This window comes from Ischnura elegans, chromosome 6, assembly GCF_921293095.1.
Source record: "Ischnura elegans chromosome 6, ioIscEleg1.1, whole genome shotgun sequence".
NCBI classification, from domain to species: Eukaryota; Metazoa; Arthropoda; class Insecta; order Odonata; family Coenagrionidae; genus Ischnura; species Ischnura elegans.
Window position 1 is genome coordinate 33,922,514 of NC_060251.1, and position 72,089 is coordinate 33,994,602.

The 72,089-nt window shown below is 36.4% G+C and overlaps 4 protein-coding genes across 4 annotated transcripts; all 4 read left to right on the forward strand.

The window, feature by feature from the left end:
- Window positions 1–9,352: 9,352 nt before the first annotated feature.
- On the forward strand, window positions 9,353–11,873 carry LOC124160323 (cuticle protein 19-like). The gene is made up of 3 exons (XM_046536153.1): window positions 9,353–9,417; window positions 10,139–10,210; window positions 11,480–11,873. Exons 1-3 carry the CDS (start codon window positions 9,403–9,405, stop codon window positions 11,804–11,806), a joined length of 414 nt encoding a protein of 137 aa, XP_046392109.1. The 5' UTR covers window positions 9,353–9,402; the 3' UTR covers window positions 11,807–11,873.
- An 8,630-nt stretch (window positions 11,874–20,503) lies between these two features.
- LOC124161346 (cuticle protein 7-like) lies at window positions 20,504–25,180 on the forward strand. Its single transcript, XM_046537661.1, has 3 exons — window positions 20,504–20,521; window positions 22,763–22,873; window positions 24,794–25,180. The coding sequence occupies exons 1-3, from the start codon at window positions 20,504–20,506 to the stop codon at window positions 25,178–25,180; spliced, it is 516 nt and encodes a 171-aa protein (XP_046393617.1).
- Window positions 25,181–44,677: 19,497 nt separating this feature from the next.
- On the forward strand, window positions 44,678–45,070 carry LOC124161347 (cuticle protein 19-like). Its single transcript, XM_046537662.1, has one exon. It carries the CDS (start codon window positions 44,678–44,680, stop codon window positions 45,068–45,070), a length of 393 nt encoding a protein of 130 aa, XP_046393618.1.
- A 12,445-nt stretch (window positions 45,071–57,515) lies between these two features.
- Window positions 57,516–69,619, forward strand: LOC124161348 (histidine-rich protein PFHRP-II-like). Its single transcript, XM_046537663.1, has 3 exons — window positions 57,516–57,587; window positions 66,435–66,683; window positions 69,362–69,619. The coding sequence occupies exons 1-3, from the start codon at window positions 57,516–57,518 to the stop codon at window positions 69,617–69,619; spliced, it is 579 nt and encodes a 192-aa protein (XP_046393619.1).
- The last annotated feature ends 2,470 nt before the right edge of the window (window positions 69,620–72,089 follow it).

Here is a 72,089-nt window from a genome sequence, read left to right on the forward strand (position 1 = left end):
GACGGTACCGTCCGCACCGTCGAATACACAGCCGACGGACACAACGGATTCAACGCCGTGGTCAAGAAAGACGGGAAGGCGGCACATCCACCTGCCGCGCCGGTAAGCCACGGACCTTACGGCCCGGGACACCACGCCGGGGGTCCCGGCGTCTTCGGTACGGGACATCATGCTGGCGGCCCCGGAGTCTTCGGTGCGGGACATCACGCCGGCGGTCCCGGAGTCTTCGGTGCAGTACACCACGGTGGTCTCGGAGCCCTAGGCGCTGGTCACCCGGGCGGTGCCGTGTCCCACGCCACGGTCAACCTAGGTAGCGGAGGTCACCATGGAGGACCTCACCACGCCGGTGCCGGACCGTACGGAGGTGCCGGTTTGGGCTTCGGTAATTTCGGCGCCGGGCACCACGGTGGTGCTACCTCTTACGCGAACGGAAATGTCCACTCATACCCTCAATACGCGGGGCGCGGTGGTTATGGAGGCTACGGCGGTGCCTACGGATCATACTACGGCGGACCTTTCGGCGGACACCACGGAGGATATGGCGCGAGCTCCCACGCTAACAGCAACAACCTAGCCTTCGGTCAGCAACCGTACGGAGGCTGGTCACATGGGGGTCACGGAGGTCACGGTGGAAATTGGTGATCTCCTCCATAGAAGAACGCCGACTTCACTTGATCAGACCACCGAGCAGTACCTCATTTTGAGTAATGAGATTCCTGCTTTAATCCATTCCATGTCTTTCCATTTCAACGTTCCTCATTTCTTTCATACCACTATCGTTTCATTGTATTGAATTAAAAAATAAAAATATTTGAGCATAGTTTTTCAAAATGTTTTTTATTTAGGTTTAAAAAAACCTTGATTCGATGGACGATGATTTAATTCATATTAAATCTAAGCTTTAAATAATGTCCAAGTATTGAATGAAAGACAGTATCTAATTATAATTATTTCCCGAAAAATAAGGAGGATTTATCGTTATAAACGAAAGACCTAGCTAACCTAAGACTAACCTCGTAAAAATTTTTTTAGTGATTAGCACGAGAATTGCTGCCTTAGTGGGCGGCGACATAATTGGTAGTGATACAATGAAGTTTAGGATAGGGAGGAAAATAGAAACGGTTTATTAAATAGAACGTTTTTTTTAACCATATAAATATTAATTATTATAATTTTATATTTTAATATTTATGTGGTATTAATGAAGTCGGGGACTGTATATAACTCTATTCAAAATTCAAACAGACCACGGCATAATATAGGAGTACAAGTACAGATCATGAAATGTACTTACGGAATATTCACTTTTCCATATTTTATCTGGCTACAAAATTTCGACGCACCAACATTTTTTTAACTCAGTTGAACTTATGTAAATATGGCATCTATCAGAAATACCTAATTATTTTATTATGTTGACGTTAAATGAGAAATAACAACAAAGAAAGCAAATTCGCCACAAATTTGGATATTTAACATACCTACACTTCTCATGGAAAACTTCATATACTACTTACCTTGTTTTCAAAATGGTTCATTGATATAAAATTTATACATTATGAGCCGGTAAAAGTCAACCATGATCATAATAAAGCACAATGTTGACTCTGAAGAGAAACCATTTAAGAATAACTACATTTTAGCTATTTTCACCAGAGGTGAAAAGACCTTAATATACTGATTTCCAGCTATAAACCGGAAATATCACCTCTACTCATGATATTTCATGCCACATAAGGACAGAAATAGGGCTTTATTTGCTACGCAGAAATTTTATGAAGTAACAGTTAAGAAGCTTTGGAGTAACTTGAAGGACTGAGAATACCTTAATTAAGTTTTATAAAACATTCAGTATGCATGTAGCCTTAATATTTCAATTAATGTTTCATAGAAAGGGGAGCAAATTTGAGGATCAGTTTATTATGAAACTTTCGTGGAGGGTCACGATACGTCAACTCGGCAACTCATGGTACGGATAATTCTTTTAGGGCGCACTTATAAAAAATTCTTACCGTGCGCACCAACTTTCGAAAATGATAGCTATTTAAGATTCAAGAAAAAAAGAAAGAGAAGACGTGACAGTGGAAAGAATCAAATAAGAATTGAAAGAAAGTTTACGATAGAGGTAAATTGAAATAAATAATAGTTGTATTTGCTTATATAAATCAACTGTAACGATTACCTACTCCAAATCAGAATGATTGCGTCACTAAAACTTTCTACATGATTATGTTTCTATACATAGTCACCTTTACTCACACAGCAGAAATAAATATTGATAACTAGTGGCATGAGATTACAATCTAATAATTTTAAATGCAAGCAGAAACAAATATTAATGTCGTACTCCAATAGTTTCACCGATGAATTATATCAAGCTAGTCAACAAAAATGAGGCTAAAAACGAGAAAAGATTTGACTAAAATCCACATGCATTCTCTCAGGGAATAATAGCCTATGTAACTATCAGATCAACGAATAATGCAATAGTAATGTCAATTAAGCAATGGATGATTTCACATGCCAATGATCCTTGATTACCTACACTGTAAGTTTTTATTTCTCCATGAGAGAATACCGTAAGTTTTCAAGGGAAATTTTTAGTTAAATACTAATAATTCGTTTCATAATATTCAACCTTTATAACTATTACAATCGATAAGAGACGATTATTTCAATTGATTTTGTAAAAACTCACCTCGCATTATGAGAACTTGCGGGGCCAGTTTTCTGTCATGCCCATTTGTCCTTTGGTCGTCGCTTATATAAAACGTGGCTAAATAACGATCTTCAGTCACTCAAATGTAATTTAATCCATGATCTTGGCTACTGTAACGGCTGCAATCAACAAAATATGATTGATTAATTCCCATAGATCAATAAAAAAGATTTATTCGTAATCAACCTATAAGCTATAGTTTTTGCAGTTTTCAAATGTGGTAGTAAGGTCTAAAACTATGAGAAAATTGTAAATGACGCAAATCGAGTAAAAACTCAAAAAAATGAGTATCATTTTACTCGCGGAAATCATGGAGCCCAGAGATGGGTTATGTTATGAACGACCTAAAAGTCACGAGGGAAGAAAAAATCAAGTCTTTCGCGTTGGGTGATGTGCTTTCCGAATTAAAACACGTAAAGTGTTTCATATCCACTAACTCGATGGACGAGACAATGTCTTGAAAAGCTTGCCCGTGGCAGAGCAACTTGAGATCAAAGTCTCCAATGAGGTATACGTCAACATGAAGCCTTTAGCATCGATAAGGCAAGACAAGGCAGGAGGTTTCAGCTCATGGACTATTTGTGGACACACACCTCCAAAACGAGCATGGAAACTTTGCATTTTGGGGAAAAAAGGGTTCCGAAAAACCTTATGCCGTGACCATCGGTCAGCGAGAAATTCGGTTTTTATTTCTGATGGTAGATTATTCTGAATCCAAATTTTGACGAGGACAATTTAAGCATGCCGCGCCATATAACTATTGAATTACTAGTATTTCACCCTGAAAGTCAGGAACGGAACACATGCGGACACCCGAATAACCTTGAGTCACGAATATTACAAAAGAGGATCCTCAAGTCGGCCTCTAAATGTTTTGCCACCGACCGCGCATTTAAATCGGATTACATAAGTCGCCACTCGCGTCGCAGCAGGACAAATTGATCCAAGTTTCACGGGGAAATAAGGTATAATTTTAATGAGTATAATTACCCAAAATTTATATGCATGATGAATGTGATCGATCAAATTCATAAATCTTCAGTGCTATTCCTCGCAATTAAAAACATTATATTTGAGAAATGTTGGCAAAAATTCGATCGCATTGCACTCATCACCGCGCCGCGGACATTTTTGAAGACCAATTAAAATGCGACCGAAGAGGCAACAGAAGTCAGCCTTCTATGGAATGGAATTGGGCAGTCCTGTTTCCCAGAGCGTAACTGGCGCATGGCGCCTGGATGTTGGCTTATAAGGCAATCTTTAATCCTCCTAATCCCTTAGAAATTTTCTATTTATATAAAAAAAAAATACCCCCATTTTTATCTTCTTCCATTTTTATTTTCCGTACCCCGTAAAGGCACCACTATTCACTCGCATTAAACCATACAAGAGCCTGCGCGAACAGTACTCGGGGTAGGAAAGCTGTGTATACTGACGTCTCCGGCTCCTATGATTAAGTAGACGAGGACAACGCGTCGTATTTCAATTACCCTCGTCTGAATTTGGCATCAGAGTAGCATAGAAGATATATGTATAAACAGAAGGGAGACTAGTTTTCTAGTAGGCCGAAAGTAGAGGCAAAAACTTTGGCCAGATATGTTTTTACTAGTATTACGAAACAATGTTTTTAAAAGGAGCCCTGGGAATTTGAGTTTTAAAGCCCTAAGTAAAAGCATGATCAATATGCAGGAGTTTCCAGATCATAAATTAATATTTTTGAGGAAATTCTTTACATTATTAAAATGCACACTGCAACATTGTTAGATCATATATTTTCTCATAAATAACTCGTATAAAAACATTCTCATATTCCCTTTTCGACTTTATTATATTTGATTGGACTACTACATAAAGTGTACCAGAGAAAAGTATATGAACTAACTACACTTTGCCGCTTTCTCAATAGGATATTATCGGTAAAGTATAAAAATTATATAATTCCCGCTGTTTTGGCGTCAGATGTTTTGCACGTTCAACATGATTCCTTCAAACATTCTGCAGCAATGAAATTCAAAGTTCAGGCCACCAATACGAGAAGGAAAGACCTCATTATGATGAAGTAAAAAGAAATTTGTCACAGTTAAGCAAAACCCACTGTTATTATTGAGGGCATAATATCATAATCAAGCTATTCAATCATTTATTAATATAATATAATTAAATTCCCCTTGACGTCTATTGAATTCATAACTTAGTTTGAAGCTAAAAAAATACGTTACAATATATGGCCTGTGCAACTCATTTATTTCGATAAAAGTTTAATTTGCTAATTTACGCTCAACTTATTAGAGATGGACGTAAAAATATGATTCCGACTAAGCATTTAAAACAAGAATTTCCACAGACATGTAAAAAGCGAAGCTTAAGATAACATTTTTAAAAAGTGTCCTTGGTATTAAGTATTCTTAGCTTATTTATGAATTCCTAACAACAGCGCTATGATAAATTATGTCATAAAATGGAAATAAAGGCTCCCTAGAAGACAGCGTTGAAGGTCTTGACCAGGGTACCGTTCACAAAGACAATTTTGTAACACTTTTTTTGGACGCTGAGACATTTTTTCATCGATTTCTCACGATTGTGATTGATCGATGAATGTTTTCATTCTGCCGCTCCATTTTTCACACCAACCCTTGGTTCATCTTTACTCAATTTCGCGAAAAGTAGGACCCATTAACATAAAGAACTCCAGTATTAGCATATCACCTCATCGCCATTACTAAATACGCGCTCTTAATTTTTTTCCCATTCGCCTCTCGATCGCTATGCCCTCAAATATTTCCAACCTTTAAATACCGAGTCTTTGAATCGAAGACGCCAGTGTCTCTTTGCCTCCTCTGCTGATAACAGCTACTCATTTCAAGCAAACACAATGGCGGCTACAGCAATACTGGTAACGTATGCCATATTTTTGGAAACTTATAATAAGAATTTCATTTGATCTTTCGGTTACAGCCCATCTTAATTCCCAAGTAAAACACAGATATATCCGGGATTTGTGATTTGTATTTAGGTGATCAACTACCCCTTTCATTGCTATAAAAATAAACTGTACATGTAAAAACGCTTAACTTCACATGACGCAGATTTCAGATATCATCTACTCCTCTCACGAATTTTCAAACACTCGGCTTTGAAAGAGAAAAACGCTATCTTTAAGCCCCAAAGAGAATCAGTACTTGATTGTGAACGCTAACTGAAAAAAAATCTCATAGCCCTCAATATATTGCTCCAGTACTTCATTAAGTAAACGTACAATTTTTAAAATAAGAAAATATCTCGCTTGAGAACTCAAATTGAAAAAAATTGGTCTCATAATTTTTCATTGATTAGTATGTTATTTCACTTTGCATAGGTGCAGAAAGTATATATTACACGTGATAAAATATAATTATGCAAAATCAAATAAGTCAAGAATTTTATTTATAATAGCAATTTTAACTGCTCTTCCAGGAGTGGAAAACAGTTCATGATCAGCATTGGAACTCAAATAATAATTTTTGCATTTTTTGCTGATTTACTGGGTCATATTAGGTGCGGGTATGTGTTTACAGCGTTTTTGTCACAATAAATACATTGAATTCCTGGTAATAAAATTGACAGCCTAATTTGCCATGGTCCGAAGTTCATTCCGTCTCAAAATAAGTAAAATAACTTAAATGGATCATGACGGTGGATTAATTTCGGGCTTGGAGAAAACAAGCATTGTTCGCTCACAATTAATTATGTAGTTAAAAATAATCTGCTAATATTTCAGGGAATTTTCCTCATTGCTACGGCAACAACATCCGCTCACAGGCAGGTAGACGACCAAAATCAAGACAGCTACAAGGACGACCGAGCTTTAAATGCGGTAAGAACGAATTTATTATTTTCAATCACTCATAATACCTATGGCTGCATCCCTTAAAATTCCTCACGTCCCAATATCATAATATTTCAATCAAATAATGAGTTAATGAAAAAACTAAATATGCGAGTTTCACATAAGTATATGGTACTAGCGGCCTGTACGCTAGTATCATATACTTTCATACGCTATGCCGAATCAACTTTCGTATTCATTATTTTTTCCCATTGCTTCCAAGAGTATTATAACTATATTTGCTATATTATAATTGTATTATAATTATTAAGTTAAATATTCCGTTACTTATCTCCGTTTTACAGCTAAAATAATATTAATTCAGAAAATTAAATATGCTAAACTAATATGTGGATAAATAATTCATTAAACGACAAATGGGTAAAATATGAACTCACCCAATATTATAATGGAAGTCTTAAACATTGAGATATAGCCATTGGAACTGACGAATAATTAATTTATACCTCTATTTATTTCTCCAGGCACCAGATAATGTCCCAAACACGTCTCAGTATTACGGGAACGAAAACGTCTTATCGAGACCTGCGTATGCTCCGAGGCATGAGCGCCCAGTACCTACATCGTATGCATCAGTAGACCGAGATTTTGGTTACCAAAGAAACTCTTATGGAGTCAACATAAACCATCAGACTGGATCACCTATACACGGATGCCGCATACCGAATGGGTTTCTACCCTATCCCAGCGATACATACGGTTACGCACCATTAAATAGCCGGCTTGGATATACACCCAGCAACAATGGATACGGATATGTGATAAACCATGGAGACTACTATCTAAAACAAGCTCAGTATCCCAACAGGTATCCGGTTTTTGTGGATAGAGTTGGAGGAGACATCGGTGCAATCAGGCATCCCTACAACCCTTACTACGGCTATCCTGAAAACTATCAACCGCCACCCCATGCTTTTCTCCAACCAAACTATCCAGGATTCATTCCTAATCCCAGTAGAATGTTCAGACATCATCCATTCCGTATGTTTGGCTGGGCATGAAGATGAACCTGATCTGTTTTTATGCATCTTTTGTTCCAAATTAGGTTATAAGTAAAATTTTCGATTTAAATATTTAAATAACCAATGGCTGGCTACGAATTCAGAGTAAATGTAAATTCAATACTATTTCATTAGTAACATAAGTTAAACAATCAGTTATCTACGCATATATTGTATAAAAATCGATGAATAATCCTCAAACGATGACTTTCTGAGTCAGAAAACTTGAATGATGATTTATACTTAAAAGTGCTGATGCAAATGGCATAAACGTTTCAGCATTCCACATTTAATCTGTTTAAATTGAAATATTTGTATCAACAATCTGTTATCTATAAAATTAGTTTAGGTATAATAAATTTAATACCCACAATGAATTACTATTTATTTGGCATGTCACCAATTCAAATCGTGTTTCTTTAGAACTCCTGAAATGGTATTAGCCTCCGGTTCTATTTGACTTCCCCTATGCATACTGCAGGCGTTAGCCACAGCAAAAACTAGGCATACATCTTTGCATGACAGAATAAGTAGAAAAATCTAAATCTAATAATGCTATAGATACGGCATTATTTTAAAGAAGCAGATACCGTCATTATTTGATCAAAACATTGTCTCTTGCTTCAAATGCAGCTTTGCGAGTAGAATTCAGCAAGTTATTTCCGGAAATGGTATGCTACAAAACACTAACCTCCTTTTATATAATCTTTATAAATAAGACAGACAGGCTTTTTTACGCATAAATATTCCCTGCTACCTAGTACTTTACATATTTTTCTGGAGATATTCTCAGTAAAAGTTCCCATAATTATTTATAATCACAGTAAATATTTGCAATAAGTACTGCGTAAAATTTTAAATGTATTAACTAAGAATAAATCCATGAGTCGTGCAAGGAAGAGCACTGGACAAATTCTGCATGAAATGCTCAAGCAAGATTTCCAAAGATAAACACGGCAGCGTTCGCCTTCAGATGGCAATGAAATCCTGATTCTACATTTTTACATCATTAATTACACGTGAAATTGAATAAAAGTATCTATTGATCACAGATAACTTAGTTATCCCCATAAAGTAACTCCACTCCACTGGTAATTACATGCAAGAACTGGAAGAACAGAATACAATTTCTCCGAATGTTCGACGATATAAAAATAAATTGCTAAATTATGAGAGGGAATGTGCCCCTTTGACACCCATTGTAAATACGATCAGTCAGCATTTACCTAGCAGGCATAATTACCCATAAAATTTAAAATCCCATCGTTTAATTTAATAGTTACGGTGCACATAAAATAGATGCGCAGTTTTCGGCGTAAATACTCATATTAGAAGCAAAAGTGATAATCACTAGTTATTTTCGTGAGAATTTTACACCAAGTGTACTGTAACTGCGTACAGCAATGGACATGTCATGAAACGCCTACCATATTAAAAACCCTACCCATAGTTACATAAATTGGAGGAAAACCAGATCAATGCATCCAACATGAAGGTGTTTCCGTCCGTTTTTGGACATATTATGTGGCATCATTTCAAAAAGGTGACACAATACATAAGATGGAAAGGAAAATGACTAGTGACACACTATTGGTAGCGGAAAAACGTTTCTAATTAGAGAATTTTCTCACTCTTCCTTTCCCGCGTAGACTATTACACGCACCGAAGAACATTGCTTCACCATAATCATTGAAGATGGAACCGATAGCATATATAAAGCAGTCGACTCTATACAGGTCTAACACAGTCTTGTCTCAGAACAGATAGCAGCATTTTACCAGACAGCAGCTACAGAAATGCAGACTATTTCGGTAAGTTTTTTTTTCAAAACTACATTTGAAATTCAACACGATTGGTGCATTTTTCATTGCACTATGCGGCAAACTGATATATCCATCATATATTTTTTTAATTTATTCCAATCACTAAATCTATTCACTATCTTAATATCATGACTAAATCTGATTAAATTGAAACAAAATAATCTCATTGGAATTCAAATCCATTGGTATGAATGTTAAAGACATTTCTCTTAAAATCGAATGAAGGTGTTCCGAAAAACAATAAAAATATGTCTAACGCCGCCATAAAGAAATTTGTATTTCGAAAAAAAACATGATTCTAAATAATTTAACCTGCGACTGTTCTAATGTATATATCGTTATTTATCTAGCTTTAGGTCTGCAGATTTCTAGACTAAATTCCTCTTTTCGACCGTTGCATTATAATATGATTTAACTCTTTCTGCTTAAGATCCAGTTTGCCAGGAAAAAGAACGCATTTATTTGGATATTGAAAATGACCCATTTATTTCATAATTTTTTAATATATTTCTAGCGATTTCTCAGAAATACTTAGTAAATAAGGTGTGACAAAAATACAGCTGCGTCATTTATTAACATGAAGTTCAACCTCTGTCCCTTACCTTATCACTCATATTTATAATTTTTAACCGATTTTTAATGATGCATTTACTTTTTGATACTACGTTTATTGCCGCAACTTTATTTACTTTTTCACTCTTATTTTCAGATAATCGCTATTCTTTCCTGCGTATCATGTGTAGCCATAGCTTATCCCGGTGGACACTACGCTGACCATTACGTAAGTATAAGTGTGAAGTTTCTCATTGTATTTCACGTTATTTACCGTACCAAACAATGTAATTCAATTGGAATAACTCATTTTATCTGAAGTTTTTTATACCGTCACTTGTATACGTATTTATGCCAAATGACCTACATAATGGTGAGCGTCACAAAAATAATAATAGTCATATTGGGATTAATTTAAGAAAGCGTATTCATGTGCTAATTTATCATTCTTTACCATCTTTTTGTCCATTTTGGAAATTGTTAAACTTCTCTATGGACAATTTTAATAATAAATGGACTTTTTACACACCTTAATTATAAATAACTTTGTCGAGAATCTTCCATAAGTAAGGTTGGCTCCATCCATGGATTGATTAGGATTAGCTCGCAACATCGCCCTCACCCCGATCCCAGCAACATGCGTAAGAATTCACAAATTCACAGCAGAGGGCACTATTTATCCCTGTGCTGCCTGACAAAGCAAGTTTTTTACATTCTACAAAGGCCTCACTTAGATATGAACCCGAAGCGAAGAAGATCAATTCCTGACAAACTAAACACTAGGACTCTTCATTAACCGAGAAGGAGACGCTAAAATTCTATCAAAAGTTACTTCAATTGAGTGAAAACATATTTTAGCTCTGTGAATTTACATAGGTAATTCCGATTTTATGAAATAGGTGTGGCTGAAAATTATTTTTATTTCCCATGAAAAGCACGTAGAGAATACCTCCTCAATTTGCCTCAAATTTACTATCCCTTACTAAAAATCCTTCAAAGGACTACGAACATGTTACTAAGCTATTTTCAAGAGATACGTTACACAAAGAAGCCATCTACTCATTTCAATTTTGATAAACTCCACTACACGCATTTAAACAGGATTGCAGTCACCATCAAGTACGGAGATATTTCATTTTTCTGATGACAGAAAAATCCACTTCTCAGTGCCTGATGATGACTGAAACCAGTTGTAACAGCCGTGGTAAATTTGCTGAAATGAAAATAAGAAGACAGTAATAATATTTGTGAATATTTTCACCGAGATATTTAATTTACCTGATGCCTGAGATATTTCATTTCTCTGAAGCTGATGATGACTTAAAGACAATTGAAGCACGTGCAGAAAAATTTCTGAAATTACAATAAGTAGAGAGAACGATACTATATGTATCCTTTCACAAATCTGTTCTACGATATCTCTCCCGAAAAGTTGACATCATTTCCAAGATAATTTTTCCGCTAATTAAAAATATTCAATTCACCAACTTCGTTTCAGGCCTACCCGAAGTACAACTACAATTACGGAGTTCACTCACCCCACACCGGAGATGTGAAAAACCAATGGGAAGCCCGCGACGGAGACGCGGTGAAGGGATCGTATAGGCTGAACGACCCCGATGGCACCATCCGACAGGTGGACTACACTGCAGACAAGCACAATGGCTTCAACGCCATTGTCAAGAAGATTGGAAAATCCGTGCACCCCCCGGCAATCCATCACCACGGTCACGTTGGTCACCACGGAGGATTCCACGCCGGAGGTTCATCCTATGTGAACGGTTTCAGCCACGCCATCGGTCACTACGGAGCATATCACTACTAATGAACGCACAAGCACATGTGTACCACTGTGTAAAAACTCAGAGGAATAAAGTAATTAGCTCTGAAAACATATCTACCATAACTATTTTTTATTTCAACCCCAGAGTGGAATTAAATTGGATAAGTCACCACAGGGGAAGATCAATTTTTTTTATGGGGGGTCTGGCATGTCTCCTCATTTTTGGGATCAAAAAAAATTGTAACAATTAATGTTGAAAATATTCTGTTTACTTTGATATGAAAGTTATTAATATTAAGTTAAATGATTGAGGCTCCGTAATACACTAAAGGAAACGAACGTTATGATAACCGTATTAAAAATCTTTTATATTTTTTAGGCGTCTGGGGGGGGCGTGCTATCCTCTAAATTCGCTAATGAGTCACCATTTACAACCATGTCCTGCATACTTATCTCTTTGTTTCCGTGTAAATCATGAAAGAAAAACAATTAAATACATTTATGATTTGGCAGAGACATGCGATTATTCCAGAACGAGTACTAGAATGGTATACTCATTGAGGATTATGTCGCTGTCATTATTGATGTGTGCATCTTTAATATGGTAAACCTGTCTAGAAAGTTTTCAAGCTACTCAAATTGTTTTCGTTATTAATATGGTTTGAAATATCGGCGTGAGTTGCCAAGTGTTACCATGATTCCATTCTAACATTCCCTGTTATTTAAAGGTGAATGCGTGAGGGATCTCATTTTATTATTTCAAAATCCGTGAAATAAAATGCAAATATTGATTTCCTATCAATTCCTATCCCCTGCATATTACCAAAGGACAGGTATTCTTATATAATATGAACTGTTTCATGAAGGCCAGACAGTATTAAGGCCTGGTTACACGATAAATTAGAATGTACAAGATGTTTTGAGACCATATGTAACCACACCAAAATGTACGAATGCATAATTATCTGAAGAGAAAATAGAACCTGATCTAATTTCATTCAGACAATCGTACAAGTTGAACTCATAAGAGAGTCACCTGGTGGCAGACTACGCACACAAATCATTCAGTAAGGAGGGAACTGAGGAATAGAGGTTAAGGGGGGGAAGGAGAATGACAAATGAATGTGTCGGCACCATTTCCTACTATCAGACGGAAGTAAGAAGGTGATTCTATGCATCATACTTATTGTCGACGAGTTAACTTTGTGGAAGTCCATGTATTATAATAACTGAAACAGTTGTAGTAATTTTACACAATTTTTTAAATTTCCTCGACCGGTTTTAATGCTTACACATCATTTTACGCATCATTTTCAAGAGACAGCTTTTGAAAAGAGCCACATTTTTTAACTATCCAACCCCTAACAAATTGCTCCGAATGAAAATGAATGCTATGAAATGTATACTTAGACTAATGAAACCTTTTAACCTTTTATTACACTTTGATGCCTATACCAAATCTCTATCCACTATTTCTCCAGGTAGGTGTAAAAATCGAGATGTAATTGAGACCGAGATTTAAGGCATCCATAAAATGTAAAATTTTCGAATTTTTACTGTAATTTTATTTTTTACTTTAGAATTTTGAGAAAAAATATTTGCCGTGTGTGACTATATTCAGCCTTTACGCCATGCACTTAAATGCATATTTAATGAATATTTATTCACTTTCCATGCTTTTGCATGCATGGCGAGGTTTTTGGCAACCTGGTATACATCTTAAAATGTCTAGTGCCTCATGGGAGGAACCAATGTTTCTGTATTAGTCGGAGGATCGTAGGAACCACCCACTATTCAAACCTATCTTAGGGATGTGGAATCATTTGGAAGAACTTTAAAATTATAAAAATTTATATGAAGCGGTACTCATGAAATAATTGGTCGGAAAGGCTCCCTATGCGCTTTAAATGTGCAATTAACCATGCAGTTTATGCAAGAAGGTAAATATCACTAACCGCAAAAGTTCTACGTCAGCCTTAATTATTTGCTTGGCATTCATCCCGTGAATGAAAAATAGTAATAGAAAAATTCACAATATCGGTTGGAGTCAGTTTAAAAACAGGGAAATATATTTTTTGTACAAAGATGCGTACTTTAAGTTAAGTGCTAAGATTCGTCACACTTAGCTGCTTAAACCAGCATGGATAAAAATTTGGTAACAGCTGTTTGTGAATGTTGATAATAATAAAAATTGAAAAAAGACATAAGTTTCAAGAAGCCAGAGAAATCTCTTTAACTTCTTAAGAGGTACACTAATTGGAATAGCAATTTAGTTGATTACTGCGCATTTCACGATAGGTTGGCTTTTAATTTTCTAGACCTTCACCAACGGAGAAGCGACGAGGACTGCACACATAGAGGAGCCGACTTTATCTTGTCAGCTCATCGACATTTCGCACCTCGCCTTTAAATGATTGCCATTCGGAGCACGTCTGGAAAGATCGCTCCACTCCAAGACATGTCTGCCCGCCGCGAGAAGGAATTCCGTATGATTTACCATCCAAGCCCAAGCGGAAAGGGTGGCTTTAGGAAGAGCATTTTAATACAGCTCGTCCCCCTTCTCGCAAGCACTATTTTATGCCGCTTCTAATGCTAAATGAAGGACAATGGCGAGGAATTTTCTTAAAAAGAATATAAGAAATGATTTTCGATTATAGCATTTAGAGCATTTTTCAACACTTGTCCCTCATAGTCTTAAGAATTATTTTATCCCACTCCTATTGTTGAAAGAAGGACAATGTCGAGGAAATTTTGTAGCTAATAATTGAGTTCTGATAGTAAAATTTAACCACGGCCAATATCGAGAACACAGAAAATGAAGGAGGTAAAAAGAGTTCCGTTACCCAGGAACCCGAGTAGCCTGGTATCTCCGATGAAGGAATCTACTTAAAGGTGCAAAAACCTGCATATAAATAAGGAAACATTCATCTCGAGAAGACTTCTTCACAGTGGTGAGCCACGGATGACGGCCAAAGCAAAGAATTAGCTGCTACAAATGATGAGAATAAAGTATATCAAAAGATTGGGAAATTTAATACCTACGTGCTAAACAGAGCGTAAGAAAAAAGATGTCTTATTAGTATCTTAAGGAGCAGACATCTACTAAATAAATAAATATGACTGAATTATCGAAGGGAAAGTTGACGAGAAAACCTCGTACGAAAAATAAAGATCAAGTAAGGATTTGAAAAGTGATATTCCATTCAAACTCTTTAATCAGAAAATTGTAGGCACACATTAACCCTCTCAAAAATTTTAAGCGGAATTTCAGCGGAAGACGAATCAGGAAATTATGATCAAGCAGGAAGCCGAGAGTCTGCTCATGAAAACGGAGAGGAAAACACTGTAAGTGTAGGAAAACCATTTCAATATTGATTTGTTATCATATTCAATTTCTGATTTGAAACCCGTGGTCTAAAATATTATTCAATATTTCCTCAAATTAAGGCAACGTATGAATAACCTATCTAATGCTCTTTTTAAGGTCAATAATAATCATTCTACTGGCCCTTCAAAAACAAAAAAATGACAGGATTACTTGCTTAACATGTGTTCAAATATTTACTCAAGTATCTGGTAAGGGTGGCAACGAGAATACTGGTAGAGGGACGCTTAAAAAACGCTTTAAAAGGGTTTACTTATTAACAATCATTTGAATTACCTAAACCGATACCCCGAGTACCAAAATAAAGGAAAACTTGGTAAATTGGGCAGGCAGGCCTTTCAACGGATCAGTTTTCAAAATGAACTTAAATCACGATGATGAACATAAAGTACCATGAGCTTCGGTATAATTTCAATGGGAAATCAAGAACCTGAATAGCGTACTGGTCTACATAGTGGCAGGGAATCCAACGTCCGTGTTTTTTTTTTTCAACGTAATTTTTTCTCGTGGCAATTCATGTTAACCGTAATCACACAGATTTAATATGTAGTTGCTCGACGAATATTGAAATATTAAAACACAAGATAGGTAAGCGTGACGTAGTGCTTTACATTGCAATAACGTGCACAAATATTCAAGGCAAACATTAAATTATTCATCCTAAAGTAATACTCATGAAAGAAAGGCAAAGGTATTAAGTACAGTGGGAAATGATCGAAAGAGTCTCATTTAACGAGGTGCAACGAGCAGATAGCGGAACATCCAACCTCTTTTCACCTAATTTCCACCGAACGCGTCGGCTAAAGACCGGAAATAGTGAAGCAGCAATTAAATCACTCCTCGATATCAGACAAGGCAATATATCGACCAGAACGAGCAATACTAACTAGGAGCAATTAACATTTTCCTTGGTACGACTGTTTATTTTTAAACAAACACTTTGTTTCAATGAAATTTTAGTCCAGCTGAGACCAACTATATTTTCAGGCGTATGAATGTTGCTCCAATTTCGATAGCTCTTTACGTCACACACCCTAGTGTAAGACAAGGAATATTTGATTTAAAAAATTGGATGGCTGAGGTGATAAATGTTTGATTACTGTGAATATATCCGCGATCAGATAAATTTATTTGAAGTATGGTATCCATAAGTAAAATGGAAAATATTTACCTAAATCTCAAAGAAGTAGTTTTAGGAAATAGCATACTTCTCATACGGCGTAAAACGTTTGGTGAATCTCTCTTGCTATCGAAAACATTGCACTATCGATACGACCGATGCCAAAAAAAAAATATTGAGATCAACAGAAAAGAAAAATCAAAAGACTCATAACAAATCAAACATTCTTTTACCAATAATTTTTGTATAATTTCAAAGTATATTTAGTGACTGTGGCATTAAATTATTGTTATTTCCTGAAAGAAATCAGTTTCCTTATTTACATTCCACGGATTTGCATTAGCTGACGGAGCTTTAGGAGTAAATTATGTTTTATTTTTATCCCAGCACACTCCCTCAAAAATTTCCATATCTATGAGTTCTACGATCCCAATCCTTTTCATCACATTCACTTACTCTCGCAGATCTTGCTCTATTACGTTTGCATGCAAACGCCTTCATAAATTGCGACTGAATTTAATTGCCAGTTTCAATCAAGGCTTCCAATTCCTTCGGGAAAAGTTATTACTGATGATCAGGGATTCACGATATATTACGTATGCACGCGCTTACAGTGGACGGCATGGCTCAAGCACGGAGTAACGCTTTGCAATTAATAATGAACCCAATAATTCACGGAGAGGAGAGCAATAAGAAGGAAGTGTTCACTTCCGGTCGCGAAGGAAAGCATGGAAAGGAGGCTTTATAGAGAAATTCGTCGTGATGTGTAGATCTACTCGGGGGTCTCGGAGGGAATCTTTTTCATAGGCTACGCTTCACTTCACGATAAATCTTAAATGAAAGGGAAAAGGGACGTATAAATGGGTGACGGATCGGTATAGGAAGGCTGGGAGATTTCCAAATCCGGAAGAAGTCATTTATCCGAAGAATAAAAATCTCCATGGTTCATCGAAGGCAATCTTTTTCGTCTAAATTGCAATGCCGTAAATTATAGAAATTTCCGTAGATTCCTGCAACTATGGAAGCAAAAGAAACCAAACGCCACACGTAGAGAGAGTGGATATGTCACTAATGGAAAAATTAGTTTGTTTTAAAAATGTTAGGCTTATCATACTTAAAACAAAACAGGCCATCGATATTTATTTGAACTCATTCAATAATTATTCAATAAATATTAAATGAGGCAGCACGCAATTTCACAGCAAAAATAAAAACTGTAGAAACGAAAGGAATTGTTTTCATTTCTTTAAAATGAAATATAATTTGTGTATAAATTTTGTAAATACGAAAAGAAAACATATTTACGTAATACTGTGAGATGAGAAATTTAGTGCGATAATGCTGGAAGAAAACTATGCTCTGATGTCTGAAATTACTCATGTAATCATACTTTAATGGATATTTTCGCTTCATTTCCTTGGGAATTCCATACGTCGGAATACAATAAATAAAAATTAAAAGTTTGGATTAAACATTCTGTAAAAAATAAGAGAAAAATATAAGTATGAACTCGCTTAGCTCGCTGGGGGGGCTCTGCCCCCCCTAGGCCCCCCCGAAAAAGGCCTTCGGCCTGTTATGCTCACTGTGGGAGGTCTTACACTTTTTGTTTGCTACTTGTTACTTAAGGATCGTTTACTTTTAAGCTGGCTAACTTAGGTATAAGCAATATTTCCACTTTCACGTAAAACGAGTGCATGGTACATAGGCTACAATATGAATGCAAATATTTATAAAGAGAAACGTTTTTCTGAGGGGCTAAAAAAGTAAAATAAATTTCTACGAGTTTCTCTAACTTATTCAATTCAAATACAAAAAACGTTGAGACCACGTTCCACTGTAACACCCAATGCATACGTAATATCATAACATAACGACTTTACGAATTACAATGAAAAACACGTTTATTAATTATTTTCCACAAAACAACCAAATTCTTGATATACGAATAAGATGTAACAGCTGCTCCCCTTCGTAAGCGAATTACGTTGGGACTGAATATCAATATCTAGAAACAAATGCGCCTTAGCATGAATTGGGGCTAGTATAACGAATTTTATCGAAATATTATTTATCGTGATCGTGAATGATTTCACTTCAGAAATGCCTCTATTTAAAGTTTTAATGAATCGGGATACACAAATACCTCAGCTTTAATATCCAAAACGCAATGCGCAATAACTCTGGTGAGAACGGAGTGAGTAACGGATCACAGCCTTTGGTGTACAAGACATTGTGAATGTCAAGATTTCGATAATTTTCACAGTTGAATAACTTAGTCACTCAAGGAAACGTGATTAACGCAAGACAAATAATTGAATAAGAAATACCTTTATTTGCACTTATCTTCCATATTGTATTATTCACTGCCTATTCACTCCTGCAGCTCACGGATAACATTGTACATTAAAAAGGAAATTAACGGAAAAAAGAACGTAAACAAAAATAAAAAGTTATCACCATCACAAAACACGATAATAAAATCATTTTTACCAACCTATATTATGTAAGACTTGTTTAAAAGTCTTTCTACTACAATCGTGTATCGCCAACAAGATACGAACTATAGTCAACAGCACGAATCATATTTCTAATATGGCATTTAGAGCACTTGTTAACTTTGTATATTTATCAGTTTTTCGTTTCATTTCCCTTATCTTCTTTCCCAATTTAGCTCTTCTTGGTTGCATAAACAAATATGTTGCTATGATTGTTCGTTTGTATGACTGCCGCGCCGCCATTGGAATTTGGTGGCCATTTTTTGAACTAATCCCCATACACTCAATTTTATATGAATAGACGGATAAATAATTGTAAATTTAGTGTTTTCATAATTTTTCCTGGGGTTTCAGACAATTTTAGAGGGGGTCTTCATTAGACTTTTTGCCGTATCTCGTCTCGTTCACCCCAAACATTTGTATACGTGAATGAATGAATGAATGAATGAGTGGTCGTTAAGGGGCTTCATGTTATATAGATGACGGTTTCCATGAACAGGAATCGGCATCGATTCCTTTGAGAAAATGTCACAAAAAGCAGTAGTAACGCTTGAACAATTACGGCAAGTATAGTTCCTATAATTGAGGTTAACACATGACAAACATTATTTATAAAAAATATTTTTCCTTAAGTTTCCATACCCCAAGGTACGGATGTTTTCTCATCATTTGACGGTTATGAGCATTCAAAAAAGACTTTAGTTCAAGGAAGAGTATGAAATCATTGTTTAAAAGAGAATAGAAATTTCTTAAATTGAAGAATACAGTTTTATAAAGAATACAAATCTTCGAGGAAAACTTTTACGATGTGTTAATTGCAATGATGAGACGCAAAAAAGTTTATAATGTCGGTGGATATCCATTCAAAGAATTTTGTAGTGCTTCAGGCAAGATAATAGATATATCTTCTTGGAAAAAGTACCTCAGCCGAAGAATGAAAGCTAAAAATTAATCATTGACACCTTTACAACAGTGGATAGAAACGATGGGATGAAATCATCTTTTTAATTCCCATACTCGCATTACATACGTGCAATTGAATTTTAAAGAATATTGGCCAGTTGATGAAGATGCCATGGAATACATAATCATGGCAGAAGGAAAAGATCCGAGGTGCAACAAAAAAATCCGATCCTGAATAGCTAAATAGAGATGGAACGAAATTTAAATAACATCGTAGGGTATTTATGCAAAGGAGTTTCATGTGTTTCAGTCAACTGGAAAAAAGACGTTGACTCGGGGAAATGTTATTTGATTGCAGCATTTAAAGGCACGAGATTCATCGCCGTCACATTTCCGAATCTGAATAGCAATGATGCAACGTACGAGTATTCCCAAAATTGAAGGGGATCCACGCAAAATAATTCCTTCCAATGAATTTCAGCCGGAGAAAACGAGAACATTGTCTACGAAAACGTATTCACTTCCGACAGACAGTCGTCACGCGCAACTTGAAATGGCCCTTTCCTCCCAATTTGTAACACCGTATCAATCCGGTCATCGGGTGAACCTTTCTTTTCACTCCAATGAATGCTCCAGACCTTATCCGTAACATTCACTTCATTGCCAAACTATGCACTTTCCTAATTTGCCTCTTCCGCTCCCAACTTCTCCCAAAAATCCTGCAGTGGTCCGAGAGGATCATGCCTCATGTGGGAGTATAAAAGGTAGAAGGGTACAAACGGCAGCATCATTCTCTCACTGTGAGTCACGAGGCTAGGATATACAACACCGATAAGATGGCAGCATTCCAGCAGGTGAGTGAAAAACACTTTTTTCGATGTGGATACCACCGGGTTAGCTGTTCAGACAGAGCCGATGTTACAATGGCTAACTCTGCCCTCTCCCTCAGGGCGTTCAGAACTGGATAAAATACAAGCCCTGAGAACGTTGGCGGAGTTAGCCATTGAAACGTCGGCTCTGACTGAACTTCCAACCTGATGGGTATCCCGAGAAGAATTCATCCCCATCTTGCGTTATGAAAGCATTAAGTCTTATGTATACTCTTTTCCGATATTGTCTCCCAATGGTATTGTATCCCATTTCAACAATTTTGCAGTATTATTGCAACTTATGCAATTTTATCTACTCAACGGGGGCTAAGTTTAAACTGATCTAAAAAATTGGGTGGAGTTTCTCATTGGCTGAGAAATTTAGAATTTTATCTCCAAGCCCATTTATAATAAGGAACTGTTCTCCTTTTTAAAACAAAATATAGCCTCCCTTTATTATTAAAATCCCTGCAGTCTGGTACACAATCTTAGTGCCTGTTATTTTATTTTATAAATAATATAATTGATCAGATCCCATTCAAAGTAAAAACGTTGTCTCCCAAAGGTTTTACAAACACTATCACCGTTAACTACTATTATTCAAAATATATTATCTTTTCTGCACAAAGGAAAATTAGGGTGATCTCATTTTTATAACGGCTTAGAATATAAGCAACCGCAACACCTAATGCAATCTCGAGTTCCTCAAAAAATAGGTCGAAATATAATTCTTAGTTGGGATTTAAATCCATATGTTCAATACAGTGGTATGGTGTCCTCCGACACCTATTAAACTAAGACTTCGTGCCTTATTTGTCCATGAATAATTCTAACTTGAGCGGATCTCGTTTTATAAAAAAAGGAAGAACTAATGTCAGTATGATCGACTTTTTGATTGAAAATGCTGTATCACTTAGAAATCCTACCAATTTAATTTATTTTTGTATAATTTAAAGGTAAAACGTATTAGTGATTTTCACGGCCTGAATTCTTCATATTATTGTCGTTTTTCCACAGTTTTTTTCTGCGTCCATCTGATAACTATTCCGTAGAAAAAGTATTGAAATATATATAGCCATAACAGCAGACAGTCGATTAAAACGTTATAAAATTACTCATATCGTTCATAATATGCGAAAAAGAAACTCAGAAATAAATATTTAATTTTCACACTTACCCATAACTTTTCTTGGCATCTGGAATAAAAACTCCCTCTGGCCTTCTCCTGCCAGCGCTTGAACAGGAAGCGGAAGTATTTTGCATGGAAGTTCCAGTTCATCTCATCATGGCATAACTTCCAACAAGCTGAAAATAAATTACCCATTTTTTTCATTTTTCAGTTTATGAGCAAATAGCACTTATCAGTTGTGAGTAATTTATGATGGATTTACTTATAATGCCAACAATTACTTATCATTCCATTGCAAAATGCTATAACACAGTCTCCAAAGAGACTGAAAACTTCACCACACAGACGAAATGAGCTTCAATTTTCTTTAACTTATCTTCTTTTATGAAATATATTTCCTCTGGCTGTAAGATTCAAACCATGCGAAAAAAATTAACAAACTAATGCCGCGATAATGTATTGTAGTAGCCATCCTGAGTAAATATGCCACAAAAACTGTTCAGTCGTGCATATAAGACCAAATAATCAGAAAATAATATCTTATTTTTAATAAATTAATAAACTTAAGTAATTAAACCATTGCAAAGGTCAAATTTTCACTAGAATATGGATATAAAATGGTTAATTGCCAATAGAAAAATTATAAATTTGACCTATACGACACATTGATGTTTGCTATCGATCAGCAGTTAATTGATGAAAAGATGCTAATACAGATTACACGTATTCCGACTCATAACAATTACATTAAAATTACGCATATTTTGATATAATTGTAAATAGAATACTCTCGATCTTGATCTAGCTATAAGAGAAGGCAGAAAAGAAAGTGAAATTACAGAATTTCACTAAGAGTAGGGGAAGTGAAATTCAATGAGTAGGATAAATGTAAAAATTAAGCAATTTTCTGAAAGAAATTCACAATGGGAAGGGCCATAATGAAAATTACCCATGAAAAATATGACTTGTTCCCCTACAAAATCAAAAGTAAATCGTGCAGAGACTTAAAATTAATAACCTAATCTGTATCCCATCTTCAATAAAACAGACTGCACATTTATATTATTTAATTGATATAAATATGATTTCTATTCCAGATTTTGTTCGCAGCGGCTTGTTTGATTGGTATTTCCTACGCTGGAGAACATGCACATCATTACGGTGGAAATGGTGGAGAGCACTCTGGGGGACATGTTATTGATTACTACGTGAGTATTTCTAGTAAGGTTTTCCACCGCGAATTAATAAGTGAAAGCTTCAAAAGACTGTTCGCACTAACTTACTAGCGTATCCTATACGAAGAAATGGCAGTGGGATAAATTTAAAAAAATAATTAACTGCAGAATAAATTAAGGATGCGAGAATTTCGCGAGTAACGCATATACCTATACTCAATTTCCAATAGTTAGAGCCTAAGAACAAGGCCCCATAGAGGAAAATTTTCCTATCAAAATTTGTGTTACATCCCAATCCAGGAGAAAAATGCACTTCACATTTTTTTATACACATACCATATACGTGCGATAATTTTAATAAAAATGTGTTCATTTTTTCAATTTAAGATTGTATCATAATAATAAAAATGGTCTTCTTGAAGACGGCAGTAAAAACATAATAAACAATTACTCTTAGAATATTGTAAACTTGCATAAATTCTTACGATAAAAACGAATACGTCTTACTTCTTACTCAAAGGTAAACTATCCAAAGAATTTGATAGACAAGAATATATTTTTCGTCAATGATGCTTTGCGCCTATGAAGTAATGCTTCACCTGAACCCTAACTTAGGTAACAATGACTATCTCCCATCCAGTGCTTCCACCCTGAGGTCGGTTAGAAGAGATGATACTAGAGCTCACCTCGCGTTAACCCACAGTCGTGTGAATTACACACATTCATGAAATGGGAGTGCCTTCTATCAGAGTGCTCGAATGCTTTCTGTATTTGTATCCGGACTCTCCAGTTAGAAGCCAAGCGCTGTACTGACTTGGCTACACCGTCTATTGAAAATAACATTTACAATCAATTTAATTGATCTAATTTGCTCTAAAATTTAACTGAAATAAAGTATTTTCTTTATAAAGTAAGTAGTTTTACCGAGGAGAAAAATTAGATCCTCCCAGTAAGTATCGGACGTCTCGATCGAAATGCTTATCACACAAGTGTTTTAATTGTTGCTTCACTAATTCTGGTCTTTACTCGAGGCGTTGGGTGGACATTCTTTTACTGTGAATCTTTCAAGAAAAAAAGTTATAAATATTTGCCACATCACTAATCAAATTATTTATTTTTCCTGTAGGTCACGGTTATTTCAAGAATATGAAATAATATCTGTTCTTCATTATCTCTCGAGCGGGCGCGCCTGATATTTTTCCGCGACCGGGCGCGTGACGTATTTTATCCACGATATATGCATTTCTTAAATAACACTAGATTTCGTTCAAATGTATCTTTATTCGTTGGAATTATTTCAAGCTTGTACATTTATAGGTGATACAGATATAAAAGTACACAGGTGGTAAAGGTGGTGAACGGCCGGTCGTGCGGCGTAATTTATACGCCACGAGTGTTGGGTTTCCTCTAAAATAAATTCTACAGTAGTTATTGCTTCAAAAACCTACGCTATAGACAGTCAAAATAGTATCGTAAGAATACACAAGGCCATTCAACAAATGCATTGAGGTACACGGCCGGTGGCGCGCGTACTTTGTACGCCACGGGTGTCGGTTCGTCTTCCCGATAAATAAATTAGCTACAATACTTCGAGCTTTGAAAACTCGCACTCTAGACATTCAAAGTACATTGTAAGAATACATGAGACCATTCTAGATCAGAATGTACGTACAATGTTGAACTCCTAGGTTTTCGAAGATTGGCCTATTTTATACGCCAGCAAATCCACTCGAGGGTTTTATATATACATACTTTGTTAGGTTATTCATGTTATACGCGTTGTTTTTACATAATATTTACTCAAATGTCATGTTACTTCTTATATTTGTTGTTTTTAGGGGTATTTATGCACCCAGACCATTGAATAAATTCCACTGCATTTCCTTAGGTGAAAAGAGGTCGGATGCTCCCCTGTCTGCTATTTGAAATCATAGCCATCATTATCGATTTCAGGCTCACCCAAAATACAACTTTGACTACACCGTTCACGATCTCCATACGGGCGACGTTAAGAACCAGTGGGAGACGAGGGACGGTGACGTGGTGAAGGGATCTTACAGCGTCAACGAACCAGACGGTACCATCAGGAAGGTTGAATACACCGCGGACAAGCACAACGGATTCAACGCGGTGGTCAAGAGGCTGGGGAAATCTTATCATCCGGAACCAGTGAAACATCACTACGACCACGGAGCTGCCCAGAATGCTTACGCCGGCCAGAATAACGGAGACGACTCGGCCGCGGGAGTGGGATCATATGGAAATGGACATCATTTCGGCGCCTCTTCTTATTCCAACGCCAATATTCATCGTTTGGGTGTTCAAGGTGGTCACCATTAAAGAAATATGTCATATTGTTGACATCGTGAGTGAGAATGGTCAAAATTGTTCAAAAATATGCTTGCGTCTTTTCTAATAAAGTTTTTGTTATCTATACGTATGTCTCCTAATTCTGTTTAGCGAACAATTTTTAATTTTATTCTCCTTTATTACTTTTTTAGGCTTTAGACTTTAATGTATAACACTATGCAGTAGGGCGGATCGGAAAAATCGATTTTTTTCAAATCCATCTGGCCCAATGAAAAAAAGTTGTGGGACCGATCAAAAATAAGGCCTGAAAAATTTGAGACCTCTAGGTGAACCCCTGACCCTCGCTCAAATGCGATTTAGGGGGGGAGGGTCGAAATTCTAAAAATGTAATATTTTATGGTCATTTCCTATAGATTTTGCCGAGTTACTGCCCTTCTAGGGCAAACATTTCGTGCATTTTGACGTATCTGCCACCGTTTAGCCATAAAATGCCTAATTTGAGTCCGCGACCGCGAAGAAAATATTCCAACGCCCACGCAGCGTCGCGGATACAAGAGCCGCAGGCCGATCCCCTCCCCTCCCCGCTCGCTTCTACCCCTCCTACGCCTCCAATACAGCAAAATTAATCCCGCGTATGCTGCTAGGGGGTCATTTATCTTTGTTAATATAAATCGGAAGATGGTAGAAGGTAATAATGGAAGCTTAGTGAGACGACTTGTCCCTTATTAGGCGCCTCGTCGGGGTTAAACAAATCGATGTTACCAACTTTTAGTGAAGTGATGAAATATTTTTAGATCCGAGAACGCAGGAAAGAAGCCTACGGTCCATGAAAAGGCCTCTCGAGTGGCTATAAAGGTGTGCGAACTATGGTGACGCTTCCATTCCATTATGTGTGTGACTAAAAGGATTTAGCGGTACAACAGGAAGTACTAAAACTTAAGGAAAATGCGAATAGGCCAAAAGTAGGGTTTTTGCTTAAGTACAAACCTGGAGCACTTTTGAAAGAACATTTGAAATTATGCGATATTTTTGCGTGCAAGAAGGAGCATAATGTTCCCCCAAATCAAGAAGTATGTGGAGAGACCAGCGGACGAAACTAAAGATGATGGCTGCTGGATTGAGTCCTAAAGAAACTCGACAACTGAGGAAAAAAAGAGAATCGTCGGAGAGTGTTGAGTCGACATCGTCAATTCTTGTATGGGAAAATAGTATCAAAAATTTTCTTCATCAATTCATCCGAAGAAAATTAAACTGAAGAGAAATCATCCGATTTTTATCTCTACGTTCCTCATCAAATAAAAATTCAGGACTAAACTCAAACTGGAACTTCTGCGTCGAAAATGCGTCTGCCAAATGTGATAGAGGTATATGCAAGAACCAAGAAACAGCAATGATCGTCCCCGCAACTTTAGTTGACGCAAAAATCATAAATTCGTAAGAAACATCCAAGGTAGTTTGCAAGATTACTTACGTAGACAGAAAAAGATGCTAATTATTGTGAATACGAAAAGAGAGGTATCAAAGGGTGTCATCAAAGGGCTAAATTTTTATGGAGTGAAACACAATACTTTTGTCTGATGAAAAAAGGCAAGAGCACTTATCAATCCAAGTTTAGAGGGGAATGTGTGATGTTAGTTGAAGAAACAGGGTCCCACTTTTGGGTTTGCCTCCCCCGTTGGAGGATTAGCAAAAGTTATAAAATCTGCGATTCTCGATTCCTTTCCGAGTGAAAATTAGATACACAAAAATAAAAAGGATTTGAATGCGATGGTGAATACCGCCCAAAAATGAGGCATCATCCCTATGCTACAAGCATAATTCCAACATCCCTTGCTATGTGAGTACACTCTTCTCGGGATTCCCACCGGGTTAATTTTTCCATAATGGCAAACGTTTCAAGCTCCGACTCGGGGCTCATCATCAGGTATAAATTTCGTTGAATCCCTAGAAGAGTTTATCCACATCATTCGCCGGGAAAGCATCAAATCATATTTCATCCCTTACAGAGGTCTATTTGCTAATTGCACTAAGTTGACTTAGATTTGCGGCATAAACATTGGGAGGGCAATCTAAGGACCGAATTTGCGTTGTTGCAAGTATGCGTTTGGCGGCCGATCCGAGATTTTTTAAAGTGCTGGATTTTAATATCAACTTTAAGGACTACTCGCTGATGACATATTGGAGAGAGACCACAGTACCTCCGGCTACATCTGACCTTAGTGCTGTGGATTTTCAAAAATCTATTGATGAACTTTCAAATTTGAAGTTAAATATTTATTTTTATCATAGATACGGACGAGAGATTCGTGAAGAAATTCACCAAAACTTTGTTGACAACAGCGAAAGACGAGGAATGACACTGACATAAGAAATACAGATTGGAAAGCAGGTAATTGAAAAATTCTTTTGTGATAGTTCCTCCACAGACGATATTGAAACATTAAATATTTAGACTAAGAAGTAAGACGCACTTGGTCTGAATTTTGGTGCATTTGGCGCGTGGGAGAAGCTTGCGGGAAGGGGACGCGAGCGGCTTTCGCCCAAAATCCATTTAATCACATCTGTCGGACAAAGCCGAAATTGGAGCGCATATCCGAAGTTAGCACACTCGCATAGCCACTCGAGAGGCCTTTTCATGGACCGTAGGCTCCTTTCCTGCGTTCTCGGATCTAAAAATATTTCATCACTTCACTAAAAGTTGGTAACATCGATTTATTTAACCCGACGAGGCGCCTAATAAGGCACAAGTCGTCTCACTAAGCTTCCATTATTACCTTCTACCATCTTCCGATTTATATTAACAAAGATAAACGACCTCCTAGCAGCATACGCGGGATGAATTTTGCTGTATTGGAGGCGTGGGAGGGGTAGAAGCGAGCGGATAGGGGAGGGGATCGGCCTGCGGCTCTTGTATCCGCGACGCTGCGTGGGCGTTGGAATATTTTCTTCGCGGGCGCGGACTCAAATTAGGCATTTTGTGGCTAAACGGTGGCAGATACGTCAAAATGCACGAAATGTTTGCCCTAGAAGGGCAGTAACTCGGCAAAATCTATAGGAAATGACCATAAAATATTACATTTTTAGAATTTCGACCCTCCCCCCCTAAATCGCATTTGAGCGAGGGTCAGGGGTTCACCTAGAGGTCTCAAATTTTTCAGGCCTTATTTTTGATCGGTCCCACAACTTTTTTTCATTGGGCCAGATGGATTTGAAAAAAATCGATTTTTCCGATCCGCCCTACTATGCAGTGCCCCCGGCAGTGCCATACCCCCTTGGGTATCCAATTTACACTAGATAGAATGGTAATTTTGTTCGGACCTCCACTACTGCTTTCTTTGTCCCTATTCTGGATCCGCCACTGATATTAGGTATAAACTTTATAGTGTAAATACGTTAGGTTTAAAACGTTATAAAATGTTAGGCATTTCAAATCTCTTGTCGGACGGTGTTCTAGGAAGGTAACTATCGGTATAATGGGGATAAAATGACATTTATAATAGATTCATAACTTCCACTTAACAAATGCGTATAATATTTAGATAATATTTCATAAAATTGTGGGTATTTCGAATATGCAAACGTTATTTATACAATACACAAGATAAGCTCCTGAAAATATAAATAACTAAAAAGTGCGCGATTCGTATTATGAGCTTATTATAAATTCTGGACCCGAGTGCTTAAACTGGACTAGCTTCGGTTCCCTCTACGGAAACTGAAATAAATCTTAAACGGTCGTAGTTAGCCAGGCAAATAATATTTAATTGGCGGAAATCGGAAGTTCCAGCTAAATGTAGACCTTATCTGAAATAAAATGAATGGCTAGGTTCGAGTTAAATAAAAATTTATACAAGGAGAGTGGCTTCCTGTGGATTCGTGCTAAACGAAGAAAGAGTGAGCACAAAAGTTAATCGAAGACGAAGGCTCTCGCCAGAACTGATACGGAAGGAACGAGAACGGTCGAGGAGATGCTCATCCAGCTGTTGAGGCGAAGTTTAAGGTGAAACGCTTTCGATTTTAATCCAGCCTTGTTAGCATTCTTTCACGCTGGGCAGTCACTGATGCGTTCACACCCCTCACGGGGTCACAAGAATCCCCTTCCTCCTACAGCAATTGGCTGGAAAAGGCCCGTAACTAACGCAACGGCAAAGAAAGCTCAACCTCGAGAACTCCAAGCAAAAGAGACCCATTAGTAACTGTTAAAGTCTTTTGAGTTTAATCTTAGATTGAATGAAATAGAAACCGATCATCTTTGGTGGATCTATGGTGGAAGAGTCTCACAGACCTTGGCTTGGGCGGCATTTAACATTAAATATCGCAACAAGAATATTTTTGGGTATCCATAATAAGCTGCTGAGATAACTTGCATAAAGATGATAATTATCATCTTTTCGCACACTACACGTATATCAAAATATCGTAAAACGTCGTGAAATTAAAATAGCGAGATAATTATCCGATAAAAGACCTCCACCCCATAAGTTATCACAATTTGGTGGGTAACATTGGATGATATTCCATCACAGTGAATATTGTTATACCTTGACATTCAGTCGGGCAGTGATTTTTAAAGCATGATATACTATAACATATTAGCGTGATATGGTACTTTTATTGGGCGTGGTATTTTCATTTTTACTATAGGGATGTGTTACAATTTTTATCGGACAGTAATGGATCGAAAAAGTTCAAAACTAAATACCAGATTTGTGATAAAAAATAATCGCAATATTTTTCCAATATTTCGATGCATGGCCCAGCTCTAAATCCAGCATGTGTCTAGTAATATTTTTTTATATATTTTATGGTGAGCCTTTTTACAATCAACGAATCAGCCTAAAACAGCCGGTAAATTGCCTTGAATATCCCAAGAGAAGAAGGAAAGAGCCTTCCAAAACTCCTTTGAGTGGGTGGTATTTCTCCCAGGCCATCCGTTTTGCCCCTTCGTTATTCCAAAACGTAAATAAACAATTGGTTATAATGACAATAAATACATGAATTGCTTTGAAACCTGAGCATGTCATCCAACATCTTTTTTTTTCCTACTGATTCATGCCCCCTAATCACCCATCCACTTCAAGCTCTTATTATGTACATCACCCCCTTTTTTAGGTGTTAAATACGTATATGAGGCCGGATATTTTATGATTCCAATGTACCGTAGAATATGAAACGATCGACTTTGCAACGAATAGGATGAAATAATTTACTTTCTGCATTCTTTTCATGCCATCTGAATTCCACATTTACATATTGCCTGAATATATTCAAGGTATATGCAGCAAGTTATCTCTCAAATAAAGTAATGTTGAGAAGGTGGTTGAGGCGATTCAAAAATGAATAAGGTCATTAGTATATATCCAGCGGATTGCTGAAACATATAGAGGTGCATGAAAGCAGCAAAGTTGAGTACTACAATGTTGTTAGACAGCGATCAAAAGTAGAACCTCGTGCGTCGAAAAGGGTCGATAAAGAAAGGAACAAAACCATCTCTTCTGCCTAACGGCGATTTTGTGTGATTTTCATCTAAATTGCCGTAGTCTTGCCAAGAATTCATTGTTCTTCGAACGCCTTTAAGTCGGCACGTGGATTTCTCGAAAGCACTTCTACCTCTATTTTTACAAATAGAGCATTATTTCCTTACGCTACTGTCAAAGTATGTGTTTCTTTGGGAAATCTCATTACATTTGGAGGAACAAACGCTGTTTCTAAGGTCATTACTTTCCTAATGAAATAGTGTTACGCAATAAAATATAAATAAATATGTATGTTACGCATAGATAAATATGTTACGCATGGTACTTACCATCTGTTCGGCAATAGAATAATACAATTTCATAAAACCTCATGTTATCTTATTAAAAGACTTGTCCATTATATTCCTTGTAGCATTAACTTTCATTAGAGTAGAGCATAAAATCTTTCTCTCCTATGTTATGGTTTAATACATTAAATCGAAACTTGAAGCATTTACGTGGTGGAAGGGCTCCATATTAATAATGAAAAACACTTTGCTGCTTCCACAATTTTCACAATTTCTATTTATTATTACCGGTTTCGGCTATTACACCATTTTCAAATTCGGTACGTCAGCTTTCGCCCGGCACCTCCTGGAAATGGGACACGGAAGTAATTTCGACCCCGGAATACTCCATTTTACTAGTAAAGGAAGAAGGATGGACGCCTTGGAAATTCGAGAAATAGTCATAAATGGAAACCTTGTTAACGACATAACCTTTCCCAACCCATCCCCCTTATTACTCATCACCCTCCCAAATCCTCCACCCCAACAACCCACCTGACAAACTGTGTCCCCCCCCTATTCTTTTCCACGATTTACCAATCCCAGCTTGAAACCAAGCCTTGTTTCCCCCACCCCCACATTAACAACCACTATATATATATATATACCTGCCCCCACCATATATTGCATGTATTTGAAAATGGTGTAATAGCCGAAACCGGTAATAATAATAAAAAATTGTGAAATTTGTGGAAGCAACAAACTGTTTTTCGTTATTAATATGGTTTAATAAAATATGGTGCCATATGAGATACAAAGGGCATAAATGGTATGAGTACTGAGCGGAGTGGGATATACTAAGAGCCTTGTAACAGGAATTGTTTGAGGTTGCGATCCCACAGCACGCGGTATTTCAAGACTGGACGGACGTTTCATGAACGAAGATTTTTGTATGGAATACTTGACATAGACTTTCACAAAAACCGGACTCAAACGGTGGCCTTCTTCCATAGAAATTAGCATTTCATAAACAGACTGATATTTTTTTTCGATTCAATAATAAAAAAACAGATCCACGATAGAAATAGGAAAATTTCCTGCCTTTCCCATCGGCCTGAGAACAGGCGTAAGCTCTAATTTTCAACTCCAAACATAGCCTTCGTCCACATCATCGGCGAGCCAGTCAATTTCAGATCGAAAAATCATCCTGGTGAGTCTTTGATCACACACACGACACTAAGTGGACCGGATACGGAAATACTTAGGCACTCACAAAAGCTGACACCCCCAAGTTCCTTCGGAGAAGTTTCCGTTAATTAAGAAAATGTCGTCAGGGCAGTTCATTCGACTTGGGGTAACACCCCGCGGGCTAGATTCACTCTCGTTTTCAACCGCCACCATAGACAGGCAAGGAAATGGCCCTCGAGGAGGAAGGAAGAAGATGAAAGTGGTTTCCCGTGAAATTTTCTAATGACATAAAACCAACCCTCGCCAGATGACTGATGTGGAGATTTTCGCAGAATCAAAGGTGGAGCTCCAAAATTTTCACTTTCGAGTGTCCAATTCAATCTTCTCAATGACGGGACTCGCCTTTGATAGAATGAAAAAGTCATCAATAACTATTAATTATTAAACTAAGGGGGATCGGGTTGGTTTGATAGCTTGAGTGCTGGCTTTCCAGCCAGTTGAACCGTGTTTAAATTCCATCGCAAGGAAGAGATTTTTCAGAGGTTGCCCGATTTATACTTGAGGAGGGCACTTCAAGTGTAACACTCCGTCCGTCACACTTTTATTTACGTTAACATGTTAAGCCATTTGCCCATTTGGCGCCTTTCGTTAAGAGCAGGCTAATACCGACGCTGGGGTTCTCACCATCCTTCTTTCCTTACCTTTTCCTCACAGCGCAAATGACCGCCAGCTGTCAGTCACCTCCTTCTTATACCAAACCGTAATCACATTGAATGATCCAGTCAATAAGCTCTAAGCTTTTCTGTGAAGATAATATCGTAAAGTATCCGTAAGGCAAAGCAACATAAAATAACAATCAAATGATGTTAGAAAACCTTGGAGTTTCATTTATCTCAATTGCGGTAAAATAAGGTTGCCTATCAGCCTATGATGCAAGTTTTACATTTTCTGCACCATACTTAAGAAACGACCAAGAAACTTGAACTATAAAAATGCATTTACTGATCCCTAAAAGTTCATTACCTCCATCGCAAAACATATAATCATAATACTGATTGGTTTTTAGGTCAATTAAATTTAAAATAAATCGGAAATAAAGCCATTAATACATTTATGCAATAAATATGAACATATTTATGCGAAGGAAAAAATACAACTTTTTTAATATCTCACTATATAATTCATACCACACCAGAGGTAAGGTGATGTTTCCGAAAAGTTGATAAAACAAAGTTAAAAATGCATGAGACGACATGGAATTAATGCAGATATAATAACATTAAAATTGAAGTTGCCACATAGAAATCTAATTTGTCTCATGCAACACTACCTAAACGTTAGTAGAATTTACTTGAACGAGCTTCTTAATTAAGTTGGTAAATCTATAAATGTACAAATAGCATTGAGTAACCGACATAAAATAGCAAGCGGATTAAAGTTACGTGTAAAGTATACCATGAGTAAAGAGCAAAATCTTTAAGATCCGATTGAATTAAAACAGACAAACTTTCAAAAGAGGAGGCTGCTAAGAACCCTTAATGTGGAGGCAGGAGAAAACTAGAACTATTCTATTTTGTAACGCATTTCTTTGGAATTTCTGTAGTGTGTGAAGAAGTTGGGTGAAAGGAAGACCATCTGTCGTCGACGCGATCAGTGACGGAGATCTGAGGAAGTTTTAACATGCCATATATGTAACAAGTTTTTCGAAAAAGCTATATCCTCCCAAGCAAACATAAAAAAGCTCCCTTCTGAAAGAAAGAAAGTTTGCTCAAGGCCATGGGTAGACCCAATAACGTTTACTATGCTCTATTTTAACCCCATGACGTCCAATAACGAATAAATGTCTATCTAGAATACGTTTCGCATGAATATTCGAATATCTTTACGTAATATATAAAAAGAGACCGGAAGAAAACGCAAGCATATTTCATGAGCAATACGCACAATCATATTGCTGGCACATAAGAGCACCGTACGATCAAAAGGAGATGGACTGCTATTTCATAAAAATATAGCGCAATATCAATTCATCCAAAATCTATCGCTCCATTTTTCAACACGGAAAACACGTTAGGGAAATGACGTTACTATGGGGGGCAAAATTATATAACTTTTCGATATAATGCGCGCATATTGGGAGTGGACCATAGCATTCCGTTTCAATGGCTGCTTCATAAATGAGGGATGTCTGTAGCCACCTTTCCGTGTTCCAACTTCCCCCTTCATTTCAGAAATTGGAAAAGAAGAGGTCTTTGCGCACCTATCCCATGGACTACGGAACGTCACGGGCGAAAGTCTCTATGGCACAATAGCAGAATTGCTTGTCAGGGTGCCAATTTAAGAGAAAATCAATATCGCTTTATCTCTGTGCCTTACGATGCAAGTGGCATTCACTGAGTTCAGCCGGAAAAAGCATAGAATATTTGAAGCTATCTGAAGTGGCTACCAACTTCCTACAATACGATTGCCAATATTTCGGGGAAAAAAGGTCACAAGTTCACATGGGTACATGAAACAAATTAGCGTGGTAGTGCAACATGCTATTGCATACGACCTAGCACGTAGGTAGGGGAGTAAGGTAGGAGCTTTATACTTACTTTTTCTGCCCAATTGAGTGCTCATATATTCGCTGGAATTCTCTTTTATACACTTCCGGAATCGTGACTTTTTGCAAGCAATATTATTCAAGAAATTCTTATTAATATACTTTTATATCTTTTATATAAATCCGTTTAAATATTTGAGAAGAGAGTATTTACTAAAAATATAGTCGCCTCAATATAGTTACATAAAATTGCAGATTGCAACTTTCACCACCTTCAATTAGAGACAAAATGAATATACATCAATCTTCCTTACCATGACTCTTACATAAACGGATAGCAGTAATAATGTCTATATTAATCGTATATATGTAAATCCTACTTTCTAAGTAAAGAGACGACAACCGAGTTAGAAATGCAGAAAAGGTCATACCCAACCAGGAATAGCTAAAAAAAAGATGGGTTTGTTATGAAATTTCTAGAAATCTCATAGAGATAATCCGTCACAATGATATAATCATGTAAATGTGATATTACGAGAATATAAGTGATATACAATGCCTAAAATTCAAACGATTTGGATATTTTAATGGTTGGAAGATATTTATCTCTACAAACTGAGCAGCATGAAAAATCATTAACATGAATACGTTTATATTTTTAGTTATATGTATGAATGAAGATAAAAAATGCATTCTTATGGGAAAATCCATTTCGTTTTAAACAACAGCCGTCACTCTAGAGCGCATTTACAATTAACTAAATAACCTCCCAAATCAATAATTTCAGAAAATAATAATTCTAAAAACATAATAAAACTATGTACACCAAAAATAAAATTGCAGCCAACTTATAGCTATATCAGAGAGTAATAGAAATAAAATAACTAAGCAATATTTATAAAAATTCTACTCTGTTTATAGTAGAGCGTACATATTATTCAATAATTAGTCAATATTCAGTATAAAGTCAATTTTGAACATAAAATATACACGGATTTTTCGGTCAAAGAGTTATGGTTATTTTGCGGATTTTAGTTTATGTTCTTTCAAAAGCGGCATTCTCTGGAGAAAAAATAAATTTGACCGCATTGCACGCATTTCAAATGCTATTTCGTCGGCCTCAGTAGCGGCGAGGTAAAGAACTCGCCTGCCAAACCGAAATTCGCGGATACGAATCTCGTCTAGGTAGGTGCCCCACCCAGGGCTTGGTTGTGTATGATAGTTATTTATATTCATTTCCCCCGATGTAAAAGACGTTAAATGAACTGTTTTCGGGGCGATGAAAATAAATACATTGCCATCAAGTCTAATCTTATTGTTTCTCAAAAATATTTTACGCTTTAACAGACACATTAACTTCTAGTCCTCATCTCGCCCAAGACGAATTATTATTAGTATTATAATTATAATTATTATTACTATTACCATTACTACTATTATTATTAATGTGGTTAGTGCTTGTTGTTTGAATCTAAGGAAATCAAATGAGGAAATGAATATTGCTTCCTAACTCATAAAATTCCTTTATATTCTGAAATTCATAACTTATTACCATAAATAACTTTGCTACATATATTGTTCTTATCTTTAAGTATACAATATATTTTAATGAAATAGAGCACTAATTATTTCCAAGGAAAACATGAATAGAATAAAAATTCAATCGGACTCAACATACTCTAACATCACCGCTTCAGCAAACCGAAACATCAACGGATGTGGAAAAAAAGTCCATTCATTTAGGGCATAAACTTCGACACAAAACAGATACTTAAGTCGCCAACTAGAAGAATCTCCATAGAGAAATTCATAAAAAGCCGAAGCTCCTTAATGGATCAAAATCTGTTCACATTAAAGTAGAGGTGAAGATTCGATGTTTTTTTTTCTTTCTTAAGAAGCAGGTGGTGGTCCCATATAGTTAATGGTCCGCTAGCCAGGGTACTTTAGTTTCTCCTGTTTTTCATTTCTCAGAAGGTAAATACATAAATAGTATTTAGTTAATACATTTGGTTCAGTAGATCCTCTCTTTCTTAGACTAAAAGCTTGCTAAATATTCACATAAAGTTTTTCAAAGAGTTTATTTTGACTCCATACCTTTTTTTAACGACCACAGTTTTGACACATATGATGACGCTCAACCTCTGTTCATCAAATTACGGTACTCGTCATCTATTTGGCTCCAGACAATGTTTATTCTTTTATCTCCTTTTTTTCACCCACTTGACATGCAAAGTGCTTTTATATCTAAATAAATATTTACATCGGTAATAACCCCAGAGATCACTCAGATTGGGACCCTTTTCTAGAACCCCAATTATTACCCCGGCTCCTGTCACCAACGGAAACTAATCACCGGCCCGCTTAGCTCACGAAAATTAGAAAACCCGCCAGATGGACCGCTCTCCTCGTTGCGTCTCTTCGAATACATAACTACTTCCTCCGGAACCAACTTCCACCGCGCTCTTTCCTAATCGGCCGATAAAAAAAATCACAACAACTCCATGGACTGTACTCTCTTCGCTCACCTACTTCTGAGGCTAGCGTTTCTTAACGCCTCTGCCCCCGAGAAAAAAATAAAACTTCCTTTCGATTTCAAACCTCCCCATCGGCAATTTATTCATCCTGCCTTCCTCGCTTCCGGAGTGGCACCTCCCTCTTCCTCGTGTCGGAAACGCCAAGGGATTTCTCCCGGCGCCAACGAAGCCCATCCCCAGGGTGGAGGAGACATACCTCTCCCCCACCACCTTATGGAGTCGACGACACAGAACATCCTACATGCCTCTAAACACACATCTCACACCACTGCCACCCCTACCGTCCCCACTCTGCCCGAAAACATAAGCGGACCCATCAATCCTCCGCCCATATTATCCCCTTGATGCGTGTGTACAAACACATCCGAGTATATAAGACGTTCGAGAACGTCCAACGAGCAGTCAGTTCCTTTGGGCAGCCCAGTCAGTGAGGTTTCTGAGCTTTGACGACATCCATACAGTTCTGAGCCAAGATTCACGCTTCAGCATCGTCACCAAAGTGGGATTTATCAACATGCAGTGCTTTCAGGTGAGTAACGCCGAAAATTACGAGGAATATCCGCGAGTGCGGATTTTACGATAGGGTATCGACTGTGAAAAAATTTTTCTCGCCCACATCATATTTGAAAAGGGCTTCATTGAATAAGGCTGTTTAATTCGGATGCAAAGAAACAATATCTTTAAATCAATTAATTTCTAAATATTAAATTTTTCCTTCTTTTACCTGTTTACAATTCTGAGTGGACATTTAAAAATATTGTAAACAAATGCTAGTTTTATATAGCAATTTACACACATAGCGCCATGAGTATAGAATTTTAAAAGTCGCTATTTCTCCAATTAAATATATAAAATAGTAGGGGCACATTTCCAATAATCATCATACGGTCAAGTATAGCCCGCAATACTCCAAATGTACAAAATCCAACGCCATAAGAAACCAACCTTAATAATAAGTCTACTAATAGGAATAATCACATCCCGACCCGAGTCTCATCTATGATTCATCCCAACCAATGGCTTGCCATAGAGCTCTACCCTTGTTCCAATATCGTCGCCAGGAAGGAATTTATCAGTATGCTCTGTATTCACATTATTAATACGAAAAATAACAGGAATATTCGCTAGTGTGAATTTTTCGTTACAGCATCGACCAAGAAACTACATTTTTCATCTACATCAGATCTCACATGATTGAACTGGAATACTTGATTATATGAATCAATTATGCACCTAATTAGAACTATTATTGCGAAGAATTTACTATGGTTGTAGGATAATTTGAGCGAACTTTGATGCGTAATACACCGTTTTTCCCTCTGCTACATACGTTTATGGTGGCTTGATACATTGATCAAGGTGCATAAAATTAACCGTAAACATACACATAGAAATATTTGTGGTTGCATCGAATAACAACTTTCCAATCTGATAGGAGATATTTTGTTTTAAGTTCAACTGAACGCGCTATTAATGTAAAATGTCTCCAAAATCATTAATATCCCCGGTATTCAAAATTCAAAAGGTTATTAGCAAAAACCGTATTGTGAAACTTTGGACAATATGTTTGAATCTGCCGTCTGAATTAAACGTGTTGATATGATTTCGATGAAAGAAAAACTGTAAGAAACGTCAAAGTAAATAGTATTCAGTCTTTTATTAGCATTAATATCTCCTTCATTATTATGCATGAATTTGTCGTCCATTCATTAAATTAAGTATTCAATAAATGATTTATTGTAGTTAAAATAGTTCTACTTTAATGTATTCTGTTTAACCATTTCAAAACGGTGTCAGTGAAATTCAGCGCGACAAATAGCGTTCCAAAATGTGACGCGACTGACGGATGGTCAATAAAATATATAATAATTAGAATTTAAAAAATAAGTGTCATATGATGAGATGGCCAACGTGCTTATTCTAACAACGATCAGACTACTATACCTCACACGTAGAGCCCTAAATGGGCATCATCCAAACACGTTAAGGTACCGTTAAGTTAGCTTTTCTTATTTCCTATAGTTAATAACTTTCCCCATTCTTCGCCAGAATTCATTTTCAGCCTTGAGCATTATAAATGCTTTAACATTGTATTTATCGAATCAAAAATCTTCTGAATTGGAAACAGTCATAGAGCACCCTTAATGTATAGGAACCATTTATATAAGATACCAACCTAAATAACAAGTATGCCAATAGAAAAATCACATCCAGCATACATGAGACTCTAGGCCTCTCCAATGAAGTGGATGAATCAGAATTGGCCCCTGAACACGTCAAACACCCAAGCTACTCCTCCCGTCCCCATTACCTGAAAGATGATCGATCATCTATCCAATGTACCTCGGAATCTAACACGTCACTCTCACTGCAACCAGGCAACTACTCAACATGCTACTCGGAAAATTAAAAATATTTGATGAAGCGCATCCACTCACAACTCACACACAGACGCTTCTTAGCAGGAAGATACCTCATATTAGATATATTGAAACTTTTCTCAGGGTTCCGCGCGGATAAGATATTCGAAGAGCGCCGACGTTTCGGGTCCCGACTCGGCTACTGAATGAACATTTGAAGTGACCGTTGAAGCGCAGCATCAGGATGGGCCGAATTGGTCGATTCCCGATTGTTGCCGCGGAAGACCGTGGACCAGCGTAGACTTAGCTGCGGCAATCATAGTTATTTAAATAGTTCTATTCCAAGAGCTGCTGATCGAATATACGGTGTCTCTATTGACATTTTTATTTTCCAGTGTTACCTCTATAACATTTTCAGTTAAGCGATCCCAAAATTGATTTGATCCCCGTAAAACTCTGGCGTCATCCCACCTTATTTTATGGTCTTCATAGAAGGTAGTTAAAACTTAGATCCATAATTGTGGTGAACATCCAAAAAGAAGAAATTTAATCTACTATACAAAAAGGAGTTATAAATTATTGATATTCTGTTGCTTAATTAGCTTTCACCATAACTAATAAATTATAAAACTGATTTTTGTTCCAAATAGACAACAAACACATCCATTGAAATATTCTGGAACAGAAACTGAAGAGATTCCAGCATTCAACGAGTAAGAAACCATAAATATCGATCGATTTAATTATTGACGCAAACAAACACGTTTGAAAAAAGCTAATCAGATTAATTTTTTATACCATTAACCTTACTTGCGGATACAATGGCATATTATATTAATTCCTTTATCTCACTATGATCCTATTTCATCCCCGATACTACAGCTTTATTTGATACTCTATAGGGTTATTTAACGAATTATACCTAGGATCATAACGGTAAGAAATCAGTCGAAAAAACGAAAATTTTAATTAAACATTGATCCCACAAACGGATCTGCCCACGTCCTTTAAATGTGAATCTAATTCAACTTTACAAACGGTCGAAAACTTATCTTGTTTTCAACCCGGTTAAAATAATTTTCATTAGTGGAGGAGGTAAATAAAAACTGATAGCATTCCGATTTCAAGGAGAAGAGAATGATCGTTGCGTGAGGTTATAAGGGTAGCTAGCGGAAGTATAAGAAGCAATTAGACTGAAGGAAGTATGCACATGAAATATGACAACCATTCCGTGCTTCAGGGAGGCAATTATTTCCGATACGCACGCATTAGAGCTAAGGAGAACTGAAACCGGTATATTCAAGCATGCATTTTATACAATATGAAAAATAAAATAGGGAATGTATTTAGTTTTAAGTATATATGTATATTTCAGGCTTCGTGCGTAAAATTTGCAATGCCTCCAAATATTTTCCTAATAGTATAGTCTAAAATAGCAGCACAATAGTATCTTAGTAAAAACGATAAAATATTGTCAGGAACAATAGTTAGCACTTTGAGTACCGGCTGCTAAATTTAAAACCCAACTGAAAAATCCAGCCATTTTTACTAAATTCGTACTTTTTTTTTTAATTAGCATAAAAATATATTTATATCACTTTGAATTTCATTAAAAATGGACTTTTCTCTTCTTTAGGAATGAGTTGAGTAACATTTATTGCTAATTTTTAAGTATATCATTTAACAATGAAAACCTACTGTTTTTGAAAAATAAAAAAGTTGCAACATATGATGTACCGACATGCATAACATTTTTATTACGATCAATTTGTATTATTTAAAGCATGAAAATAATAAACAAAGCCTTATGTACCAATGACTTGAATTACCAAACATATATTTGTGAGCGAATCTTAAGTATTGGTAAGTCAAGAAAAGCCTACCAAATAATACCCCGCGTAAGGATAACCAATGGCCTACTGCGGAATGTTTTGGCTCATATTGCTATCCAACACAGGAGAAAGAGGGAAAATTTCTAAAAAAATTTGAAATCACGAATGGCATGTTTGATCCGATTTTCTGCATACACAGCGTTAAATGATTTCACAATGGATTTGGACCAAATATAAAAGCAGTTTTACGAAAAACAATTTACTGCCTAGGAATCATGTATAGAAAAGTTATTCAATAAGTAAAATAACTTGATAAAAAAAAACTTAAAAATTACTTCAAAAGATTTTCAGAATATAAAATATATCTATTGAAGATACTAGCAACAGCACCTTCACAACTAATTCCCAATTATATAACATCATCTTCAATAACGAAGAATTATGCAGAGAAAAAAAACAAAATTAGCATTGTTACACTCAAGGACAATATCACTTAAGTGAGTATTTCAAATCATATCGATTATATATGTTAATAGCTTGATGAAAAATGCCTAGAACTTTATGCATAAAATTAATTGCGATGCAACAATATCATATTTAGGATCAGATGACTCGTTTATAGCCAGCTACTTTACACAAAATTATTTTATTATGAGCCTTTAATAGGCTAAAAAGCTGGTGATAAAGCTATCAACACTGTAAGTGTATGAAATAAAAGTTTGGGGTGGAATGAAGAAAGAAAGGTAGGTAATCTAAATTAACAACGGTAGGTGAGCAAACAAAGCATTACAGTCGGAATAGAAAAGGACTTTATTATTCTTGCATTTGCATAAGTAACTGTTATTAGATTGATACGCACTTAAAAATCTGATTGAGTCACTGAACGGACTAATGGTAAGTTGGGATACTCCTCATGCGTGACCTTGCATTCAATTGTAATCACACTTGGAAACTTCCCGGGCGAAAATGGCAACACTGAGGGCGAAAGTCAGTCAGCTTCCGATAGTGAGATGCAATGACGAACGAGCGTAAAGAAACTGGTCTTGCGCTCCGATGGTAGCGGTACAAAAATCTCAGCGAACGATGCTTCCTTTGTCTACTAAATTTCAACCCTTTCTTCTCATTTCAGGTTCTCTCCGTACTGGTAGCTGCATTAGTAGCCTCCACTCAATCGTATCCGGGAGATTTCTACGGCCACGCGCCAGCACATCATGCACCAGTCGCCTATCACGCACCAGCAGCCTATCACGCACCAGCCATCCACCATGTAAGGAAATCACGAATACGTGATGTGTTATGATTTTTTTCCGGCGAAAAACAGCAGTGAAGACTCCTCGTGTTTCACACAGGGTAAAATTTTCCAATTCTCTTTCTAACGTTTCGATGATCGCCTCGCTAATCTCCCTCGGGGATTCAGGAATGCAATGCCTATTTCATGATCCAATGAATGATTCATGACCCTTTGAATTCCTGAATTCATGAGAACGATCTGCGTGTCACTCATCGAAATACTGCCAGTAGGTATGGAAAAACTTACCCGGTGTGATACTCAGCATATCTTCCATGTGATCACGATTATGTACTTCCAAATCTTGAATTAACCAGCTAAATTCTGAGCTGATTGATGAAGATGATTAAATACAAGGGCGGATCCAGGATTTTTTCTGTGGTGTGGAGGGGGTCCAGTGTTTGAGAGGAAAATGGTAATCACATATTTGGGACTAAAAACTACAGGCAAACATTACTCTACGAAATATACTCTTATTTTTTGTATAAAAGTTATTATTATGTAGACATTCATAACTGTTATATTAAAATATATAACTTAGTACTATTTATTAAAAATCACGTCCAATTTTTTAAGCATCTGGGGGGGTTCGTGCCCCTCCCCCTAAATCCACCTATGATTAAATATACACAAATGGAACCTGCTCACCAATTAATGCTCAATAGGACGCATAATTCTTGGTACTTACCGGGCGCATTTTTTCTTGGCGCAATACTCATAATTAACTTCAGTTGTCATACAGGAATTTGAATTTGAAATAGTTAACCCTTTCCGTAATTTAGCTCAAACACCTTAGACCAGTAAATTGAGACATGAGGAAATACTAAGATTAGACATTTAAATTTTAAGTGTCGGCAAAAATAAACCATCCACATGCAAACAAAATTTGAAGATTATAGCATAATTTTATAAGCAAGAAGCTGCGAAACAATCCGGTCGACTGTAAATGATTCCTCCTCGGTATTGACTTAAAACCATCCACTTACGCCCCATGCCGTCGCGGACTTGAGTTTTAGGGATCTATTCTTATTGGTTGCTTAGGAATGATACACTTTTAATCAGGCTAATTAGCGTTAATATCAATTATATTATCACATTTTTCTAAACGCTGATCTGTGCGCGCATGAACTGATGGAACTCTCACTCTATGTAAATATTATTTTGAGGAAACATCTGGACCTGAGGATGGACTAAATAGGTATTGTAACCAATGTTGGAAAATAATAAATAAGACGTAATCCGCATACTTGTAACGTTAACTTACGCAGTAATTTTCAATGTCACCTCAAGTTGAATAGAAATATGCCAATCGATAACCGATTTCTCGTTAGTAAGCATTCACAAAATTTAAACACTCGCAAGTTTACTCACAGTCATGTTCTTTGTAAAATATCCATTTTATTTAATTACAAGCCTAAATTGCACGATCATTTTTCGCGCACAAGTTCAAGGATAACAGAAGTTAAATTTCAAATGACGATCCTCGGTCGTCATCACTTTCAGAAATGGAAGTGACGAAAGGGATCACCGTCCCTTTTTCCATCATTTTTTGCAATCACATTTTCCATCATTGAACGCGGACATGAGACACAGCAGTAGCCAATCAGCGAGCGAGACCAAACGCATATTGTGGCGACGCGACTAAGCTTTATGATATTGAATGCAATAAACACCCTCAGTGCACATCAAGGACTCCCCAAATTACCATGAGTTATAGAAAATGATAGCTTCAGAATTCATTTTCCCTGTCATTCACTGGACATGCGCGTGAAAAATGAAATAGTGATTCTGTCTTTAAGGTTATGAATTATTCTTACATCTTGAGATGATCGAGAAGCAATTTATTAATTTTTTTATCTTCATGGCTCCGAAAACAGCAGATTTAAAGCCTTTACTGCGGGTTATTCTAACATAAAGCGTTGAATGATCACAAAAACCATTGCCGTGAAACGTAGAAACCGTATCCAGGCGAGACTCAAACCCGTGACCTTTGGTTTGGCGGCGAGGACGACCCGTCGCCACCGAGGCCATCAAGGAATGTTATGCACACACTACAGTTACCAATTAATTTACTTCCAGGCTTATCCAAAATATAATTTCGACTATGCCGTGCACGACCTTCACACGGGAGACGTGAAGAACCAGTGGGAGACCCGGGACGGTGACGTCGTCAGGGGATACTACAGCCTGAACGAACCTGATGGCACCATCAGGCAGGTGGAGTACTCGGCGGACAAGCACAACGGATTCAACGCAGTGGTCAAGAAGATCGGGAAAGCCGTGCACCCGGAGCCTGTGCACCACTACGCACCCGTACATTATGCACACTCCGGGGAAGGTCACCTCGGAGGTCACTACGGCGGCGGTCACTTGGGGGAAGGTCACCAAATATCAGCGCCGCAAGTGTACGAGGGAGAGCATTATTCATAAAAGACTGAGTTTTCATAAAAAGATTTCTATTCAACCCTTGAAGGAAGCTGTTACCAAAATTGCCATTCGTCACTTAACCGGATAAAAAAAGAGTATGAAGAAGCTTCGGAATGAGAGAAAGCATATGATTGTGCTTGCAGTTTTCGCGACCAATTTTTATATTTCTCGTATGCCTTCAATTGATGTGAATACCCCAAGCTATACACCATTTTTGATAACCACTGTTATCCCTCATTTGTAGAGAAACTAAGGGAAAGAGCTAGCTTCCATATCAAATACCATTGTAATTATCACATTTTGTAAATAGCTGATCTGTGCGCGCACGAGCTGATAGAGCTATCTTCCTATGTAAATATTATGTGAAACCAAAATTTGACTCGAGGAATAGACAAAATAGTTATTACAACATCACCGCTAATTAATAGAAAATGTGACAATCGGTGAGTGATTTCTCGTACGTCACCATAAAAAGTTTAAACACGGGTAGACTTTGTCACAGTTATATCCTTAGCAAGATTGGATCATAAGCCTCTATTCTCAGTTCAGCTTGGAAATTCATATCCTTCCAGAATTTTTACGCAGGTCATACGCTGCCTGCCTTGTGCTCACTTAGTTCTTCGTTTCTTTGCCGTACTACTATCACATATATTACCTCATCTATTCCGTGCAGAGAGAGGAGATTATCTTTCGCAAGGACTGTATTTGGCATTACGCCTACATCGATTTCACGGTGCTCGATGAAGAACAACCTCATGACAAGAAGCATGTAGAATTCCCTCCAGGTAACGTGCGATATAGAAACACATGCTGGCTTATAGCGGCTTATCTTGCGTGATATATCCCTCGTACAACGAAACTTAGTCACAAAATTTTAGTGACACGCGATGGGGCTTAAACATGATTCATCAATACCATAACTAGTGCAAATTCAAGGCAATATAAATTCATTATTTATGCGGAATTGGTCCTTTACTAGCCATATCTTTCTAACACGTACCTTTCTGTGTGACATTCCTTACCCTTTCTTCAAATTCAAATTCAATAGATGCTGTATAAAATTATTACTTCTCGTAAGCAAAAGTAAAGCAGTATGTGTCGGCATTTTGTAAAAATTTAACCTACAACCACAAAGCAATCGGCTCATAAATGCCTAGTACCATATCCTGTGTGCTAAATCTTGTGCTTATTCTAGTGGATACAGCGTGATGTTGGATGTCTTTAAAAATATGAAATCATATTTGCGCTCGGATACAATACCTACTCCAGTAAATACTAGAGGATATCCAAGGAATCAAAGAAGTACCATGAAAAATATTCTCATAATAATCACCATGAAATAGACCAATTGTAGATAGGTACTTTACCGTGATGTATCGACTTCCATTATATGTTCCTCTCTTCCCAAAAAATATGCCCAAAATATTTATTTATTAATTATATATTTTCTGTTTGTAATCGATTTTTATGTTATGCCAATAAAATGAATGCTTTTATTGTTAATTGACTATTTTTTTAATTCAAATTGAAATCGAATTATTTCCCAACGCAACAAGGAAGGAGAGAAATTTGATATATGACTAACGGCATGAAATAAGTAACACTTTTGTTGATGGTTTTATTCAAGGACTTATTTCGTTCAAGGATAATGTAATTTTTTACCGAAGGTAGCATTATTCGGACGGAAAAAATTCACAGAGTTTCCTTAAAAGAACATTCATTTCGTAAAATAAATTGGTATTCCGAGGTCTTTATTTGTAATACACATAAAAATCATGATCCTTACGTTACATTGTATGTCATCTATGATGAATAATTTCAGTATGAAAGGCCATAATATTGTATTCACTCGAAAATTGGTAATGAGTATTTAATTAACTGAAATACTTTTTTATTTAAAGCAATGTTTACCTTTTTGAAAGCAATTTTTTTAAAGGAAAATACTCGATAATGACTATGAGAAATTAAATAAGGGTTATCACTGCAAAAAAAATCTAACGTTACACGTGAAAACAAATATTAGTTTTGTAAACAATGTATACTTGTCCTTATTACTCCAAAAATTATTTCAATTTCATGGGGGTACGGACTCTCACTCCCAAATAAGAAAATAAAAACTCGCGTTTACAATTTGGCTAGTTTTCATTTCATCAACCTTTAGCTTGCAGAGACTATGGATATGCATTATTCATTCCCATTGTTCTAGGTTAGTCAATTTACGAAGCTGAATCGCTGATTGTTTTTGAAAGACGTGAACTCCAAAGCAGCTACAACACTGCCGGGGAAAGCCATAAATCTTTTCATCGTTAGAAATCGAAAATTTTGTTTGGTCAGAAACTTCACGCGATCCCATTGATCGCTAACTGACAGTGATGGATGTCAATAGGTTGTCGTAAGACGAAATGCCTGACAGAAAATAGAATAAAGTCACACGAGAAAAACCACGTTATAGAAGGAGGGCAAAAGGTGATAATATTCTACGGCTATGACTGAAGTTATCATGGAAAGGTCGCAAAAATTTATTTTGCTCCAGCAGTATTTCAATTTCTATTTGCTGTGATTGGGCAATGATTTGTTGCATCACCCTTTTCCTTGACATCTGTAACAATGTTTCCATTTGCATTTCAATAACATAGCATATATTCATGGCCATAAAAAGTTCAAGGTTTAGTGGTGTTTATGAACCTAAACTGATTTCCAAGTAAAAGACTTTTCTTATTCATTTTCTAAACCAAATGTGACATCACACTTTATTCTACGTAATTTTTACTAGAAATGGATGTTATTTTGCCGTATTTTTGCAGTTCAACAGATTATTGATGAATACTAAGGTTTTAGCAATAGACTCTTAAGCAAAATACACGGAACGTTCCGTGCTGTTCCATTCAGTCCGATTTCATAATTAAATACCTAAGTAGGCAAATACAACTTGTGACGGTAGGTCGGAAATTCTAATGAGCACCATCAAGGCGAAAATATTTAAAAATTACATTGTGCTGAATAAGTAAACTCAAAACAAGATTATTTACCCTTGAACATAGTAACGGATGTCTATTTCTTAAAACCGTTTTTCTCGTGCATGTAAACAAGATCTGTAAATAATAAAAATGTGAAAAACTATTAACGTATTCCTAAACCAATCAAAACGACAAAGTATTCTTACGTTACTCATACATACTTATCAATAGACAGTATCTTTCATCGCTCTATTTACATATGTAGCCTCAGCAGTAGAGGATACCCTATGAGTAATACTAGTAATCTATCGGAAAATTATCGACATCACTTTAATCTCAAAAACTATAAAATTAAAATATATATCAAAATATCTCAAAAATCAACATACACAATAGGATGAAAATTCGGCCACATTAGCTCATTCGAGATAGTATTCACCCACATAAACCTCATTCTCAAAAAATTATATTTCTCAACTGTGTACAAATATTTATTCCCATAAATGCGGTTTTTAGGAGTGGTCTGCAGGAAAATGTCATTTTTTTAGTATTTCATATGTCCTTGTGAAAACTTCGCAATAAAAAAAAACCAATGCGCTTTCAGTTCTTTAACAATGGGCCAGAGGCCCTCTAATTTCGATCGCCCAATACGATTCCGACAATCCGATACACTTCAACCGTCTTACGACACGGGTGAAAGCCTCGAGGCCTCACAATGCATTCGGAAGGACATAATTCATAGTGGCGCCCGATATAACAGCGGCAAAAAAAGATTACGTCGACGAAGAAGGAGGAAAAAAAACAACCCAGATAGAGAAACAAAAGGTTGAGGAAAGAATGACTTCACACAGTAGCAAAAGAAACAACTGCAATCGACCACCGCGCAACTGGACACTTCCTCGAAAGACTAGACGTAACAGACAAGAGCCTACTAGAAAAAGGGGCGTACTGCTATCATATGCCTACGCATTTTCGGACTTAATGCAAGACTTCGAAAATACGAATTTCCATTTCAACCGCTCCTTATCGCAAAGTAGTATCTCAAAAAATTATTCCATTGAATTTTTAGCCAAGAAAATAGTATGAGTAAAATATGAACAATATAATCCTAAATGAAATTTCATCCATAAAATCATTTGTGAAATATATCTTAAGTAATCTGTGAGATAAAACACGAAAGTATTTTTATAAAATAGTTATAACTAAAAAAGTGAATAAAAATCGAGTTCACAAAAATTAAAATTAAATTACTATTGACTGAGATACGGCTTTGTGGGCTGGTATACTGAAATATGTGCATATGGACAAAATTGCAGATGCTCAGATATGGCTCAGATTTTACCAATACAATTTTGTGGACAACAAATCTAACATACATCTGAATGGAATGATTTTTTGAAATGCTACTTTGTGGCTAGGAGCAGTCGAAATTCTCGAATCAATATCTCATTCAGAATTATCCTTTAAAGCATAATATTAAGCCAACAATTGCCAGAAAAACAATCGACTACAATATGCAAAACGCTGGAGTTCGAAAATATTTTTACGAATAATACACGGGTTAATCTTTGATCCTATAAACTAAGTATTCACCCTGTAATCCTACTAACGATCACCTGTAGCTATATAATGATAGTAAAGGTAAATTTTAAGCGCATTTGTTTCCCTTCCTTGCGAAATAATTCAAGCGTGATAAGCCCTCCATAGCTCAACTAATATTATGCTTCCCCACATTTCATCTAATCCAGAGTTTTTCGCTATGTGATCAATTGCGTTGGTTATGAAAATCAAGGCATATTTTATATTTTCTCAGCACTTACAAAATAACTATGATCGTTATTACCATTCATACTTTCCACAACGTGACGTCTGAAAACATCAATATCATACGACATCAATATCCAAAGGAAACAAATAAAATAAGGCCATTGTGCGAGCTACCAAGAATAGCAATTTCTCTAATTATTAAGTTCTCATGGCAAACACGGGAGCGAGGAGATAAGTGTCAAATACAAATTTCCTCAATACAGGCCCTGACTTAGTTGAGCGCGAATTATTTCCAGTGTAAAGAAAATGTGATAATTTGAAGTAATTACAAAATGCTTTCCCTACATGCATTTTTCTTTCTTTTTCAACACAAACAAATTTAATCATTTTCAGGATATATGCACTTAGTGTAAACTGTTAATCATTTATTTAAAATTTAAAGGTCTCGATACTACTTAAGTCATTATAATTTTTTTGAATTTGGGCATGCTGGACTTCAAGGAGTAGACTTCAAGGAGTAGCAAAATTCAGCATGATTTGACCTGAGGCATAAACATAATTATGAGCCAGATCAAATAGAGTTGAAAAATTTTTTTTAGAATGTATTCAAATATTTCCTTCTGGCGGTTGTACTACTTAATTTATTCAAATAAATTATGCTTAACCCGATTTGCGATTGTATCATTCGTTTCACGGTTTTTCTAACATATTTTCTTCTGAAAGAATATTACGATGGGGTACCATGCAATTGATTAAGATTATTTACATATTTCTCTCATATTGCTGTTCTGCGCACTATTTATGGTCGCAATTTCAGTGCAACGCTCCAACGTCTGAAGCAAACAAATATGAAAAGCTTCTCTTTAAAGGAAGCGGTAAGAATACCACATGTAGCACCCCAACGCCTATCCCGTCAGCTCTTCCCGGAAACGCAGGAAGACTGCCAAGTTCGAAAATTCCCCGTCCGTTAAAACGTGGGCGCTACGATCTACCTGGCCCATTACGCCTCTTTCCTAGCCCTCGTTTCCCAAGGAAGGAAAAAAGTTCACGGCACAATGGCCAGAGGAAAGGCATTGCCCCTCGCGCCAAGAGTAATTCCCGTAACTAGGCGAGCGGCCGAGCGTGAAAAGGCAACGCGTGTCTCCTGCTTTCAGAAGACCGCCCGAGCTAAGAAATGCATTCCTTCGCCAGGACCTCTAATTGAACCGAAGCGACGGTCGATTCCCTCCACAATACGGGAGGAAAAAGAGCTGAAGACTTTGTGTCTTATTTTTTAACGTGCCTGAAATATCCGTGGAGTGACTCAAATGCAATCAAGAGAGAATTCGAGCTATTATGCAGTCAATTTCTACCACAACGCACTTCCTGGTCTACTTTTAAGGAATTTGCAATTATTTCATTCGCTTTATTTTTCTTTCCATTCATATTACTGTATCTAAGGTTGTCACGTAGCCCACAGTGAATTCTCTCCCTAGGTTTACAAAATATTAACAAATTAAAACAAAAAAGCCGGCCTCGGTGGCGGTGGGGTAAAGTCCTCGCCTGCCAATCCGTAGGTCGTGGGTTCGAATCCCGCCTGGGTAGGTGATCCCTAACCAGGGCATGGATGTTTGTGTCGTGCTTTGTTAATGTTGAAAACCCGTTGTAAAGGCCACAATGTGCTGTTTACGGGGAAAAAAAAATAGATAAAAATAGATCAATAAGTAGAAAATTCCCGCGGCTTCTCTACCCCAAAGAATGTATTGAGTAATTAATTAAATTTTCCAGGTAATTGCTTCATACTAATTGGGCATATAACATACAACTTTGACTAAACATAATTAATAAAAAATAGTGAATTTAGCTCAAATGTATGCAATAAAATATGAGGTAAAAACTGCATTCAATCTCCAGGACCTCTGATTAAACTTAAGCGACGGTCTATCCTTCCACAATACATGAGGAAAACTGAGGATTTGTGAATTTCAATGAGTAGAAAATTCCCGCGGCTTCTTTACCCTAAACAATTTATTGTGCAATTTATGGGATGTTTCAGTTTATTTCTTCATACTAATTGTACAGTTTAAGTACAAATTAGCAAAATTAACAAAAAAACAATGAATAGAGCACAAAGTTAGGCAATGAATATGAGCGAAGAAATGCATTCCTCCGCCAGGATGTAATTCTAATCTAAGTGTATTGTAATGTAAAGTAAAAAAGTCTATCTCTCCGTATTCCAAAAGGAAAAAGATCCGGGGTATCCGAAGTAAAATGGATAATTTCAGTCTGTTTTTACGAGCTTAAAATATCCGTAGAGTGATTCAAATCAAATTGACCGCCGATTTGTGCCACTAATCAGTCAACTTCAACGACCCCCCTGCCGCTTTTTTTTCTCTTACCAACAATATTTGTAAACGTAATGTTCCCTCACTCCGTGCATACTGTGTTGCCCCCTCTCCCCGGTTTTTTAGAAAAACAAGAAAGTTTTGTTGCTTTTCCGTCCCAATGAATATATTACGATCATTTCATGAAATTTACCTGTTTAACCCCTCAACGCCGTCATGCGTACCCAGTACGCGCCCTTTAAATTTCGTATGCCGCCGTCATGCGTACCCAGTACGCTTCCTGACCTACTGTTTATAATATTTTTTCTCCGCCAGATATTGTATGTTAAATTAAAACTAATTACTCTATCTTTTGAAGAAATGTTTTTCCTTTCCAATAAAATATTCATAGCGGTTTTATACCTTCAAGATTTTTTAAAAATGCTTCGATAAAATTCCGTTTTAAACCAGCGCCTTGACGACTTCGGTCCAAAAACTTAACGCCTTCTTTCAGCTGTTCTATCATGAAAATTTCCGCCTATTCTGATTAAGAGACGTCTAGAAGGGTCAGCTACTTTAGCTTGAGATACGGTATCTTCTAAGCTCAATGCCATCTCTCCGTCTTCTCCTTGTTTGTCGTCACCTCGAGCCCCAAGTGTGTTTGGTCCGCCTCGTTAGTCCTAAGCGTCCTAAGCGAAGGGGCCATGTGCTTCGCTCTGCATTTATTTTTTTATTTTTTTTCTGGACAGTAAACAACGAAGATAAGATTCCATCTAAACAGTCAGCGTACACCAGGGCCCCTTCGAGATATTTTCTTGTCTCTTGAGGGAGCTTCTAAACCACGAGCTTCAGTCCACCCAGTCCACCAGAGTCATTCATACTGTGTGGTGTTCGTTCAGGCAGTGTGCTGAAATTCTCATTGGGTGTACTTCCTGTGTGTGGTATTTTTTTTATAATTGGGGATCCTACGAAATGGGAATAGTATTGAAAGGCAAAAAAGAGACTCGGAAGTCTGTTTGTGTGTTAGGCTATAGTGAAATCTTGGTGGGGTGAATTTCAAGAACCTGTTATTGCATTTGTACGTAATGGAAAGAAAACGCCATTACAAGTGATGTATGAAGTTATTTAGGAGACTATTGAATGAGGCAGTCCTAAATTCATATGTTGTTCACAGGAAAAACTCGTATAAAAATTTGACTTATCATTTCGCGTGCCATTGGGCGAAATAATATTTTTGAAATATCCAACGTCATACGAACTGTTTGGACTTGGCCGTCACTCATTACACAATTTAGTACCAAGACTCACAAAAATTGATTTCCTAAAGACAATTCCTGCAGCTGGGAAGAAATCAAAGTCTCAAAGGAGGTGTGCAGTTTGTGCGTAACATGGGAAATGAAGAGTTTGCGTGTACTGTTGTGAATAATGTGCAGTGGGATTATGTTTGGATTGCTTCAAATCATGTCAGAGCAGATTTTCTAAGGTAAATCATTTGAATATTTGCATATTGACGTTTGAAACATTAGCATGTGATTACCTATATGAAATGATACGGTAATAATGGAACAAAGTCAGAGAAGTGGGCGGAGTGGTAAAATTTCAAGTAGGCGAAACGGGTAATCCTATCGAAAGTATCCAATCTGTTATGAAATTTTCAACCCCAAATAACTAAATTACATTATGTAATTGTATTTTTTTAAATGCATGGAATGTTAGAGATCTCGTAGCTTCTTCGAAACCAAATAAAAATCTTTCAAAATTGAAAAATTATTCATTAGTTCATAAAAAGAGATACATAAAACAATAAATATTTTTTCAAATCGCTCGAAAAATTATTATATAGTAGCGCATTATATTACGCAAGTTTACAAAAATTTTCAACGATACTGATCGTATATTATGAAAGATATAAATTATTGAATGATAGTATACCAAAAAGGCGAAGATTTTTAAATCTCATCCGGCCGCTGAGATGGGATTTAATTAAATGCCTGCCGCGCTTGAGGGGTTAATATTGCGAACATCGTACGAAAATGAGGCTGTTCTCTCTTTTTAAACAAATAATAAATTTTACAGAATATTCAACTTTTAATATTATTTTAACCATCCGTGGATTAATTCAATTTCAAAGTTCGCGCTTGTATTCAGCCCGTTTTCTCCACGCCACACCTCGTTTTAAAATCCTAAAAAAATGTATTTGTTACTCTATCCTCATTACTCTGAGGCCCAGAATTAAATCTTATTACAAACCCTTCCCTAGATTGCTATGAATACCTGCTGTTGGCACGTAGGAAATACATAGTCAAAATTAAGAATATAAAATAACACAAGAAACACGGTTGTGAATGAATGAAACTATTCCATCAAACGATATGAAATAGATAGAGAAACCTGAAGTTGATTGATAGATAAGGAGGTTTAAAAATACTCTCAAAAAATAGTTATGAATTGAATTTCAGCTACAAAATGTACTTTCGCCAGGACCTCTCACTGTACGTCAATCCTTCTACCGTTCAAAAGGAGAAATATCGGGTTTAGAAAGAGAGTGGCATTCACTCTTTTTTGCACGCTTTAACTATCCGTGGAGTGATTCAAATCTAATCAACAACTAAGGGTCGCGCTAGCATGCAGCCAAGTTTCTACCCTGGCACACTTCCTAGCTTCTCCCACAAAAAAATTGTATCTCCTGGCACTCATACCGATTCTAGTAACGTTACATCACAACGTCCATCATGGCTTAATCTCAGAGAGTTGACAAAAAAGGCAAGATTCCTGCCGCCTGCTTCTCGGAACTAATGTTTTGTGCACAGTTCATGATAAAGTTTAAAAGAACACCACCGGTATACTGTGCATCGGCATTAACTACAATATTACCATGGCCATGTAACTCGATGGGCACCAACTTATGGGTAGTAATTTAGTTATTCAGAATGAAATAAGAAACTACAATATGAATACATTTACCTTACTATGCTTGAGAAATTCCGGGGTTTTTCGGAAGATTAATTATCGGAATTCCATTCAAAGTCAGCATTTGTTTTGGAATAAAATGTCTGAATCCCAGAAAAAAAAGGAGAACGTATTGATTCCCAAAAGTACTGGTGTACGCATGAAATTCAATCTAAACAATCTAGCCGCAAAGCCGTCAATAAGCGAGAAACATACTCGATGGAATACCGGCGTTTTGCATGAACTACTCTTTTTTAAATACTTGTGCATCGAAGGAACAATGCAAGACTGCACGCACAATTGAATCAACAGGCTTTCATTTTCACTTTCTTTTTCTTCCATTCTCAAGACAAAACATTAACATCGAGGGAGCTAAAAAATCACTAAACTAAAAAGAGTCTATCACAGGTATTCTTAATGAAAAAATGACTTCTATAATAATTAATACATAAATCACGTATTACTGGTGGCAAAAATCCCAAAGAAAAAATCTTATGAGCTCCCTCAATTACCTTCTCATTTTCACAAACGCGTTGAAGTTATAGCAATGTCTGTCAACAACACAACATTTCCGAAAATGATGGTGACCTAATATTTTTATGATAATCAATTGTATCATCAGACAGCTTAAAAAAATTAGATCCAATGGTTGTGTTTCTCTTGAAATTAAAAACTCGTGTTCCCGAAACATCCAAATATGTAAATCTAGTAAGGTGCTTGAATAAAAATGAATAGATGCGTACTAACCATGACCAAGACGCAGAATTCTACATGCTTTCAAGTGTACTTATATATTTTTAATATTTTTTTTGTTAAAACAATAGCGTCTACGAGCAAAAATTAAAATAATATATACCATTGGAAGAAGAATGGAAGTACTTACCTAATTCATAAACTTGTTTCCAGAAAAATTTAACTCCCGAAGAATATTAAAACGTTTATTAAAATCAGTATTTGAGCCTAGTACTTAAACCCTTCACTTAGCTTCCAAGAAGTGAAGTTTTGAATGTTAACTATAGTTTAACCACTAAGATATTTATCGAAAGGTTTAACCCCATTTTTTTACTCTAAAATGGAGATATTTAATGATACTCACCCAATCACTCAATATGTTAATACTAAGTAGACTAGGAGTAGAAAAGATGAAGCCAATTTCGTACTATTGATGGAGTAAATGAATTTCATACATGCATAAAAATGGGAGCCATTCTGTTTACTTTAGACATCTCACATAAAAACTTCATTAACCGGGTGTGTTGGAGCGTTTGACCAGGATTTTAATGCGAGATCTTTGTTTCAGCAAGGTATCCGCTAGGCAAACCACTGAGCTACTTCGTTCCTGCATGCTCACTCATCTATAAAAATGTATTAGAACTTACTCAATAAGACCGAGGTTCAAAAGTGAAAATCACAACCAACGTAGCCCTGTTTTAGACAGCGCCAAGTACTCCAAGGACGTTGAAGTGAAAGCCTTAGTTGTGGAGTTTGAATTCGTTTCCTTGGTTTATTATATTTCTGAGAGCAGTGGGACCCAGACGCGCTCTGACGACAAAGGAAAACATCTGGTAGTATACGAGGACATGGAATCACCGTAAGTACACTTCTGACGCTTGTGTTGCCACAGGTATTTGGGATTTTTACGATGTCATTAAAAAAATAGTTTCATTTCACACCTCAGAGCTAAACGAAATATTGCATCTCATATTTCGGCATTTTAATTGATTTCCGGTAGTATTGTGTGCCTAAGTACTTGTCCGTTCGTATCGAAATAAGAAGTTGAAATAAACAAAGGTTATGCCATAATTGGGAAGTGGGCAAAATATCATCCCCAAGTAACGCCCTGGTGAGTTCCTTCAATTCGGATATATTTGACGGTGTTGACGATCGTGACATCAAGTGTATGATTTTTTCCCATGACTGTTAAAAAATGCTATCCGAAGTGATTCAATTATTTGATTAAAATAGTCATAACCTCTTTCCATACAGATTATGTATTGAATTAGGAAATTACCTTACTGACTTACTTGTTAACTTAGAATTTATTTGAACTGAAAAGACATATTTCATTGCATAGACCACCGTTCGTTTTTGAGCCAATTTAATTGAATTTAAGATTGATTCCGAGTTAATACTAAGGTAAACCTAAATTTCAAAGCATAACATTGAACAAAAAAGGCATTTCTGATCAACGTGTGATGCATGTAAAGGATCAAACAACTTTATTGGATTTAGTAGCGTGTGATTCCAAATATATAATAATATTGTCAACGAAATTATTCCAGCAATTGAGGCTTTTTTTGTTGCTGTGCCCACCATCCATAAATAAGAGTGAAGAAAAAAATGTGATTTTTTTTGAAGAGGAGGTTTGTACTTACTATGTGAATTTTCCTAGATTTTCCTGAATGTATCAGCTAGTAGATGTTTGTACCTAATGCGACACTTCCTAAAGTCTTAAATTATAGCGAAGCAAACATGGCGGTGAACAACTTTTTTGTTAAAGGTGAAAGGTTGGTAGATCCAAATACAAACATTTATTCAGGCCAGGTAAGAGAATGTGAGTGGTGTTATGTTACATGAATTTAGTGGAACATAAGTGCACATGCAACAATGGAGATTAACCAATTACTCTAAATCATTGTACCACTATCATACAGAACAACAAACAAAGATAAAAAATAGAACGACTGTCAATCGATAAAACATTTCAACTGGTGATTTCCAAAGATTATTCTGAAAACAACACCTTTTCCGTGCACCGACGAACGGGTTTTGGACATTAAAATAAATATTTGAATGAAATTCTCTAATACTTAAATTAAATAAGCTGTTCATTTTTTTTTTTTATATCTGGAAACTATTGGAGACAGCAACGCGATCCCAGCTCAGGTAAGTGATAAAGAGTTTCAACGAGTGGCCACCTGGAAATAAAAAAGAACAATGCAAACAAAATTAGCATTCACATTTATAATTACCACCTACGTTTTTTTCTGACTCTTTATTTCCATGATAGGGTAAGTATTTTTAGTAGGCACTCAGTTTTAAGTAATAAATCGTTAATAAAATTGAATGCTGCACAATTCTTAGACAAATCATTCCCCAAATATACTATTTGTCGCATTGTTAGTTATTGATTAAGAACATTCACCATGATTCGGATGGGCTCGGAGTTAAAACTGAATACTAACGTTTAGGGTGTTTTATCCAACACCTTCATTTAATTTGACAATAAATATTACTCCCAAATAGATCATTCTTTCGTGACTTAATTAGTCAGCGATGAACATAAAAATTAATCACTTATGAACCACGTTCCTAATCCGGAGAACAATGTCATTACTTGAGGTTGATCAGATAAAAATTTTGGTTTTCCTACGGGTGAAAAAGGCGTGAGGCTTTTGCAAATTTAACGTCATTGAACTTTATATTGAGAAAGAAAATATTTGTTGGTCTAAAAAGTAGACCAGTTGATAAGAAAATGCATTATCATTTACACGAAGTGCCATTTACAAAAATTCATTGCAAAATTTCAAAATTTTTTTTTTAGGTTTATCTCCCTTTCACTGGCGTAAAAAACGTAAATATTTATTAAAAATTTACATACTCCAAAGCTATTCGACAAAAAATTGAACTGTCAATATTTATAATTACCCTGCATTAATATCTGGTGCATCATTTTTTTAAAATGAAATCTCACAAAGCATCTTCTTATCCAGTACAGACATCGATTTATTTTAATTAGTAGCATTGAAATTTTATACTGATATTGTGAAAAATCAAAATCCGCCCTTATAAAAAAATATGAAAACACCTTATCTGTAAGCGTGCTTTCTTTGACAATTCTTTATATAAGTAAACAGAATGCTTTCAGCATACTAAAACAGTCTTTCTATGAGTAAAACTAATCATTATTTACAAAAAGGAATGTTTACCAAATAAGTATTACAAAATTCCTGCGTCGTCAACTTTCTTCATTTTTTTATGTAAAACTCGTAATAATGTCTTTGAAATTTCGACTCCCTTCACGCATCACCAGCCCAATCGCTGCCCGCCCGTCATTTTTTTTCCTCCTCGCTATCCGCGAATGGAATTTTTCCACTCGGACGATCGAGGAACTGGCGTTACAAAACGGTCCGACGTAAATTACTATTCAAACCGTGGGACGCAGGCAGTCACGGTCTTGGGTCACGGGGATACTTCTCGAAAATCGCTCTCTCGTCCACAACAACTGCGCCAAAATATCAAGGGGCAAATTTGGCCGATCTCTGGTGAATAATTCGTCTTTTTGTGCTCTCGTTACGTCTGGAGAAGGAAGAGAGCCGTGGACTTCCTCTGGGAGCTGAGGATTCACCCAGGTCAAACCACTCCAAGGGGGGAACCATTTTTTTAGGCACAGGATATCATCACAAAAATTATCCTGTTATCATATAATTTATTTAGTTATTTAGAAGTAAGTAGTAAGAAGAGTAGGAGAGAAGAGAGGCTGAATGATAACCTTAATAAGAAGACGGAACAACATTACAGACCATATCTTGTGACATGATGGCCTGACGATGACAATCGTCGAGGGATAGCTTCTCAAGGACTACTCGACTTTCCGCATTATCCTAACGTAGCTTGTAGCTGTTACTCTCTTGAGACCCTTTTCCTTCGAAGAACGATTCTCGGTGAACGATTTAATGAGTCGAAATTCTAATGACGTCACCAACTCATGAAAACAGGGAGCCAACTTCCGCGTGTATTTTTTTATTTAGATAGAATGAGGGAATCTAGGATAGAGGTCTTCCAAATGTGGCGCTGCAGAAGAATGTTAAGTATCAAATAGTTCGACCGAGTAAGTAATGAGGAAGTCATAATAAGAGAGGGAGAGAAGAGAAACCTCAATGCCTCATGAAAACCTTGATAAGAAAACAAAACAGCCTTGCATACCATATCTTGAGACATGATGGGCTGATGAAGACAATTGTCGAGGGTCAAATTGATGGCAATGACGGAGAAGGAAGACCTAGAGCAAAATATGTGGAACAGGTAAGGAAGGATACGAGAGAGAAGAAATACTTAGCTGCGAAAGATGAGCTTAGGAGCATTGAAATGAGACCTGCGTCGAACCAATATCAAGATTGTTGGCCAATGATGATGATGATGACGATATTATTAATGCGTAAGACGTAATTTAGAGATGTTTCATTTCAGAGGATTTAAAATATAGCTTAACTCATAATTTTTATAACGATGATATAAGTCACATTGTAAATTTAAAAAAAATAGCAAAACTAGATGAAATCTATACTGAATAAACAAATTTCGTTTAATTCCCCTCAAATAGCAATCAGAATCTTTATACCTCATTCCAAATCATATTGCATAGATGATCTCAGCATATTAAAAATGAATATAGAATTATAAAAAATAACTCCACTAATGCATAATTTTTCACATTATTAGATTATTGCTTATATTCCAACAGAAACTTGCCATTCTGGTCAAATATCATAACACACTTCTTATAAATTTAATGAAGAAATCAATCCTATTGGCGTTACCAATAGAAAACCAGAACTCAGTATCATTGACGTTTTAAGGACCGCATAGCAGGGCTTTCTTTAAATGCTATAAGATATAACTTATCCAATTACTGAAAAATTGGAAGTTCTGCTAGACGCATACAGAAGGTCTATCTCAACCAGAATATCGTGCAATACCATAAAACTTTACTGTAATGTAACGAAAATTTATGTACTATAATTTTTATGTTAATACTCAAGAAATGAATGCATCATGAAATATCAGAAGTGGCCATGCATATTTAGCCACATTTATACAATAGGCAAGGATAAAATGGTAGATATTAGGTCTCAATCAACTGAATACCTACCCACTGTAAAATGAAGCGATCACCGTAGAAGGCTGAGCCAAAGATATTAAAATAGTCGAACTTTTTTTTAAAACATTTAAGTGTCCAGACTTATAATAGGTCGATATGTTGATGCATTCAAAACCAAAATCCATTCCTATAACTTCTTCGGTACGGTCACCTCAGAAGTATTGATCATAGATTTAAATGATATTGAAAATATATCAAGAACATACTGGAAAATTGAAGCCATTATAAGCATGCCACGACCACCTATAAGCACTGATTTCTGAATAGTAGGACATCAATGACTTTAACGTGTGTTTTTAAGAGAAAGGCTAAATATAATCTGCGAAAAAATATAAATGCATTATCAATATGAAAATCTCGAATGTTATCTATTACCAAATCCTATTTATATAAGCTCCAGAGATTCGGTGTAATAGCATGGCTACAAGTTCATCAGTTGAGTGATCACAAATCAGGGGTTGTATAATGACTTATTTTTTTAAGGTCAGGACATTTCAATACCGTATTCTCCCTGCAAAAGTGGCCGATGGTAATAAATAGTGGAATTTCATAGAATGCCTAAAACTAAAAACCTACCGATACTAAAAAACCAATCTAATTTTCGTAGATTATATGATATGATGATAAGCCATACATTTTATATAATAGTACAAAGGAAGGCACTACGAGAATATATAACCAAGGGTATCAACGTACCACTTGAACCTCTACGAATATTTATTATACTTGCCAATTCCACATATGTGAAGCTGAAAAACATATTGAGACATTGAGATTCACTTGACTTTAACGAAATAAATATTCCTTATAATAGGTGTTGAAATTCTGATGTACCTTACCCCGCAACTATTCATGGTGATGATCAGTGTTCCTTATTGCCACCGTTTTTTTTTTTTTTTTTTTTTGACCCGCAAAAAAGTTGAGGCATATTTGGCAGTTGGCAATATTTAATAGTTAGAAAATAGAAAGTTGAGCGTTTCAACAATTTTTCCTCGGGTTTCGGATGGTTTAAGAGGGGATTGATTTTAATACTTTTTGTCGTATGTCGTTCTCACTTAACATTTGAATTGAATTTGACTTGATTTCAATCGAATTTGAATGAATTAGTCCAGTGGCGCAGCGAGGGGGGGTTTTCGGGGATAAAACCCTCTCCCCAGAGCTCAGACAATTTTTTAATTTAATCCATTTCACTAAATTGTATAAATATAGCTTATAGAATGGTGTATAGATCAATAAAATACCCATCAGAAGGCCGTAAAATTCACCATTTATCTTAAACATTTTCTGGTAGAGGGCCCCCGTACTTCCCGCTTCCTCTGGCGGGTATTACATATCCCATAGACCTCCCAGTATTGGTTGCGCCTAAACTCCCCTATAGCCCTAATTCCTAGCTGCATGCCTGAATTAGTCAGTTGGTCAGTGGTCGTAGGTGGGTTTTATATTATTGTGATACTCTTTTTTTATTCATCAATTTTGCGGAAGATATGGGTCTTTTGTTAATATTTCCACAGATTTAACATCTTTTAAATGGGCCAATCGATCATTTCTAAAACCTAAAGCGAGTAGTTCCCATTTCTTATAACTCAATTTAGTCATTAACATTCATGCGATCCGTCTTACAACACTCATTTTTTTTATAAAGAACAATCCAGCATAGAACTGAGCCTAACATTTCCAGAAAATCAACCTTATCCTTCCAACACTACGGAGCACGCGTCTTATAGCGAATAAAAAGAAAATCTCGAGGAAAGAAAAAAAAATAGTCATTGTCGCGTCACCATTGATACGTGACGGCATAGCGTTCGCAAGGGGACCAGCTTAGCGTGACTACCGCTTTACACACAGGAGGGCGTAGTAATAAGCAACAGATCCTTTTTTCAGACCACGTGCTCATGGGGCGACTCGGGAGGTGTATCGAAATCGAAAAGAGAATATCCTGGCTGGGAAGAATGGGATTTTTGGCGGGTGTAGCGCGCGGAAAGAGATGAAATCCGCCAAAAACTTAGATGCGGGCTATGCGATCGAGGTGTTAGGATACACGGTTGGATAAGCGTGTCCCGAGATATTTTGACACTTTATATCAAGACTCCGCCCAAACACATGAAGCGTACCTTTTGTTCCTAAAAGGGCTATAAAAGGGTTTCCAGCGCCAAAGTCGCACCATTCGTAACCATTGATCTCCACCAATAAGACGCGCGTGCACCATTTGGATACAAACGAGCCTGTTGTTGGATTTACGTTCACTCCAAGACTATCGTCAACATGCCGAGTGCTAAGGTGAGCCGGATATTTATTTTAATTTAAAATTTATGATTTGTTCGTACGTATTACTTGTTAAATCAAAACTATTGCTCGAGAAACTACTGACAGGCAAGAAGATATGGTCTTGAAATAATATTATCAAGACACCAGGTTATGAGCCTGAATCTTAAAATGCAGGTCGGCGGATTGAATGCTACCAGCGGATCAAATTGTGGCTACTTAAACTAGTCATACCCAAGGGCGAACCCAGGATTAAAAATAGGAGGGGGGCAAGCTATGGTTGTTCACCTCATAGGAAAGATTTAAGCATGGAAAAGGTGAATGTAACCAACATTTTAAGGAAACTGTAACACGTCTTTATTAGTTTTAAAATTATTTGCTTGAAAAAATATTATTATCCTTCAATACGTTTGCGATTTTTGCCTCTAGGGGGGGCAGATGCCCCCTCCTGCTCCTCGCTGGGTACGCCCGTGGCCATGCCTCACTCGAGTTTACGGCTCAAATCCCTAAAGAATCAAGTATTTTGACTGGCAGAAAATTTTCATCTTCAGGTCTAGCAACGAAGAATGGACCGCTACGCTGGCCTTTCAAATTTATACATGTAGATATTAAAATCAAATTAAAAGGGAAAGTTTCTAATAGTCCTATAACAAATTCAACTCTCTGTCTACAACCTACATAGAATATAAAACCCAAGGAACCATAGTGCCCTAAGGGGACCTGATGTCCATTTTTAAGGGGACTAGGCAAACTGAATATTTAAAAAAATAGTTATCCTTTCTATAACATTGAATTTATCAATAGAAACACTCAGGGCCCATGTATCAAGGCCTTTAGCGAATTAAATATACCTCATTTAGTATATCAAGAAACCAAACTGTGGGAAATTTAAGAGCCCGTTGAAACATTTTCAAAATTGAAGCACAAGAGAAACGGTTTACGTGAAATACACTTACAAGTAATATTCCATTGTATAATAATAGACCTTAGCACTTCCATGACTGCAAAATTAGTCAAATCTAAAAGTCTACCATTCATCAAATTATTGGACTAAAGCACCTGGTTACCGAAGAGCACAAAAAAGTACAAATAAAAATACTTATTCAATAGACCACATGTACAATTTATTGAGTAGAAGAATCTTAATACCATTGAACCATATCTACGAAGATGAAAAATGTTATCTCAATGGATCCAATATCCAATCTTAACTCTGAGAAATATACTAACGTCAATTCTATATTTTTTAAATATTACAAGCCATAAAAATTTTCAACGACGGCTTCAACAAAAAGTAAATGTTCCAAAAGAAGTATTTATAAATCCCTTTCATTGAAAAGAAAAAGTAGGATACCACGGCTGCGATAGTGCGAATAAAGGTTATTCTCGAAGGCTGACAAAATCATCTAATAGGTTACTTTTATATCCGGAATTCTAATTATAACAATAGGTACTCACTTTCAGGGCAAATTTACACACGGGCATCCATTGCAATATGTATTGCGCAATTCGATAGCTCGAAAATCTGAGTTAAAATTATGGATATTCGAAAATATACGAATTCTGAAATCCAAAATACATGAATGAACCGACCTCTGCGGTTGACCACTAATTTGAAGTGGCAATCAAATTCGATCTTACGAGATCCCTCCCCCCCCCCCCCTTTAATCGAATTCACAATAACAACAACTTACGGGCATTTGACATCTCTGAGCTAGGGATTGGATTCACATTAATATTAAAAAATGAAACGATCTGGGGCACAGGGATGCAGTGTGACGTTGATTTTGCCAGTGTTAGAAAATCAAATACGCAATAATTAAATAAAATATAAGCATCCGATGAATAAAGAGGCCACTACCATAAAATATCGTCCATAATTTATCGACTAAGCTGAGTGTGGATGGCGTTATGAGATGTGTGATAGTTCCAAGATAAAATTATTAGAAATAATACATCAATTTGGTTGACAGTCGATTTTATCCAGTTAAAGGGATAATCATTTAATAAATTTATTGCTGGTATATCAATCCATATTTTTTACACTTTAAATATCCAGCACAGCGGTTACAGTATTGAGAAGATCCTGCCTACTTCAGACTCACTTGAGATCGTGTTTATAATATCACCCACTACTCAGATCATACCCATGGGCATTCTGCGATCTTTCTTTTCCTATATTAATATTATTTTCCATTTTTACAGGCGTATCATATAATAGGCTCCAAATACCTTTTTATGCAGGAATTTAATTGAAATAGATACTACATAATTTGATGTGTTTTCCCAGTAATTTTTGAACACACGTACACGCCTCACAGTAAGTTCTATTGTCGGTATTCGATAGAATATGATGGAAAATTGGTAAAATTGTGGTACTTGGAGGATAAAAATCTGTAAAATACGGAGGAACTGCTAGACTACACACAATGGACGCCACTTATGGATTTGCAGAGGGTTCTACTGTTGGATTAGCCTAATATCAAGCGATGGCATAAGACCAGTTACGTTTTTTATTTAATTTAGTTTTTAATATGAATGTTGGAATGAAGTAGGGAAAAATAGTCAAATATTCGCAAACGAATTATATTCCTCATAAGTGGGGTAAAGCGTGCTACCGAAGAATGATGAAGACAAAATGGATTGACCGTGTGAGTAACCAAGGAGAGTAGGAGAAAAGAGAAGCCTCCTAAAAACATTAAGCAGAAGAAGGGACAACTTAGTTGGCCACATTTTGAGGCACGATGGTTTGATGAAGACAATCGTTGAAGGACAAGTGGAAGGGAAAAAGGGCAAGGGACGGCCCCGAATGAGTTATATCGGACAGGTTATAAAGGATGTAAAAGAGAATAAATATGTAGCTATGAAGAGATTAGCGGATAGGAGAGAGAAATGGAGAGCTGCGTCAAACCAATCTTAGGATTGTTGACTAATGATGATGATGATGATGGGGTAAAGCGCCTGGAAAGTACATTTAAGTTACAGAGTAAGTATAGCCACTACAATATTTCACACAACGTCTCCCCATCATAACGTATTTGATAATAGCAAAGAAATAAACAAAAAAAATTGTCGTCGTATGCATATTTTGTTTACCTGACTTTGTCCACACTTAACCTCATTTTTTGCCTATTTTTCTATTATCTGCGCCAAGTAATTCTCAATACTAAATAAAAAGTATGCATGATTATAATTTTTCAATCTAGATTTACAATTTTAACAGCCTTGATGTGTTTTATTTCTTTCAGGCTATTTTAATGTTCATGGCCACTCTTGCGGTAATGGAGGTCGCATTGGCTGGCGTGACGTACTATCGAAAGCCACCGTACCACGCAGCGCCACCACCGCCGCACCACAAGCACCATCACCACGGCCACTACAATCACCCCAAAGTCCATGAGCACCATCACCACCAACACTCAGAACCACACCACCACCAACCAAAGCCCCAACACCACCAACATCACCCAGAGCCAGAGGAACATCACGATTATTACGTGAGTATAGTGCAACGTATCTATTCGTCAAATCCTCAGATCTCAAAAGCGGATGTTATAAATTAAGTGACGGGCACTTAGCCCATTTTGCACGAGGCACATAGTTGCAGAACTTAATGAGTACAAACCAAAAATTACATGAACGAATTTGCAAGTGTACCTATATACGAAAACAGGAAAAAAACCCTACACAATACGGACCTGCACAATATTGTTCGCCGTTTATTACAGCATTTAAGTAAGACTTCTACAGCTTTCAGCCACGGACAAAAGGGTCAATTTTGCTTAAGGGGTCATGTTTTAGGTCTTTGCTATCTCTCCCATTTCAAAGGTATAAGATTAATGCTATGAAGCAGGAAATGAACCATTACTTACGGCTGTGCTACTTGCAGGCGTCAAGATTAAAATATTTGTACCCTTTTCTGTTTATCACCATTAAATTGAGATTTTTTTCATGATATTTTATTATTCTTTGAAGTTCCCAACATTTCTATAAGCTGGTTCTATATGGAGAAATACCTTCAGATTTCAGTTTGAATATAATTTTGAATTATGATTTTAAAATTTTGAGTTAATTTTGGTTATTTAACTGTAAAGTTAAATATAAATCTTCAGATACTCAGCACTCTATTTTCCGAGTTATAAGAGCGAAAACAGTCAGCCGAAAAAAAACACATTGCGGGGATACAGCGGAGAAAAGCAATAACTACAGTATTGCTCGATAAGGGCATGTGTTACGAGTTCATATCGTTGTAAAGCCTAATTTAGATTTATTATATCGAAGGAGGTCACATTAGTAATCAGAAAATGAATATATGGAAAAAATATTGGAAAATTTGTGAAATACCTATTTTCATTCAGTTACGTCACCACGGAGAAACAAAGATTTTTTGGAGCTTTGGTTTCCAAAAGAATGGAGTTTTCAAGACCATAATGGAAATCGTAAAACGTACATTTTTATTTTTTTACCAACTACCTGACCCGGCAAACTTCTTACCTCTAGACAATCAATGATCACACATGGTCTTATCACATCCAAGGCCTTTAAAAATTCAGATGGATGGTAGGTGACTTCGTCTTCGTTTGCTACACAGTCAATAGATTTGAATGAATGCATAGTATCAACTATTTAGTCCTGATTAGCCTGAGTAATCCACATCTTCGTTCTTGGCCGTCAAAGTTGCTCGCTCGATCAACCATTTGTGATCTTTGCGGAGATCAATCATGTTCGGGAACACTTTGTTGATGATCTCATCTCTCGATGAAAAGAATTTGCAAACTTTACGCAAAAATGTAATGAAATTGCTCGATTCGTCGGCAGAAAAACGCACATTACCGATAGCCAAGAATTGCTTGGAGATTTGTTTGCAAACACGGTAGTGACGTGTCAACTTGTCGATGATGGGATATCGACAACGAGATGGTCTTACATTTAGCTCGAATTATTCTTTTTGAATATATAATTTTAATATTTTTAATATGTCATACAATTAAAATATTATATTGTTACAAAACTCAGTTATTAAATTGGTAAAAACTGTACAAATAATTCAATTAGTTGTTTTGACTTAACAACTGTTGCAGTGTTACCAACTCCAAAAATTATACCTCTCAGATCAAGATAAATGTTTTCGTGAACTTTCACTAATTCTCAATGTTTATTCTCCTATCCGGGGCAAAGAATAGTAAAAAAAAACAATTTTCATTAAAATCGGTGCAGCCGTTCTCGAGTTATAAATGGTGTGACTAATAAGAATTTTGTATTTCTTTCGTACATATAAATATGCTTCAGGAATTAGGGTATCAGCCCCAATAAGTATCAGTGGAAAATAAAACAAATCGGCAGAAATATCTCTGAAAAATTTTATTTCCTTCGCACCGATAACCAGGTATATGTGAAGCAAATGAATATTTCTCCATTTTTGAAATTATGAATTGATTGTGGATGAATGGAAATGGATTTTCTCTGCACCTTTATCCAAAAGGGTCCAATCTTCTCAGAAACGAAGATATACATCTAACTTACGTTGCAAATCAAGTGTGCACTTATAGAACATTTGCCATTTAACAGCAAAGACTTATATTTGAATTTTTGGAATATGTTTTACAAAGTTTTATGTTTTGCTTGCTTTTACCTTTAGGGTATTGATTCAACGCCCTGTTATTCCAACTTAGTGACTGTATTTTATGATATCTTTGACGGATTCCTACGTCCATATTACTTTTGACCTCTTGGAACGAATAAACTGTTATTATTATTCCAATATTAATTCACCATAAAATATATCTTAGTTTTGTAACTCAATCTCATTTTCAAAAAAAAATTATTACTTAAATACTCCTTATTCTAGATAAGGGAGGCGGAACTGTACTCTGGAAGAAAAAGATGTTTCCTTAACTACACTTTTCATTTAAACTGGGAAACCTGGAACGGTTGGAAATATTAAATAAGTAAAGCAATAGAAAAGTACTTTGCATTATGTTTAATATTAAAGAGTGCCACCGAATTACGTCGCATACTGTAATTTTATTCACGATTTTCTTCGGTTAATGATCCAAGATACCTCACAAAGAAGAAGTTCCATGACCTTATTACATAGAAATTTATTTCCATTTTCCCATGCAAATTTTTTCAGCATGCTAATCGTTCAATTTTCTCTATTTTTTTAATGTTACAGGCCTATCCAAAGTACGCCTTTGATTACGGGGTCCATGATCCACATACGGGCGATGAGAAGAGCCAATGGGAGACGAGGGATGGAGATGTTGTAAAGGGAGGTTATAGGCTGGTTGAGCCGGACGGAACTATCCGGATAGTGGAATACACGGCCGATAAACACAACGGATTCCAAGCGGTCGTGAAGAAAATCGGTCGCAGCCACCATCCGCATCACTCAGCATCGACGCGCCACTACGGTGGACACGGAGACTACTAAGGCCGTTGCTATCGCCTGTTGAACGGAGGCTAGCGTCTCGAAGTGGAAACTTCCCAAACTACTAGCAAATTGTAACCACGTTTGAGTTACTAAGCTTACAATTAGTACAAGAAATGACAGATTTGAAGAGATCAAAAGCAATGAGACAAAACAATTATGAAGCACATTTGTAAGAATTTGTCACCAATAACTTCCTCTAACGATGGAAATTATAGTTCTTTACATTTGGTTTTCCCGTTGCTAAGAGATGATATTATGTTCAGTATATTGTTTTCAAAGTTTTTTGTCTAGTTTAATGCTATATAATTGCATTTAACTTATCCATTTATCCCTTCCAAAGGAGAATCAAGCGCATACTCATGTATTTTATCACAGTTGTAAGACAATTTTGAATTCCTTATTTCTCCTTATTGGAGTATTCAAAAAATATCATTGTTAATGACTGTTAAGTTTGTTATGTTTGTTTGCCCTTCATAAGTTGAGTTTTTGTTTTATTTCTTGTTATTACATTTCTGAAATAATTTTTCAACCTCAGATTTGATACCAGGATACTATGACAGTACAACTAGAGCACAAAATAATATCAAAATATACTAACTACAGAAGTAATTTCACACTTTATGACGATGTTTTCCTTTACAGTTACTCTACAGGACGCCAGCCCAATAATATCCCATACCATATGCAAATGACTGGTTTGTCACGTATTACTAGTCAGTGACTGTCCAAAGATTGTAAAATTACCTCAATAAAATCAAAATGTTAAAGAATAAATATTTCGTGGATGAGAATACACTTATTTAACTTATCATCAAAATGTTCTATTCCTCCTTATATATTTTTTTATATTTTTTTCGTTTTACCTTTTTTTATATCATTATTGTGTTATTTTATCATGAAATTTGCATTCCATATGTAAAAAAAAATAAAATAAATACATGACATATCCCATAAGAACTCAAATGCCGCCATGAATTCCCGCTAAAAACTCAGTGAAATAGTAACCAAACTTTCCAACAGATGGCAACTAATACACTCATGCAAGGCTTTCAAATGTTATTCAGCGAAAGAAAAGTATCGGAATGCAGGAAATTTATTTTTTTGTAGGTATAAAATATAAATATAAGTGTGAAGTCCATTGAAATACTCTACTAACATACCTGGAAGGTAAAAGTAATTTCCTAAAATAAGCAAAACAACATACCCTGATTCAAATTTGGATCAGACTTGGATTTACGCCGTCAACTTGAATTACCTACATTTCATGCATTAAAAAAGTATTCCTACAATGCTGGCCAAAGATAATAAAGAAGGCGATCTCAACCTGTGCAATATGTGAATCAAATCGGTAGCCTTATGAGGTTATTCAGGTGAATATAGTTCACAGTCGGGGAATGGTGGTTATAACAGGTTTCCGTAATCCATCTATGAGCTCCAATTCCAAGAGGTCGTTGCGCTCAAAGTACTTCATCCACAACCAATATATCAGACAGCAAACAAGCAAAAGAGACATCAGAATTACTGCGAAGGCGCCAAAAAATAATATATTTAATTCATGACTTAAAAAGAAATAAGCAAATTGGAGTGCATTTCATTAATGGAATTAATACACACGAAGAGGTGCCGATGAAATGAAGTATGGATATTTTATTATAATTTAAGTAAAGGAAATTAAAATTTTCCATTCAGGTATTGGTTTGAAGCATGGCTACCGAATAGACTCTAATCCTGAAGACCATAGTCCCAGTGGTGAAGGCATCCCAATATCTATTCCGTCCATTCCGTCGAAAAGGACATTAGCTTAGCTTTCGTTTAGCTTCGTTCCTCTTCGTTCCCCTTTCCTACCTCTGCCCTGGAAAAATATACCCCGTGGACGGTGGAATCTTGCAAGACTTCCATTGGTGACAAAAATGTGTTTATCTCCTATAAATCCCTCTTCAATATACGCATTATTCTAAATTGTTCAAATGAAACGTTCCATTTATGTATTTTATTTAAAAAAATATACATTGCTCTTTTTCTGATTTATGCCCAAATGGTAAATTTTAAGTTTCCGCTGACACAAGTATAGCACCACACCCACAAATCAGACAAATGCGCTCAATAATAATTGAATTGTCTACTGGCTGGTTGGGGTGAACTTGGTTTACCGGGTGAGTTTGTAACGCGACTGCAGCGCGTCAAATGAAGAGATTCTCTCCTAGACAATTTCTGCGGAAAAAAGGAGAACTTCCAAATTCTATAAGGTAAATAAAATTCTTAAAATACCCCTCTTTAAGGTACAAACACATTTATGTATTAGCTCCAAGCGTAACAATTGGAACAACTTCATTGTTCAGAAACCAGTGTTTCTGTCTTGACACAAAAGCTCGAGACAAAACTTTCAAGAGAACAATATTCTAGTTAGCAAGAGCACAGGTGTTATCAAGGTGGTTGATTTCCTTCGTTGCAGCCAAATGAAAAATATTTC

What these genes read in the sequence shown, in the direction of transcription:
- LOC124161347 (XM_046537662.1), top strand. Translation starts at nt 44,678, where the DNA reads ATGTTATGCACACACTACAGTTACCAATTAATTTACTTCCAGGCTTAT.
- LOC124161348 (XM_046537663.1), top strand. Translation starts at nt 57,516, where the DNA reads ATGGCGGTGAACAACTTTTTTGTTAAAGGTGAAAGGTTGGTAGATCCA. An exon ending in CAAACATTTATTCAGGCCAG is followed by an intron (nt 57,588 to 66,434) that starts GTAAGAGAATGT and finishes TATTTCTTTCAG; the next exon opens with GCTATTTTAATGTTCATGGC. An exon ending in AGGAACATCACGATTATTAC is followed by an intron (nt 66,684 to 69,361) that starts GTGAGTATAGTG and finishes TTAATGTTACAG; the next exon opens with GCCTATCCAAAGTACGCCTT.
- LOC124161346 (XM_046537661.1), top strand. An exon ending in GACATGTTATTGATTACTAC is followed by an intron (nt 22,874 to 24,793) that starts GTGAGTATTTCT and finishes TATCGATTTCAG; the next exon opens with GCTCACCCAAAATACAACTT.
- LOC124160323 (XM_046536153.1), top strand. An exon ending in GACACTACGCTGACCATTAC is followed by an intron (nt 10,211 to 11,479) that starts GTAAGTATAAGT and finishes ACTTCGTTTCAG; the next exon opens with GCCTACCCGAAGTACAACTA.